Source organism: Heteronotia binoei, chromosome 1, assembly GCF_032191835.1.
Source record: "Heteronotia binoei isolate CCM8104 ecotype False Entrance Well chromosome 1, APGP_CSIRO_Hbin_v1, whole genome shotgun sequence".
Classification (NCBI taxonomy): Eukaryota; Metazoa; Chordata; class Lepidosauria; order Squamata; family Gekkonidae; genus Heteronotia; species Heteronotia binoei.
In genome coordinates, this window is record NC_083223.1 from 234,069,864 (window position 1) to 234,141,952 (window position 72,089).

At 41.1% G+C, this 72,089-nt stretch overlaps 2 protein-coding genes across 3 annotated transcripts in view; both read right to left on the reverse strand.

Moving 5' to 3' along the window:
* Positions 1–2,638: 2,638 nt before the first annotated feature.
* PPP4R3B (protein phosphatase 4 regulatory subunit 3B) lies at positions 2,639–37,849 on the reverse strand. 2 transcript variants are annotated; one of them, XM_060249443.1, is made up of 16 exons: positions 37,454–37,849; positions 35,238–35,293; positions 32,405–32,503; positions 30,975–31,598; positions 23,411–23,488; positions 21,936–22,052; positions 20,057–20,173; positions 16,951–17,082; positions 15,676–15,778; positions 14,296–14,337; positions 12,626–12,784; positions 10,527–10,696; positions 8,027–8,166; positions 7,415–7,599; positions 6,505–6,707; positions 2,639–5,081 (listed from the first exon to the last, which is right to left on the reverse strand). In XM_060249443.1, exons 1-16 carry the CDS (start codon positions 37,593–37,595, stop codon positions 4,986–4,988), a joined length of 2,463 nt encoding a protein of 820 aa, XP_060105426.1. In that variant the 5' UTR covers positions 37,596–37,849; the 3' UTR covers positions 2,639–4,985. The 2 variants fall into 2 exon arrangements, with proteins under 2 accessions (XP_060105426.1, XP_060105418.1); XM_060249435.1 differs by having other exon boundaries at positions 16,933–17,082.
* A 10,594-nt stretch (positions 37,850–48,443) lies between these two features.
* Positions 48,444–72,089, reverse strand: part of PNPT1 (polyribonucleotide nucleotidyltransferase 1) — a 36,896-nt gene continuing 13,250 nt past the window's right edge. The window contains exons 12-28 of the mRNA XM_060249455.1: positions 71,714–71,810; positions 70,804–70,906; positions 65,260–65,330; positions 63,931–63,967; positions 62,127–62,193; positions 61,950–62,039; positions 61,798–61,851; positions 59,991–60,100; positions 57,969–58,040; positions 57,821–57,884; positions 56,279–56,362; positions 54,162–54,245; positions 53,598–53,704; positions 53,146–53,201; positions 52,847–52,925; positions 50,894–50,941; positions 48,444–50,302 (exon numbers count right to left, since the gene is read on the reverse strand). Of these exons, the coding sequence (XP_060105438.1) occupies positions 50,147–50,302; positions 50,894–50,941; positions 52,847–52,925; positions 53,146–53,201; positions 53,598–53,704; positions 54,162–54,245; positions 56,279–56,362; positions 57,821–57,884; positions 57,969–58,040; positions 59,991–60,100; positions 61,798–61,851; positions 61,950–62,039; positions 62,127–62,193; positions 63,931–63,967; positions 65,260–65,330; positions 70,804–70,906; positions 71,714–71,810 (1,379 nt within the window). The 3' untranslated portion in view covers positions 48,444–50,146. The remainder of the gene's footprint in view (positions 50,303–50,893; positions 50,942–52,846; positions 52,926–53,145; positions 53,202–53,597; positions 53,705–54,161; positions 54,246–56,278; positions 56,363–57,820; positions 57,885–57,968; positions 58,041–59,990; positions 60,101–61,797; positions 61,852–61,949; positions 62,040–62,126; positions 62,194–63,930; positions 63,968–65,259; positions 65,331–70,803; positions 70,907–71,713; positions 71,811–72,089) is intronic.

Here is a 72,089-nt window from a genome sequence, read left to right on the forward strand (position 1 = left end):
ATACTGCCATGAGATACATCTGGCCCTGGATTCCCACACCATTGACACTTAACAGTTTAAAAAGTGATGGAAATTAGCATCCTTACACCTTCCAGTAAAAGTAGTATATGCCAATACAGACAAGCTTATACTATGATCATTAATTTTTTTTATAGTTTGTCTTTCTCACTGAGACGCAAGGCAAATTCTGAGTATGAAAAAAAAGCTTTAAGTCATTAAGCCGATTACAAGATACAACAGTTGAATCTAACAGCAAAGATTCCTAGTAAGACAAAATAATAAAATCAGGCTGGGGTTGTAGAACAAGAGAAAGAACAAAAAACAACACATGCATACATATGTTTAAGGCAACAAGATGATCAGCATAGGAGAGTTATCACCTGATGAAAGTCACTTCCTGAGTTGAGTTCACTGCAGCTTTGCTCCCTCTGTAAGAATTCCCTCCTAAACAACTGTTTTGCATATTTCTTATTGGCCTCAGGCAGACCATTCCACAATGTAGGAGACTCCAGAGAATGTACCTGAACAGCCAGATGCCAGTTTTTACATTTGCAGGATGGCACCTTCAGAAGGTTTTGTTCAGCTGTCTAGACAGTCTTCACAGCAGAAGAGGGAGAGAGCGATCCTGCTGCTATGTGGGGCCAATGCATTTAGTGTTGAGGTTCCCATCTTCTTGAGCCTGTGGACACCTTGGAATTGTTAGTGCTGGGTGTAGCCACAAAATGGCTGTTGTAGCTTACCTTCAATCACATACTGAAGATCCTTGTGAATTTGTGATGTGGTGGCAACATATTTAAAAGCTTGCAGAGCCAATTTGAAACTCCAGTGCTCAATCAGAAGTCTTGCTGGTCAAAAACTCCACTGGCCCTGCCCACTTTCTAAAAACACTTGGTGGGAATCGCTAGTTTAGGGGCTTTGTAGCTGACAGCTAGTGGTTTGTGTTGAACCAGTAACTGATCATTAGAGGACGCAATATTCTGCTTGGCACCCAGTAGTAGCCAGGCTGTGGTGTTCCATACCAATGAGAATTTCCAAGCTGTCTTCAAGGGTAGATCCATCTGCCATATTATAGATCTATGCAGAATAGAAGTAGGGGGAACATTTTTGTAAGCAGACTTGGTAGACTGCATGTTTTGCAGCGGCTTCTGCTTGCTTCTCCAGCAGTAAAGGTGGATCAAGTACTACCACAAAGCTTGAGTCAGCAACTACAAGTAACTGCTTTACACACCAAGTCATTAAAATGTAGTTGCAGCCACAGGCATAGATGGCTTTAAAAGGGGATTAGACAGATTGATGGAGGATAGGTCTATCAGTGACTATTAGCCATAGTGACTAGAACCTCCACATTCAGAGGCAGTATGCCTCTGAATACTAGTAACACTAGCCTCTCTGCCCTGTTGTTGGCCCCCTGGCTGGCCACTGTATGAGACAAGGTGCTGGATTAGATGGAATGGTCTTATCCAGTAGGGCTCTTCTTACAAATGGAAGTGGAGAAATCCCATGCTTTTGCTTTTTCCTCTTCTTCCCATCCCCTGCTTCTGCTACCACCACACACTACATGACTATAGCATTATTTACTGGGGTTCCTAAAGGTTGTCCCCTGTGCAAGCACCACCACGTTGCATCACAACTTTTTCACAGCAGACTTCTAACAGGGTGGTGTGCCATTGCTTTCCCCAGTCATCTACACTTCCCCCCCGCAGCAAGCTGGGTACTCATTTTACTGACCTCATAAGGATGGAAGGCCGATTCATCCTTGAGCTGGCTACCTGAACCCAGCTTCTACCGGGATTGAAGTGTCATGAGTGGAGAGCTTGGACTGCAGTACTGCAGCTTTACCAATCTGCGCCAAGGGGCTCCTACTGGGGTTACTAGGCAGTACCAAAAATAGCTGAAATCTTAAAACAGCATCAATTGGTTTCATTTTTATTTTTTTAAAAATCCATTTTTCCTTCTCATGTTTCTAGAGAAATGTACACAGGATCACTGTGCAGAGTTTTTGTTTCACACTCTGGGATCTCATTTAGAATTAGGCAGGGTTTTTTTTTGGGGGGGGGGGGGGTTAACAAAAAGGCCAATACTCAAGACTGTGCTGATTCCCAGCAAAGATCTTGGTGCTGGTATTCTACCTGTGAGTACTGTCACAAAAGACGCCTTAGAATCAAGCCTGCTTCACACATTTTTATATATGAAACTAGCAGTGGTTTCAGAGGATAGCTATATTAGTCTGCTGCAGAACCACCATATTAGAGTCCAGAAGCACCTTAAAAACCAAGAGGATTATTGGGGTATGAACTTTCTCAAAAGTGAAAGCATTGAAGGGAGCTTTGACTCAGGAAAGCTCTACCCTGAAATTTCTGTTGGTCTCCACAATGCTACTGGACTCAAATCTAGCTGTTAATAAGTGGTCACTAGCAACACTATGTTTTTGTATATTTTCAGTGAGTCTGCAAATATTAAGTGGTAAGTTTGCCATTACCAGCTTTATGTTAGGCTTAGTGGCAATTACAGCAAGGCTATGAGTGTGGCTTACTTATAATTCAGACCTTTTAAAATGTCACTACAGTTCCATTGTTTCTGAGAAACCAAAAGGCTTTCTTCTTTGAAGTTTTCAATACAGTAAGGAAACAGTCAATCCACGTTTCATGTAACTTTTTATTAAAATAGTATTTAACTGAGACATGTTGGCAGGTGTAATCTTCTTAAAAAATTGGTTGAGGGGCCCCAGGCATTTGAAATGTGGGCTGTCCTGTGGCAAAAAATAACCAGCATATAAACTGGAGAGTTGGGTGGGGGTAAAGGGAATGTGCATCTGAGGCAGGCTGTATTACTCAAAAGGGAGGAGCTTTGTGATTCACAGCATTAAAGATTTCTGAAGTGTTTAGACATTGGTTGACATGTCACCTTTTGTTTACATCACCTATTGCTTCCATAATTTTTTTTTTCAAAAACTCAGATTTTTGCTATAGAAGTGACTCATGAGCTGATCTATATGTGGTTTTAAAGCTCTTTGAAAAAGAATGGACGAATGGCAACCCAAGTGTCTGGAGGTTCTGTTTGCAGTGACTTATTAAAAAGGTTAGGGAACAGATCAGGGGAACTGTCTGATGGAAAATGGTACATGTTGTGCCTCTTGGGCTTCCTCAGTAGTAACCATAGTGCTTTGGAGGAAATACATAGCAATAACACAGTTGAACCAGCTATATCATTTTCTGGTCACTTCCCCAAACAAGTAAATCTCAGCGAAAAGAATGAGGAAGCCCCATCTGTGGTTGCCTGGAGCCCCCAGAGGGCAAAAACATATGTCCTTCAGGCCTTATTAACTGTCAGTCATCACAATTCACTGAATCAAATCTAGGAACACAATTTGCTTGGCTAGATTTGGTTCAGTGGCATAGAATGATTAAATTGTACAAATAACTATCTCATTAAAATCCTCTAAAATGGCCACATTTCAAAAATCTGAATTAACTTACCATTTACAACAAACCAAACAAAACCAATAATTATGGAATTACAGGGTCACATTTTAATTCCTGAATTTTACAGTTCAGCATTAATATCACCACATGTATACAAATGGTGTAAAACAAGTACAGTGGTTTTTTTTTTCCTCCCAATACAAAATAAACTGTTTTATGGAAAAACTATACTTCATATCTCCACAGACAGCCCATCTTTTGCAAACAATAGCTAAAATTAAAATTAACTACAAAAATCTCCAAAACAGGGAAACTGTCAGTAACTGCTCCAGGAGAAATGGACCCATAAACACATTACAAGAGTGATCTATAATGGTGGATTACCGCTGGTTTCATAGTCTGTATCACTCTTGACACAATTTGTAGTTTGGGGAATTTCTTCTCTCTTCTGCATGATCTCAGATCATATATGGCCAAACTAACATTAAAATATTTACAGTTCACTTGCTCTGAAAATAAAAATGCTTGCCCCCATCAATTTTACCTAATGTACTTTTGAATTTTGCTTAAATACATGGAATGTGTTGAGCAACTGCCTCTGTATTATACTCAAGGTGCTGCATATTGACTCAGCTTCCCAAATTGCCATTGGTCAAGTGATTGCTACTAAATTCATCAGCGTTCAGAACCTTCTGACAGCCTTTCACAGCATTCTCTACTCCTTGCCAATGAGAAATGCAGATGGCTCAAGAAAACCTTTTCCAAAGCTACCAGGGAGTGGTTCAATTCTGCTGGGTTTCTATCAAATGCTATTACTAGTTGCAACTCAGATGCCATTTCAAGCACAAGGGTTTTACTCATGGTTTCAAGAGTTTTTGTCTTGTTCTGAAAACAGATTATCCTTGGTATTGGTTTTTCTGGATAGCTTCTACTCATCCATTTTAGATCCAGTATCTTTTCTCCTCCCAAAATACAGCGTTTTAGTGCGAGGGGGAATCATTTTGCCACTCAACACATACTATGTAGCAGAGTGTTACCCTCTCTAATTTGGCTGACTGTGCAAATAGTGGTCCCCAATGTATAAATTCATTTTATGGAAAGAGAAGTAATCATTTAAAAGAGGCAATTGCTAAAAAAAACACAATGGACAGCACCATTACGAAGTTATGTTACTAGATCTGCAACTGAAGCCTTACAATTTTCTTCTAGCTTGGATACAAACTGGGGAGTCCCTGCAATATCAACAAGTTACTTTCCCCATCCCCATCCCCTTATAGAACCCAAGGCATTCTTTTTTTGCTGCAAGCTGTCATCCAGATGCTGATTACTAACCCACCATTTCAGTTTAATTTTTAACTGCCTGAATGGCAGACTCATTTACTAGAAAGAGATTAGGCTCTTTGGAAGTCTGGTATTCTCAGAACTAAACCCTTCTAGTAGAGTTTGTTTTGCTACTCCTTGTATTCTCTTGCGTTTTCCAGGGAGAAAGCTTTCCGAGTCAGACTATTTAGCTCAAACAGTCACAGCGTTTAAGCACCCACAATTAAGAGTCTGTTTCAGTATTTAAGAGCCAAGACGAGGTCTTTTTCTTGGAGATGTTTCCTCCTCTTCCTCTTCCTCTTCGTCATCTGGATAATCCACAAGACCAACTAAACTTCCCTGCCAAACATAAGGAAAAGCTCAAGTTTGAAAAGAATTCCCAGAAACCGTGTTGTGAAGATACCTTGTTAATCCTGACAATAATGAGCAAAATCAAGAACCTCACAACACAGTGCAATGCTTAGTATATACAGCTGTATTCTGTAGGAGAAGCAGAGTAGGGATGCATACTTATCCAGTTATTGAATCAAGAACATCCAGATTTCAAAGCATTTAAGGGTTCACCTATTTTTTCACCTGATAAAGAGACAAATATGGAGCAAATATCTGTCTTGTTATTCAGAGACTATGGTTTAGACATCTTTTTACTTTCTCCATGTAAATGGCAGTGTTCCCTCTAAGTTGAGTTAGTGTGAGCTGCCTCACAATTTTTTAACTTCTGGCTCAGACATTTTTGTCTTCACTCACAAAAAATGGCTCCAGAGCAAGCTAATTTTTGCAACAGCTCACAACTTTAATGCCAATGCCTCACAAAGTAGAATTTTTGCTCACGAGCCTCCACAGCTTAGAGGGAGTATTGGTCAATGGTATGTTCTTATTTTACAGAAACAGATGGCTAGTAAAGGTTAGGACTATCAACAGCTATTGTCCATGATAACTACGTGTAACATCTGCCCAAGGCAGTGTATTACTGTAACACTACGTGTTAACACTGCCCAAGGCAGTGTATTACTGAACATCAGAAATCGCTGATGCTCAGTAATACACAAGCAATGGGGGAAGGCGACTGTTATGTGTAGGGAAAACAACACTGGATCTCTATCAAATGTATGCATACATCCCAGTTGCCTAAATTTCTGGAGACCTACATGTGAAAATGATATTGTCTAAACTGGCTCAGGAACTGTTACAGAACAGTGAAGTCAGTAAAAATTTCTCTCATGGGTCAAAATCTGTTGTGCTCAAAGTATGTCTGAAGTAAACACAACAAACATTAACTACAACAATTTGCCCTAGGAACATGACTGACCGGCTACTCACTTGTACGCAGACACCTGTAATATATACTCGGTGGTCAATACTGGCCAGTTAGCAGAAGCTGCCAAATCACAGATTGTGAAATGCTCTCCTTAATATTACATGGACAATAGCCAAATTGAGTAGGTATGTTTTGAATGCACAATCTTACTAGAAATTCAGACGACTGACAAAATGCAACACTGAAATAAAAAGAAACACTACAGGCCAAAGTCATCTCTGCACAATGGCTGCCCCAGTAAGATGAGTTGTGCTTTATGCTTTATGTTTACATTTCCAAAAAGTTAAACTTTGGTTGATTTCAAATATAAACTCCACAAAGTTATCACAGAGAACATTCCACCCCAGGTTATCCCCTGCATCACCTCATCTGAATGTCTGGAAGTTTTCCTACCTTGTCATCAGCACAGTTCTTATCTGAAAACCCATCCATCAGTTAGCTCACCTTTGTGGCTGTAACTGCTGAAGTCAAGTTGGCATTCTTTGAAGAGGAACCATTTGAGCTTGCTGGTGATGTTTGAGCTGATACAGATTTACTGTTTGTACTATTGGCTCCATTAGTTGCACTGGCAGAGTGGGAAAAGGTGAATTTGAAGCCGCCTGCTGATGTCCTTTTGGGGAGATTCTCTTTGTCTTCACTCTCTTTTGCTTAACAGAATTTTTTTTAAAAAATGTTTAGTATAGTAACTGAGAATCTAAAACCCCCAAGGACACACAAAGAATAACTAGCATTTTTACCCTGTTTTTTGCTTAACTGTCACTTTACCATGGCATCAGAACACTGTTGCAATTCAGATATGGCAACTCCACAAAACATATTCTACTCATAGTGGGCAATGATAAAGCTTGTAGAGGGGTAAACTTGCTTTAGATGGCAGCCTGCATATGAGTCCTTGAAACCTTGTGGTGTCATTGTAGCACCCTCCCACACAGTATGAACTGACAATTCCACATGAATTTGTCCAGATGCAGTCTTGCAAAACTAACACTGGGATGATACATATCTTGCTGTATAACCTTGCCCAATGTTTAATTTGTGATATAGTTTTTGATCAGGGAACAGATGAATTTCAAGCCTGGCACTGAGCGGAGGGTGAGGATGAAGACCACAGAAAAGAACTGAGAACTGACCTAAAAGCCCTCAGTTCCTCTCTCCCCACTGGAAATGATCCTTATGAAGATCTATTTCTAGCTTGTCTGAACCTGTCTACATGCTTTCCTGTTTCTCTTGGTAACACAGATGGAAAGAAACTAATTTCTTGGGATTTTAACTCCTTTTAAAATTTTTCCAGTGACAATGGCCATGTTGAATCTCACATTTTGCAAAAGGTTTATACAGTATATTAATAAAATACCTTTTTTTGTTTCCATAAACTTTTCATAGCTGTCTGGAAAATCATCCTCAGACTTTGATTTCTCTACAGGGGGTATAACAGCTTCACTCTCCTCCTCCTCATCTTCATTGAACCACATTTCTTCGTCCTCCTCCAAGGCTCTCGCATCTCTGCGAAACCTATTGCTACGCAGTATTGACGGGACACTGCAAGATATACCATTTTATGATGAGGAACTGCCAAAACAATACTTCAAGAAATGCTCTCAGAAACACTTGGCACTTTCAGACTCACACGCTGCCCTGACCCAACCTTGTGGAACTGTCTGTCAAGTTCCATCCAGGCCCTGTGGGAATTACTACTATTCTACAGAGTCTGCAAGGCAGAGATGTTCTGCTAGTTATTTGGTTGAGAACATCTGGCCCCACCCCCTTGAGACAGCAGCACCATCTGGACTTGAGGTTGTCTTTTTTGGTGGGGGTGGGGAGAACGGAAATGTTTTTACTTATTTAATTTGGTTTTATCTGTTTCTGGAATGTAAATTGCTGTGAACTGCCCTGAAACTGGCTATTGGGAAGTGCAGCCAAAAATGTAAATAAATAAATAAATATTTTTTCCAATATATGCACATACCTGTTCAATTTCTGACTTTGCCGGTCTTTCTCTTGCTCATATTTTGTCTTCAGTCCTTTGAACGTCTGAACATATTCAATGGATTCAAGTGCCTTATAAAAGTTTTCAACTATATGTGCAGTAAGTGACTTGATATCTTCCTGCATCAATACAAAAGAAAGTTTATTGCTACCACGACGGAAATGTACCGAAGCATCAGTATGAGCACTTCACCACCGTTCAGTTAACTGCCATGCTTTCGATTTGCCATAAAAAGGATAAATTAGCCTTGGAACACAATTTAGGAGACTCTCCCTCCTACAATATGATCTATGTCTGCATCAACAAAGGTACTTCAGGCACACAGGTTTTTGAGTTACCCCCCAAAAATGGATGGAATACTTAGGTATGCAGGGTACTTTGCACAACAGAGACTGGTATTATTTACATGACCACATCCTGGATAGTCACAAGCTTTGCCTTTTGCCAAGCTTCTTTCAGCTTCAATTAACCTTCCATTCCACACTTAATATGTGGAAACAAACAAAATGGTCAAGAAAGCTACAAGTCAGCCCTGAACTTGATTGCTCAGGCAAACCTGATCTCACCAGATCTCAGAAGTTAAGCAGGGCTGACCTTGGAAAGTACTTGGATGGGAGACCTCCAAGGAATACCAGGGCTGGGACACTGAGGCAGGCAAGTAAGCCACCTCTCTGAAACATTCAAGCTCCACTAGGGATCGCCAGAAATCAGCCATAACTTCAAGGCATGCACACACACAAAATTAAAAAACACTCGACGGCTATCATCTAAGGACAGCTGGCCCTTTCAGACTACTGTTGGTTGGTGAATGCCAGAACCTTCATGGGACTCTCCACTGGGGTTCTTCGTGTTTTTATAGAGCTGGCAGGTTTTGTCATGCGCACTATGAACAACTTATTTTCTTTTCCTTCAAGCCTCAGGGTAGCATACAAAGTTTTCTCCTCACAATAACTCAGACAGATGAATCTGAAAGTAGTCAACCAGTGGGATTCATGGTTGAATGGGGATTAGACCCCACCTTTCCATGGTCCTTGTTTCAACCACTACACCACACTGGCTCTTCAATGAAGATATCTATCTGGGGTCGTGGGTGGAAAGAAGTTCCCTCATGGCTTTCTATTAAGCTGAAACCTAGTCTACTCTGTCAGTATGAATACCTCTGCAATTTAGCTGTGATATCAAAAGAAAAAGGGGAAATCTATTCTCAGAGACAACCAAAAATGCATCTGGACGGCTACAACCGTATGATTCTCAAGACATCCACACTATTTGGCTATTGGAGAGATTGCTTTCTTGAGGTTTCTAGCAGTGCTGGGATATAAATTAGCAATAGCACATCTTTTGAGATTTCTATGGCTAACATAACTTTCCAGTGGGAGAGATCATTACCCTTTTTTATTCTAAACAGTTCAACCAGTCTTACTCTAGGATAAACATATCTCTAATTTTTTAGTTGCAAACTTTATTTACAGGCTTTCTTCCTAAGATTCAAGGAAGATTACAGAATATAAATCAAGCAGACGTCAGGAGAACTCCAGTTAACACTGCAGTAGGACTAGAATTACATTAATGGACAACAGTGAAAAATCCCCAACAACAACAACACTGTTTAAGGCATGATATACCATAATACAGAAAATGGGTAACAAAGGCAGAAGGGTGATACGTACAAAAACACCTGTAAGAGTCTACAGACCTAACCCTTATAAAGTGACCTCTTGCACTTTATCTACTTCAGATATAAACAGTCAAGATAATTCTCCTAGATTTACACAATTTATGGAAAAATGGAAACCTTTCTTAGATAAATGTTTTACTGATTACAGTTTAGGAATTGGTTGTTGTACATAACATAACCGCCTTACATTTTGTAATAGTTTAATATTCAGTTTCAAGTTTTTGTGAATCTGTTGTTCTGAAAAGGTAATATTGGCATTTTATGGTTGTATTCTTTTCTGGCATGCCATGTATGCTACCAATTTACTCAATCTAGACATTCGGCACAAAAAGGCTACTAGACAGACACTGAAGCAGCTTTGTCAGATGCCACTTCCAAAATAGGGCATAAAAACTCAGCAAGCCTGAATTCATATTCATCCCTTCCTAGGTAGAAAGCAACATCTGACCACATTTATCTGTAATTTCTTTTAAATCCACCTATTCTTAGTCCCTTTGACAGATGGATTCCTGATGATGCCTAGAAGTCAGAGAAGATAGAGAATGGGCATGAATAAATCCAATACTCAGTCCCTTCCATACATTTTGCTTAGTAAGCCATCTTAGACAGGTTCCCTGGAGAGGAAGCATAGACATTATCTAAATAGATAATACCTTCAAACTGTTTCTCAGTATGTTTCAATTTGGCTGTAGCTTTTTATGCAACTAACGATCTGAAGGTCATTATTCATTTAGTCCTAATACTTAAACTCACGTATGCCTAAAAAGTGGTAGGAGATAAAAATGGGAAAGCACAACTTACCACTCTGATGAATTCAAATAGTTCAATGACTGCGGAATTCAGCAAATTGTACCTAGTCCCATTATCCAAAAGAGCATTTATGACTGGCTCAAACAGGTTTCCTTTGGTGATATAACGGTTATAAAATTCATCCTTTAGGCCAATTATCCTCCTCATGAAACGAAGAGCACCTATAATATTAACAAATGTTTCTCAGGTCCTCTGAAGTTCTCAAGGCACATGTTACATTTTGAACAGTTATTCTTCATATAACTGCATTTCACAATGCACACATATCAAGCAAATTTCTATTGGTTTAATGCACAGTGATAAAATGGTTAAACATGAATATGCGGAACTTGTGCTGGCAAAAGCAAACATGGAATAGAAAATTCCAGGACCTTACCATGGAGGAGTCACACTGAAATGACAGGGAACTGACAAGACAGCATGTGTTCTTGTGCCAATTGCAAATTCAGTAGAGAGCGAATTCAAACTACTTTTCCTTTTTCAAGCTACCCAGTGCTGTGCTGGGCTTAGAGATAGGAAGACCTGGTCCCTTATGACACTTCCTTTTGAGTAGCTTCTGTTGGCAAGTTATCTGCCAACCCTTTATTAGCTTTTAGGTGCCAGGTCAAAATGTGCCTGCTTGCCCAAGCCCTTTCCCTCAATTTTTTCCCCAACAGATTTCTGACATGCTGTTTTAAAAAATATGTCTGTTTCCCAACCTCACCCATCTGTTATAAGGCTACACAGCACCCTTGTTCCTTTTTTTAAAAGAGTGTATTTTGAGCCAAACATTTTATTGATAAAAGGCACAAAATGTTTCTCTCAAATTGGGCTTTGGAGAAATTTTAGTCCAAATGAGGGCAGGTGTTTGTTCTTAGATCGAGTCAAGCCAAGTTTGTTATGATCTGAGATCAGAATTTGGAATCAGAGTTGTCAGCAAAGATTTACATGGACTCTTGTTTCTTAAATACACTAGATACACTAAACATAAAATGCAATACTTGATTTAAAAAATATTGAGTTGTACGCTTCTAATTAAACATGCCTGAGCACAAAACTACTTTTGGCTACTTTAAAGGTCATTTAATATAAAACTGATTGGTTCTACCTGGGAAATTGGATAAAATCAGAGTAATATAAATATTTAGAATATTCTGGTAAAATCAACAGTATAATAAAACATGCTAGATTGTCTCTACCATATCTGAATGACATCGGCAGAGATGTTTCTCAAAGAATTTGTGCAAATTCTTCCTTCAAGAAGGACTGATGAAAGGCCACTCAATTGGGCAAGGGTGAAGACTCTGCAATGTTTAGGATATTCCAGCGTATAGATCTAGAATAACCTTAACACTGGTTAAAAATCAGTACTCAAATATGATGAAAAGAATAACGCATAAATACATATTTACTATTTTATTTTATCAGATTTATATTCCACCCTCCCCTGATGGCCTCAGGGCAGCTAACAACAACAAATTAAACCACATAAAACATTAAAAACAAATTACACAATAAAATCAATCATATAGTTTACAATCATTAAAACCAAGATGTGCGTTTCTGATTACTCTGATATTCTTGATTCAGTTATAATGATTCAGTGGGATTATCGGTGCCATGGAGTAATAGCTACCTCCTTTCATCCACTAAAAGCACGTTTAAATCAGTTTTACAGGCCCTGTGGAACTGCGGCAGGTCCCACAGGGCCCTCATGTTTTCAGGGAGGGCATTCCACAAAGCAGGGGCTATAGACGGAGATGAGTCCAAGATTTGCAAGAGCTGTAATCACTTCTGTATTTTCTCCTACTTTGTTTAATTTATTTTACTTCTGCTGAGACAGAACACAGAGCTATAAAGAAACTGAAAAATCTTACCTCAGCATCATTTTGGGCTTCACATTTGATCAGGCATAACCCTCTCAACTTTGAGGGCAGGAATAACATGCTTTAAAGGCTAAATTCTGCCAGGGGCACTTCCCCAAATTTGAGTGTATAAGAGTTCCAATTTGTTTGTTCATTATGGAAGGAAACTACTTCAAGATGACCAGCATACACAGTGCATTACTAGACACCCTTGTGTGTGTATACTACTTATATATAGCTACTTACACAGTGCCAAAAAGGTGTGTTTTGAGTTCATCAAGACCAAAACTCTTCTCAGCAAATCCTTGTTCATAATATAGTTCTTGATGTGATAGGTGTGGTGTTCTACACAAAAAGTAAGAAGCTCCAAAATTAAGGCAAGCAGCTGAGCAGTTTGATAGTTGTCTGCAAAATAAAATCGATCAAATCAGGCATGAAGAAGCCTTGTGAACACTTCTGCATTCATCACATTCGTAACAAAACATTAGCTTACATGTTCTTCTTTCTGTCAAGTGTATGAAACTCAAATAACTGTCTTGAAGAAGAACTCTCAGATACAAGCTGAGATCCCAGGTCTAATATAATAATTTCTGAAAAAGCATGTGCTTATATTGGCAGGATCCATTACAACTGATGCTACCCTTTAAAATAGATCAGCTGCCTCTTCATTGTGTCAAGATGTGGCAAATGCACACGTAAGCTATCACCTCATGTTTCAGAATGCTGAGAAGACTTTGCTGGAAGTTGCCACTCAGGCAACATCTCCACATGGAGCACTACATCGGTCCACAAGATCTTCAGTTCCCTGGGTTATAACCTGGTTTATAACATAATAACTTGGCTGTTGTAAAGACTTCCAAATTTGCTCCCATAAACCCTCTCCTCCCTACAGCAGCACTCCATTGCTTTGACTCAGCTGTGGAACTGTCTCCTACATTATGTGGAATCCAAATGGCACTTATCTTCTCTCCAAAGTTGTCCCCCCACAAAATAAACAATTTTGACTGCCACTCTGACTAAAGAATTGAGTGTCCCCTCATCACTTGTGTAAAGGAGGGGCACCCCCTTCCGGGGAGAAGCTGTGGCTTGGTGGTACAGCTTACACAAGGTGCCAGATTCAATCCCCAGTACCTCCAGGTAAAATAATTAGGTTTGAAGTGATATGAAAGATCTCTGCCTGGGACTCTGAGAAGCCACTGACAGTCTGAGCATACAATGCTGACCCTGATAAACCAATGGCCTGACTCAATATAAGGCCGCTTTTATGTGTTTAATAGGATTCTGCATTAGGTGTTACAATGGCATACGCACCCTTCGCTTTCACTTCTGCAGCAAGAATAGCTTAACACTGATGAATACCTTTCACAATAGCTGCTTTACCATACCACAAACTTAAAAACACTTATAATAGTCATTTCCTTGCACAGGAGAACACTAAGAAATATAGTTCTGTGAGGCAGACCCAGGAATCTTCACCACAGAATTCTCAGCATCTCACTGTACTACAGTTCCAATGATTCTGTAAGGGAAGCTGTGAAAATTAAAATAAATGGCAAATATAATTTTGCAGTGTAGATGTGTCTCATGTGTTGCCTGGGAAGGCTTAGATAATTCCCCCCCTAAAAATACTGCTGAGCTAGACAAGGTAGTGCTTATCTGAATAATAAAAAGGTGTCAATACTTTTATTTATCCAATCTAATACAAAAGATTTACGGTATCATTCTAGTTGAAGGTATTCTGAACAACTGTGTAGCTGTATCAAATACTACCAGAACAATTTTTTGTGCAAGTGTATGTGTGAGTGTGTCTCAGCTGTACAGATACCAATCAATCTAATTTTCCAGAATGGCTCTTCTTGTTACACACAGCATTTCAAACTAAGTTTTTAAAAACTGTATAGAAGGTATCCACTTACCAGGGCAAATTGTATTATTCTTGTTGCTTCCAACTACCATGTCTTACAAAAGAAGAAGAAGATTTAATCACTATAAGTTGCCAGCTTAATTACTGTAGCGAAATATTAGGACTACGGTAAGACACATATATTCTATTTCAAGGTTAACCAATGTATGTATACGATGTACGTATGTATTAGAACTCATCCACTGTTTTGGCAGCGACAGCATCAGGTGCCCAATTCCAATCCAACTATACACAGTCAGTATGTTTTTGAAAACAAGTCACATGACAGCAGTTATACAAGTTAGCACCATGGTCACGGATATAAAATGCTACAGCCTATAAAAGCAGTTGGGTGAAAAAGTTCCATTTGCCATCTGAGGACACAATTCATTCAGGTACAGGGGGTTCCTTTCCATGAAAAATACTTTCTACAGGAATAAGTCCTTAAATAAAAACAAAAAGATATGTTTGTACCCTATATACCTCAGTCTTTTTGATCAAAGCAGAGGTCCATCAGTGGCTATTAGCCACAGTGTGTGTGTGTGTGTGTGTGTGTGTGTGTATATATATATATATATATATATATATATATATATATATATATATATATATATATATATATATATATATATATTTGGCCGCTGTGTGACACAGAATGTTGGACTGGATGGGCCATTGGCCTGATCTAACATGGCTTCTCTTATGTTCTTATGTTCTAAAGATCTGGGCATGAGAACATTCATCGTCTTGGGACTTATAAAACACTAATTCAGGCAGCACAATAAAATATATTACTCTAGTAATTGAACACCTAGGCCAGGGGTGTCAACCTCATTTGTTATGAGGGCCAGATCTGACATAAATTAGACCTTGAGGGGCCGAGCCATGTCGGGCCGGGCCATGTGCATACCTATTTAAGATTAGGTAACAGAGATATAAATTTTATAAAGAACACAAAAACAAATATATATTTTAAAAACTTAAAACATGCTTAAAATGTTAGCATTCTTAAGGATGCTTTCTTTGTATTTCTCCCATGGGATCCAGGGAACTGGGCAAAGAAAGCTCTGGCTCTTTCCTTCCTTCCTTCCCCAGAGGACTGGGGGGGGGGGGGGGGAGCCTTAACCAATGGAGAAAATAGAGGTTTTGCTCTGTAGCTCCTGTGCAATTGAGCAAGCCTTGCAAAGTGAGCTGTTATGCAGAAGGAAGCAAGATACAGGGAGAAGGCAGCAGATGACAGCAGATGACAGCCAGTTGCTTGGGGGCCTGATAGGAGCCCTGTGGGGGCCTGATTCAGCCCCCAAACTGTATGTTTGACACCCCTGACCTCGGCCAAATGAACAGTAGATAGAGGAGGGCAAGCAAAAAACCCCTGCTTAGCAGTTAACTTTACCTTTATCGCTTTTATCCTCAGATGTATTCGCCAGAAGTGGAGCAGTAAGAACATGCATACAATGGTTGTAGAAGAAATTGAGAAATTCACTTTTCTCAGTTTTCTGAAACAAGAGATACTAAATATTGTAAGTCATGTAGCTTACTTGTAGAGATAAAAATGAAATGAGACATATTGTTTTCAACGCCTATAAAATGTCAACTTAGAGATGAAAGGAACTATTCCTGTTGAAATAGCTACTGATTTAAATGGCTAGTAGGTTTTGCATACACATGCACTGTATGTGTAGTGCTGGATTTATTTACATTATTTCATGCGCTATCACAAAGGGAAAATACAACATATCCCTAATTTGTTGCTGTAGCCACTTGGTGAGGTTCTTAGGCTGAAAGACAGCAAACCCCAAATGCTATTCACTATACCACACTGGAATGCCAAGTTTTAATGGGTTGTACCAGATGAACAGTAAACTCCACTTCATTAGTGGAATGGAACTTTCCACCATGCTCCAGGATTCACAGGACCCCACATGTAAGGTATCAGCAAAAAACCACACTTTCATCAGACATGACCCTCTGGCTGGTAAAAACCCAGTGCTGAACGTAACCCCACTGTATGTATTTTATTTGAAGCATTTATACCTTGCACTTCCACACTCAGTATACAGACTAAACAGGCAGACTCCCTATAATAGACTCCTACAAGCAGCAAAAATTCAGGCACACAAGTTCATGGTCCAGGTTATGTGCCACTTCCATTTGGAATCCAATGCGGACCCATGTTTACATGACATTACAGAGAATGCTTTCAATTCCCTTGACAGCAGACATTTCTCACAGTAGCTGTGGTAGCAGAACTCATCATTCAAACATTGCATTTTAGTGTGCAGGGGGGATAACACCATGCCCACTATTGGAATAGTGCCCACCCAAAGGCTAAATCAACCACTTGGGTGGGCTAAGCTTATGCAAATTACAATTTGAAGGCAATGTTTGGACATAGCATGAATTTACTGTGCCATGCATTTGAAAAACCACACATATACTTTAAACACATTGACACTATACTGTGGGAAAACTTTCAATCGAAATTGCCATTCCTACTTCATGCACGAGTGATGAAATTTTAAAAAAATCATGCTTCAAAGTGTCTGCCTGAAATGCAAGAGCACTCTGCATTTTGCAAAAAAGTTACGAAGAGTCCAAAAGACAAGTCGATTTTACTTAATGTGTTTCTTAAACAGTAAAGTTTCTTTACCCCTTTCCATTTTCTTACATTAGCTGTGGCCAACATGTTCTCAGGATCGATTAGAGTACGCAAGAGTCCCATTAACTGAACAGCACCACCAAGCTCGGGGTCTGTGTCACAGATCATTTGTTCAATAACTACATTTATGAGGAGGATATCCTGCAACGAGAGCAACACAAAATTAGGCCAGTGGTCCTTAACCATTAATCATCTGCCACCCACCAACTATGCAACATTACCTTCAAATACTCCTCCCTCTGAAGCTGCTGTGAAAGTTAGCACCACAAACAGCACTCAGAAGAGGCTACTTTTTATTTATACAGCTATATTTATATGTGCATACAACACAAAGATTTCAAACACACACCTGATGTGAGACCCCTGGCACCTGATGACCAGTTAACTCCCTTAGAGTTACATTTGATTCCTATTTACTGAGTACCACTTTTTAAGGTTCTGGAAAATAAATCTAGAATTTTATCCCCAGGGTACAGTGAGTATAAAAATGCTCCTCCATAAGCTGTCAGAAAATGATACAAGAGATAATTTCAGATGGTGGACATGAGAGTCACAAAGTGCTACCTCTTCCCTCCTGTGGAGCCCACAATGCTCTTTGGTTCACTGAGGAGCTTAGGGCAATTAAAGGATTGGACAGAGAGAGCAAGTGGAGGGAAATGCAAATATGATTGAAACCAGGCGAAAGCCCATTATTGTGACTATTATGTGGTGGCAATGGCAGCAAAACTAATTTCTCCATCACTGCTGCAATGCCATTTGTTACAGATTTTCTAGATTGTGAGGGGAATGTCTATCTCAGGCCCCTGAGAATGTAGATCAGGAAAATATACAGGCTCACTTTTAACTCTTTTGCAATGCAGTTTGCATATAAAATAGATCGCAACTCAAATGTCATGGTAAATCAATCTCAAGAAGCTGTTGGGAGTGCAGTCTACTCCTAGCAGTATGGACAACTTTCAGCTGGTGAGGCCTGATGAAATTAACAGGGTGCTTAGAATCATGCAGCACACTACATCTAGGCATTCCTGGTCCCACATGGCCTACATGATTACTGCCCAGTGGCCAACATTTCATTATTGGGCACTTTAGGAGTTGGTGGTTTCTTAGCTTTGCGTGGTCTTGAAAGGCCAGATCATCTATATCCATTTCAATCTAAGTGAGGCCTGGGTTAGGGAAGAGAACGGCCTTGGTTGCCCTGATTGATCATCTTCATTGGGAAAGTGCATGCCTGCTAATTATGCAAAACCTCTTAGTTGCTTCAGGCAGGGCCTTTTTTTGTAGAAAAAGCCCAGCAGGAACTCATTTTCATATTAGGCCACACCCGACATCACCATTATCTCACACAGGGCTTTTTAGAAGAATAAGGCCCAGCAGAAACTCATTTGCATATTAGGCCACACCCCTGATGCCAAGCTAGCTGGAACAGCGTTCCTGTGAGTTCCAAAAAAAAAAGCCCTGGCTTCAGGTATTATCAGACATGGTACCCTTCAGGAGAAGCTGGCTGCTTTGGGACTAGGGGACACTCTCCTGCTCTTAAGTGGCTGGTCAACTCCAGAATGTGGTACTCAGCCCTCTGGAATTTTTGCAATGGAGTCCTGCAGGGAGTCATCTAGGTGCCCATGCTACTTGACCATCTATGTGGAACTGCTTGGATATATGGAGAGAAGTGCCATTAGTAAATAGATTTATTTTCTATTTAAAGTATTTATATAACACCTTTATCCTGAACACCTCAGGATCTAAGGTGGGTTACAACAGTATACAAGTTGTTAAAACAAACATTAAAACAACAATTTCTGGAGTTTTTGCCATCAAGCCACAGCTGACTTATGGTGACCCTGTGGGGTTTTCAAGGCAAGAGAGGTTCAGAGGTGGTTTGCCATCGCCTACCTCCGCATTGCAACCCAGGACTTCCTTGGTGGTCTCCCATCCACATACTAACCAGGGCCGATCCTGTTTAGCTTCCAAAATCTGATGAGATCCAGCTAGCCTGGGCTATCCATGTCAGGGATAACAGATGTAAAACAACAATAAAAATCAATTTTAAAAACATACCTTATGACTCCACAAGCAGAGTATTCCCCCTTTGCTAGGCTGCCCCCAAATTCTCTGGAATTGCTCTGTTTTGCAGCCACACCAGAAAGCAAAGAGGTAGAATCTCTCCTTGCCTAGTTAAGATTCTCTTCCCAAGCTCTGCTCCATGCTCCTACCTGCACTGCTGCAGTGGTTGGAGACTTAGAAGCAAGGCTTTTTTCAGTGGCAGCAGCTCTCCAGTTGAATGCCTTACCTCCTTAAAGCTCACCTAGCACCTATACTTCACTGTCCTTTAGACACCAGGCCAAAATGTTTTCTTTACTAAGGCTTTTAAATCAAATTATATAATCCTTTAAAACTGTTTTTACAGTCCACTTCTCTAGTCTGAGGGCTGCTTTATGGTTATCATTCAGTGTTATTTTTATGTCTTGTTCTGATTTGTGGCTTTTACGGTTTTACTATATTTGCTTTTACTTTGTGTGCTGCCTTGAGGATCTATGGAGATCTGACTGATGCATTTCCTAAATAAAGCACCCAAATGCCCACTCTGATCCCAAAAGTTGTGTCCTTGGAAATACTAGTGCAGAACTAAACTAATGTTTACAATTGTAAGTACAAAACCAGGATGTGATATTTTATTTTTATCCATTCATTTTCTTGAGTCATAATACTGAAGCTGCTTTTGGATTAGCTAGGGTTGTGACTCAATTTTTAGTGTTCAGCTATTGGATCTTCTGTGTTGGTTTTTATTTTGTTATTACCCTTTATTAAATGATAATCTTTATTACTGTTGCAGCCTTTAATTGCATGCCATAGCAGAAAGCGAACATAAAAGTTCTAAAAGTAAGCAAACCATAACTCTTATCTTCATGTAAGTATTCAATCTGGACATTAGCACCCCTATTTTCACTGCCAGTTACATGATCACTGCTGTAAAATTAAATATATCCAAATTACTGATCAAAATACACGCGTAAACATTTCTCTTCAGAACATATATATTCTTATATGCTGAAGAAAATTAGAACTTTGTCTATTTCAGATGGAAATATATCCCATCAGCATGCTGTATTTTTCTTACGTCGTCACTCTGTTGGGCTTCTTGCATCACAAATTCTCGGACCATGGATGGACTGAATTCTACCAGATAAGAAAATATATCTGTAGCAGCCGCTCTAACCTGCAAATCATCCATGCCCTGAAATGGGAAAAAAAAATCAAGTTGGTGAAAATGAGAGATTTTGGATAAAGCAGCTACCATGCAGTCTTCAAATGGAGAGGGGGAGGGGATCAATGGGCTGGATCCCCAGAATCACTAAATATACTATATAACTGGTCTTCTAAAAAGCTTCAGACAAAGTCCCTCATGAACAACTCCTATTAGATTATGAACTAGTTAAACGACAGGAAGTAGACAGTGAGGGTACATGGACAGGTGTCAAGATGGAAGGAAGGGAACACTGGGGTTTCACAAGGAAGCAGAAAAACCAACAGTATGGAATCACAGTTCATGGTTAGACAATACAAAAAACAAAACTGTGATGTATAGACTAACAGTGTTTAATAAAACTTTTAAGAGTCATGTAAATCCACTATATGTATTTTAAAGAGGTGCAACTCTACAACATGGTCCATCCACAATGAGCACCCAGGTATAAGCTCATTTTATCATGTCCAAAGACTTCCTCAGGAGTGTCTGGAGTGTTCCTATTTCTTCAAGGTTATCAGCCTTTGGCTGGTCCAAAACTCTTTTCTGGCCAAATATAAAAGCCAGCTCCAGAATCACATACTTAAGTGATACTGAGAGCATTGAGACCGTCAATCAGGAATGGCTTCCTTTATAAAACTGTAGAGAGCATTTAGCCAGAAAAACCAGAAGGCTTGTGCATCTGGTAAGGAAAGAGATTGTCTGGCCTGCTACAAAGAGAGAGCTTTTTGCCATCAAAAAGAACGGCTTGCTCTTATTATAAACAGTGCAGAGAGCATTTTGTCAGCAAAATTCTAGAAGGCCTTTGCATCTGGTTAAGAAAAAGAAGAAGAAGAAGATGATGATGATATTGGATTTATATTCCGCCCTCCACTTCGAATCTCAGAGCGGCTTACAATCTCCTTCACCTTCCTCCCCACAACAAACACCCTGTGGTGGGGCTGAGAGGACTCTCACAGCAGCTGCCCTTTCAAGGACAACCTCTGCCAGAGCTATGGCTGACCCAAGGCCATTCCAGCAGGTGCAAGTGGAGGAGTGGGGAATCAAACCCGGTTATCCCAGATAAAATTCCACATACTTAACCACTACACCAAAGAAGTTTAGTGACTGGCTTGCCCTCATTATAATATTAACACTTAAGTGGTGTTGAGAGGATAAGAAGTTTTGACGAAAGTAAGGACACTGCAGAAAGCATTAATAATAAAAATGAAATAAGAGGCTGATAACCTTGGAGGAAACAGGAATATTCCAGATACTCCTAAGGAAGTCTTTGGACATGACAAAATAAGCTTATACGTGGGTGCTTGCTGTGGATGGACTATGTTGTAGAGTTGCACCTCTTTAAAATGCATATAGTAGATTTACATGACTCTTAAAAGTTTTATTAAACACTGTTAGCCTGTACATCAAAGTTTTGTTTTTTATAGTGCAGAAAGAGGCAACAAAAATGATCAAAGGGTGGTAATACCTTATCTAAAAAAAAGGCTAGAGAGTTATACAAACAAATCTGTTACAATTATACACATAGATTTGTTGCAATTCAGCTAGAAGTCTGTTTTTCATTCTCAGATGGCTATACTCCCAGATGTATTGCTCTCTGAGTTCAGAAATATGCAGCTATCTACTACTGATTTCTTTCAAAAGTAACAGAGATTTGCAGAAGGTTCTTTAAAGTCCCAAATAGCTTACAAATATTAAAACAAAACAAAAAGCCTACAGCAACTCCTCAAGTCTAGCTTAGAGTTTGACTTACCATTACAATTTCAAGAGCAGGAAGAATTCCTAACTTTGCCAAAGTTTTGAAAAAAGTATCTCTGTTCTGAGGTTGCAGCGTCTGAGAAAATGCACAGAACTCCTTGAAAAAGTTAACCTGTAAGGTATGAAAAATAACACAATAAGACACAATAACATTAGCAATGAAGCTAGAGATTTTTTAAAAATCTGAATTTATTTACAAATTTATATTCTGCTTTTCTGCATGATCAGGACCACCAAGACAGCTAGTTTTACTTGAATTTCTCAGGTGAGAAAGGTGGTGCCACTGAGAGAAGATATCATCATCTTCTCTTGTTCTTTCCCCTTGAACAATGCTGAACACAGAGGCAAGTTAATGTTTGGTTTGTGTTGGATTGTGAGAAACCATGAACTCCCACAAACGTTTCATTCTCCTGAACCAGTTTGTGGTTCATTGGTTTCTGAGTTGGGGGAGCTTCCACAGGTGGAGGGGGCATTTCTAAATAACTTCCCTTCACCCACTGAGTTATATTTTAAAACCATTAAAACCAACCAAAAAGAGCACCACCACATCATTAAAACAAATTAAAAGTAGAACTAAAATTCATTCAAAGACATTAAAAAAACAACAATTAAGGTATTATGTAGGAGGGAGGGATCACTAAATTAAAACAAAATCTTTACCCACTGGCAGAAGATAGCAACAGAAGAGGACAGACAATGTAGATTAGTGCCTGGATGGTGTTTGTTATTTTGCTTCCATGATGCCCCACATTTCCAGACCTTGGTCTCATGTAAGAAGTAACAACTAAAATCTCTGGCTGCCTAAACACTGCAGGCCCCAAAGCTGTATGGCAGAGCCCATATATGAATGATGACTGTGGTGGGTCATTTCACATATTATGTAGCAGGGATTCTGAGCTTGATATGCAGACCAAGAAACTGGAAAATAGCATTCTGACAAGTGTACATGTATGATACGTTTATCTCTAAACATGTATGACCCATACATTTAAGAAACTGGGACTGGGTCTAATGGCTAGCTCCCTTTCTTAATGTAAAGATTCTGCTGTTGCAAGAAGTTTGCTTCCAACAGAAGGCTCCTCACTTAGTAGAAGGCAGACAATGGATCCAACTCTTAAGGGACCATTTGAGTGACTTTTTTTTAATCATATACTCTCTGTTTTACTAGTTTATCTACTGCACTATAGGAAGTACAGTCCATGTTAATGTCCGGCTATCCTCAACCACTGCCAGAGCTTGGACTGCAGTAGTGCAGGTTACCACTCTGTGCCACAGGGCTCCTATACATATTAAACCATGCTTGAGGTACTCTGGTTTAATTACAATGCATAATCCAGCATGTTTCATGCACAGACCCTTTGAAATTGCTATGCAAGCCCAAGTTCCTTAAAAATGAACAGAAACAGTAGCAAAAGAGCTGGAGGGATATAGCACAGATTTTTTTGACTGAATCACCCAAACTAGACTTACCAGTTCACGCCTTTTGTCATCATCAGTAGCGTCATCAGTTAGCTGTGCAAAAACTTCAGACAAGAACTTTTCATCTTCCTGTAGGATACAATTATTACCGATTGTGTTATAACTAAGATACTTATTCTCACAGCAATTAAAATACAGAAAAACCTGTTTTTGCACTATGTTGAATACTTGGCCCATATACCCTGTTCTTTCTGAAGAGCAGCACCTATGCTTTCACCTCTCTCTGAGAACAGAAATCCCCCTTTTTACTCTGACTTCCTCACATTCCACTTTTAGCAAGCATGAAGAATGAAGAGGGGAAATTGTCAGGAGGGGCCAGAGGAGGCTTGAACCAGCCCACAGGGAGTCACTAGCAAGTCTCTATGGTACTGCTGATACCCTACATGTACCAAGATAATCAACAATATGGAGCCCCTGCTTAAGCATCTTTGTACGGGCAAGTGATATGATCTGAGATTCTGGAAGGTAGATCTGAAGACATGAGTCATACTAGACAGCATACATAAGAACTGAACAAACCCTGGTCTTGGTCTGTATGAAGCAACTACCTGATTCATCTTTGGGTGGTCTCTTCATAGACAATAGATCCTACATATCTCCTCCCCTTCACATACACGACCTTGCAATGAAAAAGTGACACACCAATTTGTATTACTGTGCTTGTATCAACTACATTCCCTGGTAACCTCTCATGCACAACCCCAGAAATATTAGAAATTCTGATAACAAAGCTCCCATTTCAGTATCAAATTTTTGCTCCATGTGTACACTTCAAACAACTTGCTTTTGCATTTATGCTCTGACATAATGTTTTAAAGAAAACTCATGACTTTGATTAATATCTGAGATAGACCTCTTCCACACCACTGTAAGAATTACAACATTTAAGTATATGCCTGAGCATAATCATACTCCATTGTTTAAAGAAAACTAAAAATGTGAAAGGCTGAAAGTAACCATCTCTTCTCTTATAAGCCTAGACTACTGACAAACATTAGCCTCCTTAGATAATCTCAAACAAGACAGCAGAATAAAACCATAAGCAAAGAGCACAACTTTGTTTTTGTTTAGTTTTTTTTTAAAGAAATGAGTCCAAAGCAAAATGCACACAGGACAGATAGTTCCAGGCAACTGAGCCAGAACTCTACCCACATATACAAACACTATTACATCTGCCCTATCGAGTGTCTTATGTTTCAGTCTGAAAGATGGTTTACATGCTATTCAACCTCCACTTTGAATAGCTTTAGAAATGAAATAGGATACTCTGTCACTCATGAATGCAGCTGAAAAATCTACCCATACCTCCTACCAAAGAAATGCATTTTTGAATTAAAGGAATTTAAGAATTCTACTTTTAAACACGTATTCACTCTAGTAAGAAAAGATGAATTCTCAACTGGCATAGTTTGATTTTAAAACTGCGGAACCATGAACCATGTCATCTTAAACCTCTTCCTAGCTGTCCAGCATTAAGAGCCAACCTGAAAAAGAGTCTAGCCATGAACAGACTCTACAAAACAGTCAAGAACTGGGAAAAGGAAAACTGTCAATTCTGAGGTTGTTGCAGGCATAATGCAAGAAATCCATACCCTCTATCTGTAACACTACTTCTAAGATTTAACTATGTCAGAGAAGCGGAGATTAGTCCCTCCAGTTCTTTCAGTAACTCATTCTGCCAACTCTGAGTGATAAGCCAACATTAGCTCATCATCACAAGGAACTTATGTTACTGTTTACCAATTTCCAAACAACTGAAAATTGTTCAGCTACCCATAAGAAAGCATAGATATGCTAAGCCAGAGTGCAGATGAAGCATGCTTTGGAGCCAGATGACACATTAATTTGTCATAGATCCATTTCCTGCTTCCCACCTTTTCCCAAAATGGCCCACAATCTCATGTCTGCCTACTCTAAGTCTGCATGCTATTTTAAGCATTAGTCCAAGGTTTAGAAAAGCATCACTGTTGAAAATTGCCATAATACACACATTAATGCCTTCCATACAATATCCCCCCAAAGTTCTTGACTGTGCTACCTTGCTGCCACATTCATGACATATATTGGAGGGGAATATTGCATCATCATGAAGGCATTGTATAACCAGATGGCAGCCATTCATTCAGCTCAGCAACATACAGTTGTGTCCCTCTCCCATTTTGGACAGCAGTATTCAATTACACGGACATTTTAAGGAGGCAATTTTCAAGGCATAAGTTACTGTTTTCATTTGTTGACAAGTTATGATTATCAGCTAGCTATAGGTACAAACATACTAGCTTGAGTATGAAATTATAAAAAACTGTCATGATTTCTATTCGTTTTTCTCCTACTGTAATTAAAACAAATTTCTTCACAGCACCATCCAGTGTGCTATTTCTACCTTAGTCACTAACCACTCAAATCTCAAATTAATACTTTTTCCTGTAATGTTCATCTTTATACAGCGGTTAATTTTGAAGTAAAAAGAGGAAAAAATTAGGAAAAGAAAAGGTAAAGTTAAAATTTATTTGGACTCTGCCTAGAGCATAAAAATACCCAAGAATCCATAAGTCAAGCCAGTGAAATTACCACAATTTAAGGTCAGAAATACAATAAAATAATCATTTCTTACATTTGGACAGTTCATGTAGCACTGGGGATTTACTGATTATGGAAGAAAAGGAACAGCACTAGTCCCAGCCAAATGACGACCAGTGATTTCTCTGTGAGGTGTTTCTGAATATAATTTTTTAAAAACCCTTTTGTAAAAACCTTGGGGGAAAATCATACATAACACTGCAAAATGGTAATTTTTGCAAAACTGACTATGAACATATGAAGCTGCCTTATACTGAATCAGACCCTTGGTCCATCAAAGTCAGTATTGTCTACTCAGACTGGCAGCGGCTCTTCAGGTTCTCAAGCTGAGGTTTTTCATACCTACTTGCCTGGACCATTTTTTAGTTGGAGATGCTGGGGACTGAACCTGGGACCTTCTGCTTCCCAAGCAGATGCTCTACCACTGAGCAACCGTCCCTTCAATGAGAACAATGAATAAGGCATATACTTGCAAGATATATCTATGACAACAGCTCTAGAGCTCTGCACTTATTTCCTGAAGGAGTGTTAAGAGTGAACCTTCTGAAGTAATGAGAATACTCTTTAAAATGACATCAGCTAAGGCCAGGACTCAAAGTACCCGCAACTAGTTCAATGTGCAAAGGAGACCTTTGAAAAACTCATATAGTAGCACCATCTGAAACCAAAATGAATTTCAAAAGTTTTTGCAATATGGAATTTGGAAAGGGAGAGAGATCTGCTATTCAAAGGTTTAAAAAATGCCCACTGGCATAAACAAGACCTTAGGCTCACTTCTACAATAGCTCTTTGGAGCAAGATCTTACTTATATGTATTATTGCTCTTTTTAATTTACTGCTACTCAACTTTTAGTTGATGAAGAGAGATTTGCTCAATACTGATTCGTCTGACATATGTCTGTTTAGATACCTGCAGGCAACAAGAAACCTCAAAAACACACCAATTTCATTTCACCACAGCAGCGGCAACGAAAATAAAAATGAGAGAATAAATGGTTTCCAAAACACTGGTGTTGGCAAGTTTTGGCTATATCTTCTTCATTTGTTTTGCTCTTGGAAGGAATGGGATCAAAGAAAAGAATGGTGGAGTTTTTAAGGCCCAACTCTATTTTTCTGTTCCAAAGAACCAGGTTGAAATGGAACATATATAACAGGGGTGGCCAAATGTGCTTAACGTAAGAGCAACACAGAATAAATCTCAGATGTCTGAGAGCCACAAGACATGAACAAATCTTATGGACACATCTTTATTAAAACCCTTAATACTTTCTTTGCACAGAAAGATAAAATACATATGTATGCACTTTACAACATGACCAGGCTAGAAGGAGCCTTTAAAAAAAAACAAAAGCTGGGAATAACAGTTCCCATAAGACCAGCACAGGGAACGTTTAGGAAATTATTTTTGGTGCCAGTGGGAGAACAAAATACACATGTACCATATAAATCACTGTCCACCATTAGCATCATTATACGTCTCTTTTTGCCTTGACACCAGGGTTAGTAAATACAGCTCCTAGAAGAGCTATGAAACTAAGGGGTTACCCTGCATCGCTCTCTAATTCTGTCCCTCCTTCCAATGGCTCCCTTGGCTCCTGCACTCTCTTCCTCCAGTTTGGATCTCTGGGTGACCTCTGTGGTGAAGGAGAAGAGCTTGCAAGCCTGGTTATTTCTTCCCCTCCTTCCTTGCTTCACACACAGTGGAAACACTTGCCTACCTATGGGTCAGCGCTCAGAGGCTGACTGTGGCCCTGATGCTAAGCATGTTTCCTTGAGAGTAATCCTGTATTAACTTCCTCCTTGACCTTCGGAAGCCACACAATGTGTGTGAAAGAGCCACATGTGGCTCTCGAGCTGCAGTTTGGCCACCCGATATATCCTGCTTTAAATATTAACACAAAAGAATTTAAAATGTAAGCAAGACTACCAACTGTTAAAAACTCTACCAAATAGCAATTTAACCTCTACCATTAAAATGCAAACCCAAATAGAATTATAGTACATTCCTAAGAATACTTTTCTGGGAGTAAGATCCACTAAGTGTGTGCTTAGGAGGGCACTGTTACTGTACTTTCAGAAGATTCATGAGCAAGGGAAAGAGCTCTATAATTAAGGAAAAGCCATCAAAGGTCTTTTCTGTACATACTTATATATAGATGTGATACACAGGTAACAGAGCCATAGTGGAACTTGGACAATCTACAAAATTATAACAGGAAGTAGGTGGAACAAGAATTCTTTTACTTGCAGGACTAAGTTTATAATATTCTAAAGTTTTAATAAGACATATTTATCATGTCCAGGAAGTAACCAAGGAGCAGTGCAGATTATACTTTTTATGACCTTTGTGAGGTAGTAAACCAGCAAGCTCTGCATTACCTGTACCTTAACAGACAGAAAAATTACATACAGCAGTGGCCTAACTTTAATGGCACAAATGAGGCTTGAGTGGTCTAAATGGAAAGATATTTTAGCAGCTTTTTCACCAGTGGAACTGGCCTGGAGGCACTCCTGGACATTAGTACCACCCAAGGTTCAAGGTACAGCAGAAATATCCAGGAGACAGAAGGAGGCTTAGCTTTATCAGTGATGGGTGTTCCAATCTCTGCAAGTCACAATGATCAACAACCATTATTACTTCGATCTTTGCTGGAATTGGCTTCAATCAATATGCTCTCATTACAGTAAGACACCAGAAAAGCAATACAGAAGATCCTAAGATGAAAGGGAAAAAAGGGAAAGACATAGGTTGGTGTCATCAGCAAACTGATGACACTTTACTTCAAATCTCACACAAGAGGCCAGAGGATATACTGAGAAGGTGATGAGCAATCATCCACCAATGCCAGGAGGGAGCTTCTTGCCAAGTATGAACACTCCTGGGAAGTGCAACATGAATTAAGAATCTGCCAGGTCACAGAGTCACTTCATCAACATTTCATCAGTGGTGTCATAATAGCAGAGCTCAAAGGATTCAGCAGAGGATGCCTTCTAGGCTTTGGTTACTGACAGCTTCTCCTGGCTAGGTTCTTCCAACCAGGATGGGTTCAAGTCCAGCTGACAACTTGTCATTTGCAACCCCTTCCTGAAAGAAGCTACCTTCATTACTGTCTACTCTGACAGGTAGCGGCTCTCCAAGGTTTTAGGTGTAAATTTTTCACTATCTAATCCCTTTAAGTGGAGATGCCAGGGACTAAATGCAGGATTCTTCTCCATGCAAAGCAGATGCTCTAACCACTGAGGAATAGCCCCCACACCACTGTGGACAACATTGACCTCCACAATCTAGAAGAGTGTTGCCACTTCAAGCCCCTTTCTGGCCAAGGAGCAGCATTTAGTTTCCTCTGTAAATAAAAAATAAGGAACAGAAAATTCACCACAATCACCTTTGGACTACAAGCTGATTTTTTACGCTCTTCATTATGCACGACAACTAACTGGACAACACACTGTTTGCCACTGCCACAAGTAATCCTTCAAAAGCTACATCAAAGTAACTCGCCTTCAGTACAACTGAGATACCACTTTGCCCTGCTGCCTTCAGCTACCTTGGTCTATAAATTACTGGACCTTTACTCCATAGTGGTTGCAGAACTACCATAAAATGCTGCAAGATTTACAGCTCAAAAATTCTGGAGCTCAATCAAATCATGACTCCTGCAGCCTGACAATCTATTCTACAAGCCAAGAACAGAGCCAAACTGGTGTAGTTGTTAGAATACCCAGGTTCAAATCCCCACTTGTGCCACGGAAGCTCACTGGGTAACCTTAAGCCAGTCACACTCTCTCAGCCTAACCTACCTCACAGGATAAATAAATAAATGACAAAATAAATTACAATAAATGAGAGCATGATGCAAGCTGCCTTGCGTCCTCACTGGAGAGAATGGTGGGGTACAAACATTTGGGACTGAAGTGTTTCTCTATACACTGCCTGTTAGCACAACAGCTTCAGAAACAGACAAATCAGAAAGCAAGCTCAACCTTCCTTAGTGGTTACTCCAGCATTTGTCCAAGCAGGTGGCAGTTAAGCAAAGGCTTTCTTAGACACTCCCTCAAGCTGCCTTTTAGCTCCATTTTCTAGAAAATACAAAGTTTTTCTACACTTGGAACTTAGGAATTGCATATTTGAACTAAACTTGCGTTAAGTAATAAAGACGTTTACTTGAAAGGGAAGAGCATTAGTACATTCACCTCTCTCTTGCATAAGCTCAGGAAATCTCAATACAACATAAAAATGTGTAATGATGTATAATAATGAAAAAAGATTATTCTATGCTACTACCATTTAACCTTTTGAATTTAGAGGTTTCATGATTACAATAATTATTAAAATAAATCTTCAGTAGACATAATGGTGTTTATCATCTGTAATTTAGCTTCTGAACTGGATTTCTATATGATCACTGCATTACTTTGCAGAGAATTTTAATTTGTTACAAGAGAACAGAACTGAACAGCTGTGGCCTTCTCAAATAGCCTTATATACAATATCCAAACACATTCACAGATTGCTGCTTGTAGGTGCAAGAAAGCTAACAGCATTTGTTAGCATCACCACCTTTGGCTTTTTGTAGGACGCACAACATAACTGCTCATGAACAAATAAAAACTGCTAACCTTCTGCCATGAGTAAGGCTATTGCTGAAAGCCACCCATCTTTTTATGTCACAGAGAGAGAGAGAGAGAGAGAGAGAGAGAGAGAGAGAGAGAGAGAGAGAGAGAGAGAGAGCGAGAGAGAGCGCACAAACAAACACGAACAGTTCAAGAGGAATGCACTATATATGTGTAATATCCAAAATAATGCAGCAAATAATAAAACTAACCTGTACTAATAATTAGGAGAAAGCATCAAAACAAAATGAAAAGGTTAGTGTCACATATATGTAAACAACATGAGGGAAAAAGACATAACTTCTCAATAATTCATGGTAGCCTCAAGGTGTAAATCCTTCTCATGTCTACTTTCACTTACCTGTAGCATACTGACAATCTCAACTTTATTAAAGAAAATGAAAGAAGTGAGGGTAGAAAGAAAATTCTCTTCAAACACAGATGGCGTTGGCAAGATGATGTCCTGAATGTACTGTACCCTGTAAGTCTGATGAATCTTTTGCCTTAGTTCAGAGTCTGTGATAGGTATGACCTCTTTAAACTTTGCTGTTTTGGTCAAGAATTCCCTGTGCCTTTTTGGCTGAGCTAACGCAGGGTCATATTCAAGGCATCCCACAACATCCATAATGCACTCATCTGAAAACATCACCTCAAAAAGAGTTGCTTTGTTGAGGAACAAAATTCCTCGAATAATTTCATACAAATGGTGTAAGCCTTCGGTATTTTCTAGGTTCTCACAAAGCTGGAAAAGCTGCAGTAATTTTTTAATGTAGCCTTCATTTTCCAAAGCCAAGGCTAACTTCTCTCTACGGATGGGTGATGAGAGAACTGAGGTAACTAGATCAGCGATCTCTTCAAGTTTATTGAGCTCACAAGTAGGCAGATCAATTAGATGACTAGTTTCAGGCATGTCCTCAAAACGTTCTTCTTCAGATTCATCAATGAGGTCCTGTGTGACTTCCACTGAAGGATCTTTACCTTGAACCTAAAAATGGAAAGATGAACAATTGCTGCCTCATTCTGAAACGTACACCGCACAAAATTCAAATTCTACTTTCATGGCAAATATGGATTCTGTGGAAAAAGATGAGGAACTTGCCCATTGCTCATCAGAGCTGCAAATATGAACAACTTCACTAAGTATGTGTCACTGGCCTTTTAGGACAACAGTGTTATCCAAATCTCACAGAATAGTTATGTACAGACTCTGGTGCATCTCACTTCAGACACAGAAGTGCTTTGCTGGACAACAAAACATATATGAACATATGAAGCTGCCTTATACTGAATCAGACCCTTGGTCCATCAAAGTCAGTATTGTCTTCTCAGACTGGCAGCAGCTCTCCAGGGTCTCAAGCTGAGGTTTTTCACACCTATTTGCCTGGACCCTTTTTTGGAGATGCCAGGGTTTGAACCTGGGACCTTCTGCTTCCCAAGCAGATGCTCTACCACTGAGCCACCGTCCCAACGCATACATATTAGGAACTAGAAGAAACAGAAACCATATTACAAACATTTCTGCATAAGTGCAGTCAAAACTTTTTTGTATATGCATAGAACACGAGTTGCTTGAGAGTCATGTCATGTGGCAGCAAACATGCATTAGTTGCAATGTATGGAAACACCACCAAAAAACACCTAATTACGCATTGAACAAGCGATAAAAGTAAAGAATAAATCAGTGCTACAGTGTTCACAAATTATACACATTGTGCTGCTCTTTAAATTCCTAAAGTGGAATTTATACAGTGTCTCATTTGAACTGACATAGTGTAAAAATTTAAACCTTACCTGACAAATTTTTTCCCAGATCTCATCACAGCCAGCTTTTTCTTGAAAACTTAGGGCTAAGTCATAATTCTCCGCTTCTGACCAAACAATCAAAGTATCCTATTTCAAAATGAAAGATGTTACCCATTAATTGATCTTGACCATACAATGGTGGTGCACAATTAGGTTTGCATCCAACAAAGGAGCTTCTATTTTAATTTGAATGATTTGAACACAATGAAAAAGGAGTAGCTCTTAACATGTCCTTTCATTCATGATTACTCATATAAGCTATTCATTATCAACATTAATTCTCCAATGTACGTTCTTTTCACAAGAACACTAAATGGACAACAATACTGTCTTGAAAGCGCATTTTATATCTTTTCCACATCTTTTATATTTATAATCTACAGTATTAAAATGCGATACAAATTGTTAAAGGATGAACATATACAATTGAATGAAGACTGTCAATGAAAACATTTTCAGACTCAGTTAATGAGAAGATTTATTTATTTATTCATTCTATGATTTGTATCCCGCCCTTCCCATAGATGGCTCAGGGCGGCTCACAGCAGACGATAAAACAGAATTTAAATTAACATTTACATATATAAGCAGTTAAGATCACAAATGGCTCAATTTTTAAATGTTCCTGCAAAACAACATTGCATTTTTATCTCGTCCTTTCCCCAAGGAGCTCAAAGGAATTTACATTTTATCCTTACAGTACTCCTATGAGACAGGGACTAATGTTGCCAACCACTTGGAGAAAAAAATATTCGGTCCCTTTAATAGGAATATAATAGAATAAGTGATATTTATATCCTTGTCATGAAAGGCTTCATGCTGCCCATTTCCACACACTAAACTTCTACTTGAGGAACAGGACATTTTCCACCAGGGCTGTTGACTACCTTAACAGGAACTTGCCCAAGGTTACCCAGTAAGTTTCATGGCTGAGTAGTGATTTGAACTCAGTTGTCCACAATGCCTGAACAAGTACACTACAATTATTCTTTTTCATTGTGAATTTATGTGCAAAAGACCACAAACATGCTATTTAATATTAGCCAACATATGTACAAGTGCAAAATGCTTGCTCATCCAACTGTTCTTCCAGCTTCACAGAGGAGGCCATCAATATACCCATTTCATAGAAACAGAACTGCAAAAAGCTATTCCATAAGCCTTAGGTGGTAACTTATTATGCCGTTGGTACCAAAAAGTAACTCACAGACCTACACATGTTGTTTTACATTCAGATTGTAAGCAAAGTTACAGCTCACTAACTTCAGTGAACTCTGAAGTGTATAATTCTGTTTAGGACTGCACTGTTAGGCTTTTTGGAAGAAACAGGGAATATAAATTTAATAGTCCAGCCACTGAGTATCAAACCTGTCCCCACCTACTTAGATCAATTCCTGGTCACCCTAAAGTGTGATAGGAGCACTGGAAATATGTCAGTTGTGACATCACAGGTAGTAAAACCCAGAATAGTAATGCTTTTTCCTCCTTCTTTAGGAATGTGCCAGCTTTTTTAAAGGTGGAGAGCAAACACTGTTTTATATTTAAAGCTAACACTGTAATAGCATCATATAAAATAGGCAGTTGTCAGAGTTCTAATGACAAAATTAGACACAGTAAAAAAGAGGGACACCAACTCTTTCCTGACAATAAAAATAACCTGTAGCTTTACTACACAGAACTAATAATTCCTGTACACTGTTGCAAGATATTAAAGTTTTATATAAGCTAATACCAAAAGGAGCAACAAATCAATTAAAACTGTATAATTTAGATTCAAACAATCTACTTTGGATTTAGTTACATCAGCCCTAATTCTGTAATTAGTTCCTTCCAAGACAGATTCCACAGTCAGTAAGGATGCTAATGAAGTCAACTGAATTCTCCCAAAACACAGATCCAGATCTGGCAAAAAAACCTGAAGCCCACAACTATCCCTAAATTATGGTTTCAGAAAATGCCTTGCATAATAAACTGAAACAGATATGACTTGTAAATTTACAGCTGCATATTTTCTTCCAGGACTCCCAGTATTTCACAATCTAACACACATTACTAAACCTCTACCACTCTCCTGAATACAATAATAGCCCTTAATTTCCTGAGAACTACATGGTGAGCATCTTGAGAAATATTTTCTCCAAGCCTTGTTGAGGGACTGGTCTGATAGTGCTAGACAAGTTAGGCCATATTTCCCCAATGCTTACAGTGCCATCCTAAGCAGCACTTTCTATGTCCACTGACCGAAAGGCTTACAGAGACTGAAGTGAAAACATTATTTGACACCTCACTTAAAGAACATCACATAATTTGATAATCGAACTCTCCATTTCTAAGAATGCTACTGAATATATTGTTAAGGTGCCTCCTTCCATTAGACAGAAGACTACTATTCTTATTCTAGGAATTTCACTCTCTCACAATAGCTTCCATGAAGCAACAGATCAAGAAATTAAATAAACTGAAAGATCTCTGGGATAGTGGTAAGCAAAGTGCAGATCACAGGCCAACAAAATCCACTACAATGGAGAACTCTGTATCAGAACCAGAGTTTCAGACTTCTGAATTAACATCAAAACCAGAATAAACATATACATTTAGGTTCTCTCAACTGCACACACATACCACTCAATCGTCTTAAATTAAAATAAAATGGATTAATAAGAGCTTTAAAAATAATTCTTTTCTATATGAAAAATCTTAATAAGCCTAAAAATAAAACATGGCCCTAGTTGATATATTCAGCCACTGGAGAAAATGCCAAGTTTCTGGTTCTTTATTCAACAATAACAAAACAGAATAATAGCAATAAGCTAGTACGTGCCTGCTGCTTTTGATACGCAGTGTTTGGATTTATCTTCGATTCCAACAAGAGTGAACCTGAAAAGTTGACAGGAAAATTGAGATTAGAAGCCTTAGGAAAACTGCAATGCTTAGAACACTCTGAAAGCAATAACATTTTTAGACCACCACATATAAAAGCACACTCACTTTCTTCTACAACACTATTCTAAAACATCACATTTGGGAAATGTTCAAAATAAAATAAATACTGGATTACTATGTCTAGTCAGTAGTGTCATATAAATTAATTTACCCATACAAGAATTTTATATTTTTATCTTCTTGTAGCAGCTAACAAACCCTAGTGCTATGGCACTTTCAGAACACTGAACTCTGAAAACCTAAACTCTGTACTATGTGTGTGTCTAAGCAGCACACACAGCGAGGCAACCGCTCTCGAGTAATCTTTTCCAGCCCTCACAAGGTTTATTTAGTACATTAACACCTGTTCGTTAGTAGAGCTGCCAATACATTTTATTCTAAAAACAGCTTTCCTGATCTTTAAAGGTAACAACATGACACAGTAAGATTTACACCCTTGCTACAAAAATACTGCAACAGAAAACCATTTCAATTAATTCTTCCCACCCCAAGAGAGAATAACAGAGTTGGAAGGGACCTCCAGGGTCTTGTCCTGCACAATGTGAGACATTCACAAATACCTCTCCCCACACACACACTAGTTCCACGCTCAGAAGATGGATCATCATCATCACCACCCCCACCTTCACTAGAATCCCCGGCAAAACTGGCCTGGAGAAAAATTGCTGCCTGACCACAAAGTGGTGAACAGCAGAGAACAATCCTTCTCACCAGTAAAAATATTTTCCTGCTTTCTTTCACTATTAAAAGAACACACATCTTCAAAACCTGAAGACAATTTTAAAACAGTATTTCATATACTACACAAAACAGTGAGATTTTCTTACTCCTGTATCACTCAGCACAAGGAGTAGTTCTAAAAAAAGAAAGAAGCAGAAATGTCTCATTCCCCGTTGTAGGCAAGTTTCTCACATGAAAAAAATGTACAGTGCAGTTCTAAACAGAGTAACATCCTAGTAATTCTGTTGAAGTCAATGTACTTAATAATTTTGTTTAGGATTGCACTGCTAATTTAATCTAGTGGCTCGAAATGCGGCTCATGATTATTCGGAAGATGGGTTGGAAAGGCATGAGAAAGAACAGGGCAAGCAGTAAAAGGTAACTTCTGGAGACCCCATTGCAAATTTAAGTCTGCACAATGTGTAAAATAGCCATGAATTACAACCTGTTGCTCAGTAACACTACAGATTTATAAATAATGAAAAAATAATATATAACCTTGTTCAATGTTAACTGATGCAAAATTCCTGCATGTAACGCTAGGGAGAGGAAAATGGTACAAAATTACTTTGCAAGTGGGTGCTGAAAAGTACAGAATGTTTGGAAGTGGGTCTCGCATCAAAATCATTGGTTTAACCCATGAAAGCTAACAGAGCAATATATAAAATATGGATTATGTTTGCATCGTTTCTGTCCTAAGTACAAACTTTAGAAAAAACTTTTTATAACTGGAGGGATCAACTGGGAAACTCTCAAGATAAATTCATGTCTGGGTAACATAGAAGTGGGAAGGCTGGAAGCAAACTTCCTGAGGAAGAAAAAAGCACAGCGTTACAGTGTTATAACAGGCCTCAAGAAAGCTACTCCCCCTATTCACCTATGGTAAGTAAATTATGCTTTCAGGTGACCAGGTAAGGAAACTGTCTGAAATTTGGTTCTTCCCTAGCAACTACCAACTAATACAGATAACATGTGGTCTAGTAACTTTTGCAAATATACTGAACAGAAGAAAAACCATTTGATGATCCCACAAAGCCACTTTCCTTTGGGTATGAAAGAAACGTACAATATATGGGGTTGCTGAATCCACTGGGGGAAGTTGTCTGTAAACTTCTGGGGGAAAAGGTTACCACCAATACTTCAGGATTTACACCTTTTCTTAAGGTGGGAAGAATGCGCGTATGTGCGCGCGAGAGAGATTATAAACACATCCTTAGGGAAGCCTCGAACTCAGAGTAAGGGCTCGATTTTGCCTAGGGAGATCTATGGGCTCGGAGACCATTTCCCCTCCCTAGCCGGTCTCTATTGTCCCGGCTAGCCAGGCAACAGCTGGTAGGCCTGCCTGGCCCCATTACCCACCCTTCCCCTCCTCACCGTCTGACTCGGCCCGGACAAGCAAAGACATCCCCTTGAGCCGCTCCACGTAAGTGGAGGAGACGTGCCCGGTGCCCCTGTCGTCCCATTGCCGCTCTTCGTTGAGCGTGTAGACCTTCACCCGCCGCCGGGTGTCCGACATGGTGGGGGCCCGGTCCGGCCGGGGAAGAAGGGGCAAGGGAAGTCTCTCAGGAGGCCTTTAACACGCCGCTTTTCATGGCGCCCGGGCCCGCCGCTGCCGTCCTTCCTCTTCAACGGTGCCAGCAGCAACAGCGACTACCACTGCGGCCCGGCCGCCATCTTGTAATCCGACTCCTGTCCCGTCCCTGCCTTTCTCTTCCTCTCAGAGCAGGAGAGGGAGGGAGCAGAAGGCCTGCACGGGCTCCACTAGCAGGGGCTACGGAGGCCGAAACGGAACAGAGCGCAAGAAGCCAGGGAGAGCGCGAAGCTGAAAGGAAGGTCGGAGAAAAGTCTGCGCTTGCGTGCAGTGTCTCCTCCGACGGCGGGAAGGAAAGGTTGCGTTGTTGGTGTTTCTGGTAGTGCAGCTGCTTAAAAAGGTAAAGGTAGTCCCCTGTGCAAGCGCCAGTCGTTTTCGACTCTGGGGTGACGTTGCTTTCAGGGGCAACCAGTTTTTGCTCACAGAACCTTCGATCACGTTAGAAACTGATTTATGAATTTGTGAGAACTTCTGAGGATTAGAATCCATTCATTAAATGGTGTCCTCGGTTTCTTTCTCACATACAGAAATTTTATTACAAAATGAGGCAAGAAGGCTCAGTAATGTAACTGCTAGGTGTGTCGATTTATCCTACAGAAGTCAAAGCGTCAGGAACAGTCAAAATAGGCGTGCTAACAATAGCTGGCAATGAATTGACAGTATTTGTTGTTCAGTTGCACAGTCGAGTCTTACTCTTTGCGACCCCATGGACAAAGTCACGTTAGTATACTGGTGTACAAAAGCAGCTAAAGGAGAACAATTATTTTCTGTTATGAACTATCCATTCCCACTTACTATTAAGCTCATCAATTACCAATACCTCCTGCCAGAAAAATGTATCCCCACCATATTCCTCTGCTCTGGCCCAGGTACAGCATAGTGCTTCTGTGCTCCCCCTCTCCCTGGCTGGTGAGCAGGGGGTCCCTGACAACCCCAATTCTGAGAGTTAGACCATGCTTCTATCAGTAGAAAGTAAAGCATTTGGTACATGTTCTAGGGTTGCTAGCATCCAGGTGGGTGGATGAGAGCTCCTGCTTTTACAGCTGATTTCCAGATCGCCTGAAAAAAATGGCTGCTTTGAAGGGTGGAGTCTGGCACTGTACCATGCTGAGGCCTGTCTCCAAGCCCTGCCCTCTTCCAGATTCACCTCCAAAGTCTCCGGGTATTTTCCCATACAGACTTGCCAACCCTAATTCACAGTAGGGTCACATACATCTAAAAAGACAGGTTGCTTACCTGTAACTGTAGATCTTCGAGTGGTCATCTGTGCATTCACACTCATGGGATAGTGCGCCTGCGCCGATCCCCGAATCGGTATCTGAAAAGCCCGGGATTTTTTCGCGCTCGGCGCCACTGAGCATGCGCACGCGACCCACTGCGCATGCCCACCGGCGCCAGCGCGGGGATCCCGCCAGTTCCTTCCTGACCGCTGGAAGCCCCTTACTGGAGGGAGACCGTCAGCAGTGGGGAAGGAGGGCGGGTAGTGTGAATGCACAGATGACCACTCGAAGATCTACAGTTACAGGTAAGCAACCTGTCTATCTTCTTCGTGGTCTCTGTGCTTCACACTCATGGGAGATTAGCAAGCAAAGCATACCTGGAGGCGGGAAGACGGTCAACCTGAAGAAACAGCTTGCAGCACCGCAGCTCCCAACCGAGTCCTCTGCTGAGCATGCACGTCCAGCGCGTAGTGCTTCATGAAGGCGTGCGGAGAAGACCAGGTAGCCGCCTTGCAGACATCGGAAAGGGACACACCCTTCAGGAATGCCACCGACATGGCCATCGCCCTTGTGGAGTGTCCACGAACAGGTCCAGGTAAAGGCTTCTTCCCCAACAAATAACAAAGTTTAATTGTCTCAGTAAGCCACTTGGAAAGTCTTTGAGACGAAATTTTGGACCCTAACTTGGGGGCAGAGTAGGAGACAAAAAGCTGGTTGTCTTTACGAAAACCCCGTGAACGGTTTAAATAAAACAGGAGGGCACGCTTAACGTCTAACGCATGCAGCCTGCGTTCCTCATCCGAGGAAGGGCTAGGGTAAAACGTGGGTAACCAAACTTCTAGGTTGAGGTGGAATTGAGAGACCACCTTCGGGAGAAAGGTAATATCTGGAGCTAAAGAGACCCCAGCCTCTCTGAAGGCGAGATAGGGGTAGTCACAGCGCATCGCCGTGAGCTCCCCCGCACAACGTGCTGAAGTGATGGCAACTAAAAATGCGGTCTTCCACGACAAAAGTTGCAGGGAACACGTTGCCATAGGTTCAAAAGGACGACGAGTCAACTTGTCCAGAACCAGAGTCAAGTCCCACAACTGTGGAGGGGATCTAGAAGGGGGGTGAAGACGAAACAGACCCTTCATAAACCTTTTGGAGTGAGGGTGAGCAAAAACAGAGTAACCCTCTACTGAGTCATGGAAAGCAGAGATAGCTGCCAAATAAACCTTAATGGAGGAGAAGACCAGCCCCTCATCCACCAAAGCCAAAAGAAACTCAAAAATAGCCGAGAGCCCAACAGAGGCAGGCGGCATAAGGGAGTCAGCCACAAAGTCACTAAACTTCCTCCACTTCCTCTCATAGGAGGCCCGGGTGGAAGGCTTCCTACTGCTTTGGAGGACCTGCTGGACCCTGGTGGAAAAACTCAGTGGTCGATGAGCCACGCCGTCAGCTTCAGGTGTGGCACGTGATGGAGTACGTGACCGCCCTGGGCCGACAACAGGTCCGGTTCTGCCGGGAACTGGTAAAAGATCCCCTTCGACTGCTGGAGCAGGATCGAGAACCAGCCCTGACGGGGCCACCAAGGAGGGACCAGGATACAACGTGGCTTCTCCTGCACTAGCTTGTGGACTACCCTTGTCAACAGAGGCAAGGGTGGGAACATGTAGAGGAACCAGCCCCCCCATTGGAGGAGGAGTCCGTCTCCCAACGAGGCTGCATCCGCACCTCCCCTGGCACAGAACAAGGGGCACTTCTTGTTCTCTGTCGTGGCGAAAACATCTAGCTGTGGGTACCCCCAAAGCTGGAACACCGGCTCCAGGAACCGCCATTGCAGTTCCCATTCGTGTGGAGAGGCTCCACCCCTGCTGAGAGAGTCTGCCTGTATGTTGAGGACCCCCGGCAGGTGCGTCGCCTTCACAAAAATGTCCCACTGGAGGCACTCCGTCCATAGATCTATCGCCAGCGAGCAAAGCCTGCGAGACACTGTCCCCCCCTGTCTGTTTATATAGCATAGGGCAGTGGTGTTGTCCGTAAGCAATGCCACAGTCTTCCCTGCCAATAGTGGACGAAGAGCAAAATGAACCGCCAGCAGCTCTAGATAGTTTATATGGCACCGACTGAGTTCTGGTGACCATTGGCCCCCCACACATAAATCTTCCAGGTGCGCTCCCCACCCCCATAGGGACGCATTGGTAGCAATAGTCACGGTTGGGGTTGGGAGATGGAATGGAGCCCCTTGACAGATGCTGCTCTCTGATCCCCACCACAGCAGAGATTGGAGAGTCCCAGGTGGGATGGTGAACCTCTGTCGAGGAGAGTCTTTGAGAGGGCGGAAGTGGCGCAAGAACCACAGCTGAAGACCTCTCATGCGCAGTCTTGCGAAACGCAGCACGCTTGTCGTCACAGCCATCAACCCCAGCATCCGCTGAAGTTGTTGGGCCGTGCCCCACTGCCGCCTTTGAAGAAGCTGTACCAGATCGATGACATCCTTCGCTCTCTGCGAAGGAAGAAACGCTCGGTGTTGTTCTGTGTCCAGCAGAGCCCCTATGAATTGGACCGTCCTTGAGGGAGTAAGATGGGATTTCTCCAGGTTGACCTGCAACCCCAGGGTGTCGAGAAGACGCAGAGTGATGGCAATGTGTGTTGTCAGACTGTCCCTCGACTTCGCCACGAGAAGCCAGTCGTCGATGTATGGGAAAACAACGACTCCCTGAAGACGAAGGTGGGCGGCCACCACACTCATCAGCTTTGTGAACACCCGAGGAGCAGTAGACAGTCCAAACGGTAGAGCCCTGAACTGGAAGTGCCGAGCACCCACTGCAAACCTTAGGAAACGCCTGAACGTAGGATGAATGCTGACATGAAAGTAGGCATCCTTGAGGTCCAGGGTCGCCATCCAGTCTCCCTGATTGATGAAAGGTAGGATTGTTTGCAGAGTGGCCATTCTGAACTTCTGGTACCGAATAAATTTGTTCAGACTCCGAAGGTCCATGATAGGCCTCAGACCCCCGTCCCGTTTGGGGACCAGAAAGTAGCGGGAGTAAAAGCCTTCTGTCCTGGCCTCCGGTGGAACTACCTCTATGGCTTGTTTCTGTAGGAGGTTGTTCACCTCCGCCAGCAGAGGTGGGGAAGGGGGAGTGGTAACTACCACGGACTGACCCGGGGTCTGAACAAACTCTATTTTGTAGCCCTCTTTCACGATGGACAGAGCCCACCTGTCTGTGGAGATCAACTCCCAGGCAGGCAGGAAAGGGCGTAGGCGGATGGAAGAGCCAACAGTGGGAACGATGACACGTGCTTGCAGGAAGTCAAACCCCCTGCTTCTGGGGACGAGCCCCCTTGGACTTGTTGGAGGGTTGGGCCCCGTAGCGGTTCCTACCGTTACCGGGGTAGGGAGGCCGTTCCACTTGTGCAGAGCGAGGGCGCCACTGCTCAGGGGAGAACTTCTGGTAAGGCTTCTTGGTCCAGGGTTTGGACCACTGCTTGGATTTAGAAGCCTTGGAAGAAGATTGGACGCCCAAGTTTCTGGATGTCTTGACACTCTTATCGAACTCTTGCAGCGCCGTGTCAGTTGTGGTGCTGAAGAGCCCGTCACCTTCAAACGGCAGGTCTTCAATGAAGGTCTTAGTGTCTTGGTGCAGTGCTGTCGACCTGAGCCAAGAGTGCTGCCGGATGCAAACCGCAGATGTAATGGCTTTGGCTGAAGCCTCCACCATGTGTTTCGCTGCAGCCAGCTGCTGTCTGGCCACAGCGAGACCTTCCTTTTGCAATTTCATTGCAGCCGTCTTCTTATCCTCACTTAAAGAAGAGAGGAAGGGGGAAAGCTGTTCCCACACGGCATACTGGTATCTAGCCATGCAGGCAGCATAGTTAGATACCTTGATGCCGAGTGCCCCCGCTGAATAGACCTTGCGGCCCATCCCATCGATCTTCCTGCCCTCCTTGTCCGGTGGAGAGGAGTGAACCTTCCTTGCCTTCGAGGAGGAGGAGACCACCACTGAGTTCGGACGTGGGTGGGTGAACAAAAATTCAGCACCTGCCTCCTGGATCCTGTACATGTGGTCCAGGCGTTTAGAGAAGACCGGTGTCGAAGAAGGCTTCTTCCAAGGTTCTTTGACGGCCTGAAGAATCACCTTGGTAACCGGGAGGGCCACCGCAGTGGACGTGTTCCTCTGCATTATATCGAACACGTTGTCGTCCACTACGGGTTCCGGCTGGGTCACAGGCAGTCTGAGGGTGGCAGCAATACGTCTCACAAGGTCCCCATAGGACTTCAGATCCTCCGATGGCGAAATCGTAAGGTCCTCCGCCGTCTGGGAGACTGGTGAGGGTTCCAAGTCCTGAGCTTCACTGTCCGACTCCGATGACGAAGAGTCACGTTGGGTGGAATGCTCCGAGAGCCTCGGGGTCGACTCTCGCGGTGGAAGTTGAACCGGTTGTAGTCTACGAGGGGCTTCGACCGGAACTAGCTGTCGATCCGGGGGAACCGACGCCGATGCCTTCCGGGAGCGATGCGAGACCCTCGACACCGAAGAAAACTCCGAAGCTTGCTCCCAGTCTTGGTAGTCCTCCGGGTACCAACGGTAGGATTCGTACCGGGAGTAGGGAGGCTGCCACCGACGCTGCTCCCATGGTGGTATCGGGAAGCATTGCGGGGTGTAGGATGGATCTCGCCTGGGTCGGGGCTTGAATGGCGGGTCTATGACCGGTGCCGAAGCATCCACCTCCGACGCCGAATCGCTGATCGACCGTCGACGTGAGCCCGAAGACGAAGACCGTTGGGTGAGGTCAATCTCCGGCTCCTGCTCCGACGGCGACAGGCTTTGTTGGGCTGCTGGGCTCCGGCGCGGAGAAACCCGAATCGTTTTCGGTGGATTTGCCGATGTCGATGCGCCACCCGACGGAGAAGGAGTGCGGGGTCGCTTACGCTTCTCCTTCGATTTCGCCTTTTTCGGAACTCGGGTCCCCGAGTCCTCACGGCGTTTCTTAGCGGGCGTATCCACCGAGCCCTCGCGGGAACGTTTTGTGGAGCCACGCTCTTCCGGCAGTTCTAAAGTCGGGATCGGAGCGGCATCGGCCGATGCAAGCTCCTGTGCCGGGGTGTCAGTCGATTTCGGTGCCGATACCTCCATCGGTCGATGAGGTCGAAGCGCCGATTCGGTTAACGCGGCCGATAATCGAGCCGCACGGTTCTTCCTGGTCTGTTTCGAGAACCGAAGGCAATGCGGGCACGACTCTACTCTGTGCGACTCCCCCAAGCACAACAGGCACAGAGAATGGCCGTCCGGAGGGGCAATCTTCTTCCCACAAGCACGGCAGCGCTTGAAAAACCCCCAGCGACTTTCCATAAGCAGTCACACGAAAAAAATTTCTTTCTGCTCAGAAACGCCTGAGAGAAAGGCGGGGGAAAAGCGAAAGCGGAATACCCCAAGGGGCAGTCCGCCGGACAACGAAAAAACGCTTTTTTTTTTTTTTACTAACTATCACTAACTAATACTAATAACTAACTAACTAACTATTTACAAAGGCAAACGGGCTAGAACGAGAGAAAAAAGTACTCTCACCGACCGGAGAAGCAGAAAGGGAACCTCTCTAGCGCAGCGGTCAGAAAGGAACTGGCGGGATCCCCGCGCTGGCGCCGGTGGGCATGCACAGTGGGTCGCGTGCGCATGCTCAGTGGCGCCGAGCGCGAAAAAATCCCGGGCTTTTCAGATACCGATTCGGGGATCGGCGCAGGCGCACTATCCCATGAGTGTGAAGCACAGAGACCACGAAGAAGATCTATTGACTTTAATGTATTCAGAAAGATTTAATTGTTCAGTATACTGGCAGACAGCCTGAATAGCCTTGCAAGCCTGAGCTAAGCAGGATCAGTTGCCATGCAGAGGAAGACATTGCAAACCAACTTTGCTCACATCTTGCCTTGAAACCTCCTTCATGAGGTTGCCTCAAGTACATGGTAACTTGTTGGAATGAATGAATGAATACTGATGATGATGCAGAATAATGAACTGTGATTTTTTATTTTCACTTTTAATCGACTAAAGTCTAAAACAATTCTGTCATTAATTTCTAATTAAAATGGAAACACCAGTCCTTCACTATTTAGCTTTTAAAAATTAAGCATTTTGTCCCCAAGTTTCATTGTGCAAAGAACAAAACAGCCCCTCCCCAACCCAAAGATAGTGGGAGATTAAACATTTATTGCAGTCTAATTTCTTGTAAAACAAAGTCCACTTCCTCAGATCCCATAAGATTTATACTGCAGTAGATTAACACAGCTACCCTAGCAGATGAATTATCCAGATTTTTCAGTATTTAAAACAGCAGATCATAAATTGTTTTTTTGCTATAGCTCATAAAGATAGGGAATTCTTATCTCCCCTGTATTCCATATGTAAAAAAAAGGTAAAGGTAGTCCCCTGTGCAAGCACCAATCATTTCCAACTGTGGAGCGATGTTGCTTTCACAATGTTTTCATGGCAGACTTTTTTACGGGGTGGTTTGCTATTGCCTTCCCCTGTCATCTACACTTTCTCCCCAGCAAGCTGGGTCCTCATTTGACCGACCTCAGAAGAATGGAAGGCTGAGTCAACCTCGAGCCAGCTACCTGAACCCAGCTTCCACAGGGATCGAACTCAGGTTGTGAGCAGAGTTTAGGACTGCAGTACTACAGCTTTACCATTCTGCCATATGTAGGTACATGCATATCAGCTATACTCAAATACACACTTTTTTACAAGTTTTGTGCTGGTTTAGTTGTTGAGGCTTCTGCCTGCAGAATCCTGGAAACTGCACATTGGTTACTGTGCCATAAACACTGTTAGAAGTCCTAATGCCCCTATGTTTCCCCCTACTAGTGCTGGATTAAACTCTGTTGAGGCCCCTAGGCAGTCAAAATCTTGGGGGGTCCCATGCAAATTATCTCAGTTGGAGCACCCACCCTGCTGTCCGTGGCTCCCGGCTGCAGCCTGCAGGCACCTTCTCAAAAGCCCCTTTGACAATGCTGTGAGGGCGAGGCGGAGAGGCAAATTTGGTGACAACACCAGAAGCCGCACCAGGCAAGTTGGACAAAGAGTGGATCAGTTGCTGGCTGCAAGTACACGCTCTGAGGGCTGCAAGCAGGGGGAAAACCGGGGAGGAAAGCCAGCCGGGGCCTCAAAAGGCATGGGGGCCCAATCCAGCCCTGCCCCCTACCCCCATATAATTCCTACAGTTCTCTACATAAGGAATGGTTGTTTAAAGCTGTTTAAAATAGGGATGTGCATTTATTAATGAAAAGTGAAATAAAACTGCATTTGTTACTAATGAACACAAATGGGGAAATTAATAGTATTTCTATTTGTTATGTTGGCACTTTGGTATGCTTTACAATTCATGGAGGGCAAGAGGCGGATATAAAACTCAGGAGTTACGACACATACAAGATTTTCTCCTCTTCCCTCCAAGGGCTGCTGGTGGTAGCTACTCTCCCCCATTCCCAACATTCTTTCTCATCTTTCTCTCGGCTTGGCTTCGCGAACGAAGATTTAAGAAGGGTGCAATAGTCCACGTTTGCTGCAGGCTCGCTGGTGGCTGACAAGACCAATGCGGGACAGCTTAACAGAAGCTAAATAATACATTTCATTTCCACCAATGAAAATGACACAAAATCATGGTGCAAGCATTTGAGTTCTCCATAGGGTTTACCAACCTCCAGGTGGGCATGGAGTTCTCTCCAAAGTATGACTGATCTCCAAACTGCTTAGATCAATTTTCTGGGGGAAATGACAAATTTGTATAGTAGACTCTGGCATCACAGACCCATAGAATCCCCCCCCCCAAAAAAAATCTCAGCCTCCTCAGGTATTGCCCCAAATCTCCACACCTTTTCCAAGGCAGAGTTGGCAACCCTAGTTCTCCAGCACTTTTAATCATGCTTTGGCTGTCAGTCTCGTGTCTAGATGGGCTGGAGCAATGGCTCCCATTCACATGTATATGTCAGGGTTAAAATCCATGGCACAAATGAGTTCCTTTGAATCTATCCTATTCGCCATGAAGTATCTATCTACTTACCAGCCTTACTTTCCCTCAAAACCCATTACTATAATTCTCAAGATCCAACATATGCATAATACTTTCCTAATACACTTCTTTGGGCAAGTTAAACCATTAGACTGGGCATTTGTGCTTATACAAATCAGCCCATTTTTTTGGAATACATTTGAAAGGCGACTGATGGATTTTGTCCATAACCTAGAATATGTATCTTGGAGCACATCTCAACACTGCCATAAGCAAGCAGCACTCCAAAAGACTGGGACCTTGTTTGAACAACTCCAGTGATCGACCTTAACTTAATTCTAGTGTGTTAGACAGCTACAGGTATTCTTTTACATAGTATATACACCTACTACATTGCTCTATGTGCCTTTTTACTGTCTAATTTTAATGTGGTGTTTTAACTTTGATCTGTAGGTTTTTACTGTTATTTTATATGTTGTGATCCGCCTTGAGCCGGTTTACAGGAAAGGGTGGCATATAAGCCTCCTAAAAAAAAAAATAAGTACAGGCAGCTGCTCTCTGCCACACACTTCCAGGAGCAACCACCTTAACTACGGTATATAATTTGGGACCCCCAGGCACTGGCCTTGTTTGCCTCTATGGTTAGGCAGACCCTGGTTACAAGATGCAACCCACTTATCTTAAACACAATTCCCTATAAATTGCCATTACAAAGGTCACTAGCTCAACAGTCTCTATAGGACCTTGAAGAGCAACAAATTTATTGCAGCACGAACTCTTAGCTTTGAAAAAAGCCACGTCTGAACAGAATTTTTATATTACTTATGAAAGCGCTGGATTTGGGCCAGAGAGGAAGATAATTTCACTGTTGTGGAATAGCTGCTGAGAAAATGAGCATCTTCATGTTCTTGCAACTTGAATCTAAACACAGATGAGTAATTAAGAGATAACACTCTTTTCTTCCAAATCCCAGGCTAGGCTACAATTCACAGTGACAGCCACCTGCACCCACCACTTCACCCTGGCCTTTGGCAGCCAGCTTGGAAGCAGTCACTTGTGTCTGCTCTGTTCAGAACTGTGTCAGCTTCTAAAACTGGCTCCCACTCACCTCATGTGGGGTGACATCCATCTCTTACTTGCCTTTGTGGGATGGCTGGTGGGGGCGGCAGTGATTCTGAGCCCCCATCTTTTTGCACTTTGACCCAGGACCCTAGAATTATTAAGACTGCTCCTGATGACAGTTGACAGTGGGAGATGTTTCAAAGGTATCAGCTACAAGAATCTGTTTTCAGTTTAAAGCTGTTTATTTGATGGGGTCTTAACTTGTCATCAACAATGTATGTTCAGATACTGCATTGTGTGTGTCTTTGAAAGGAAGGAAGAGTATCTTGACTACCAAAACAGACTTTTCTAAGGATTGTAAAACCTGCATAGACAAATGCCATGTGGAACAGTTCTGTAGTAAGGAGGGGTGCTGGGCAAAACTGAATGAAAAAAGCTGGCTGTATCCAACCTTGTGTATGTGTGCTTGAAATATATTTTAGGGGGGAAAATGAAACAGGTGTAGACAACATTTTAATAGCATAAGTAGTAAAAATATGGCTGTACAGGATAAATGTATTTAACAGATTTTTTAAAAGATTCCATGTTGAAATTTCGTAATGTAAACTGATAAACATTAGATACAATTGGCTTGATCTGAGGGGAAAAAACATTTCTTGTTGGAAAGTGTTTGATTCTGGATTCAACAGCACTTAATTCTAAACAAAAAACTTAAGTGACCAGAGTCTACTCTTTATTTTTTAGCCATTTATCTTTTTATCCCTTTAGACTTTGACTACTACCGTGTGGCACAACTCTGACTGGAAGTTTCACAATATTGCAGAGCCAGAATCACTTCAGAGATTACCATTATGTGTGAAATGCAGCAGGAAATCCCATACATCCTGTAAGGTTCTGAACAATTTCATTTTTGTTTTAAGAGAGTTTCCAAATTGTTTCTGTGTATACTTTCCCCTGCAGTAAGACATGTTATGTAAATATAATGATGCACATCTGCACATGAATGATCAGTGCACATCTTTATCGCACGGACAGGAGAGGATCATCCCACAAACAGTGCTCATTTCTATGAACAGTATTAAGAGACTTCCTCCGAACATTTTAATGTTTGTTGGCTTATGTTTTATGTATCTATTAGGCAATACTATTTTCTTGACTACAGCTGATTGCTGAGAAAGAGAAAGCCTCTGGTCTACATTCCACTGATTGCACCTACTTTCTTCCCTCTTGAATGATCTCTCTGAGTCCCTACTTCCTTGATGTTGCTCACCTCCATGATAGGTGACCAGCCCAAGCAGCTTCTGGGTGGAGGCGCTGTGGTTCCTCCACCCCCTCAAGTCACATTGAATGCTCTAGTGCACATGAGCTCAGAAGGCATGTAAGGAAGGAAGCTAAGTAGCAAACAGTGTCATCCTAAGCAAGACAGAGTCAGTGCTATCATTATAGCTGAAAGGTGATAGTTCAAAAAAATTCCCATTTCGGAAATAAAACATGCCTATTCTGCCATTCCTTCAGGTCACCATTAGTCTAGAGACTCATCTGATAGTTCCAATTCTGCTGAGAAATGTTGATCTGCTAGAACTTATTTCCAAATCATCTAGTGCTGTTCAGTTTTATAGCTGTCAATTTTTCCCATTAGTTACAAATAGGAAAGATGCATGTAAGGCTCTACGGAAAGTTAATGAAACTCAGCTTATTGTAGAGAAATAGTTTTGGATTTCACTTTCTCCAGTTTAACAAAACATGATTATGTAAGAGAAGATTTTTTAAAAAAAACAATCCTCACAGGTAGCTCAACACTAAAAAAAAAGCAGTGTGTGTGTGTGAATGAACCTTTTGACATACCTCTTAAGTAATAAGAGGTAAAGCCATGGTTCTTTTGTTATTGACTGAAGGCAACTGTTCCATTTGCCTGGAGATAGCATACAAAATCAAGTTTTATATTATTTACATCAGTATTATTATGCATATGCTTTTTTATGGGGAAGAAGACAATAGTAATTAGCAACTCCATAGTGGTGATGCACTGAAACAAAAATCAGCTCGCATTGAATAATATTTATACAAAATTTAAAATATGTCTGCACCAAATACAAATCTACATGAATGGAGCCTGCCATTTCAAACCAACCATTTAACCTCTGTCAAAGAATCATGCTACTGGTAAGTCCGGGAGAGTTCTTGGAGTTTCAGGAGTTACTATGATGGTGAGCCAGCAGACTCTGGAATAGCACTTCCCATTACTATACTGTTTTTGTCGCTTAATGTTTTAACAACAGAGGTAGCTGGAGCCTGAAGCACTTTCCGTGAAAGCCTCATTCTGCCATCAGTTGGGTCACGTCCAAAGTATTTCACCTGTCCATAAGAAGAAATAAGGTTGATATCAACACATGATGGCAAGATGATGCCAGGATTCAATATAAGAATTAAAAGATAAATTTGCCTTGAAATTGAGATGGGGAAGAATTAAAGAGACACATTGTGCCTGGAGAAAGCACAACAGATGCTCAGCTGATGGTAGAAAAGGACACCTGGAGACTTAAAGCCTCAAAATGTGAAGGCTTCTGCTTTCTTTCTACTAAGGCTGCAGCCATAAGGTGAGGATTCCCCATTTCCTTGTCACCACTAGTGCAAATACAATCGGAATTCAGCAATCTGTGAGTCTGCTCTGTTTGCATAGCTCTACTCCCTTGCTGTGGCCCATTGTGGCCCCTGAAACCCTGCCCTAAGTTCAAGGGATCCTTAAGAAAAGAAATGCTAGGAACAGTTGTAGGGATCTGCAGTGCGTGGGGGGAGGGGAATGTGAAATCTTCCTAGTACCAATGGAAGAGCCTTTGCAATCGTGGAAAACAATGGTATGATCTAACCCACAACACCACCCATGAACTGTTAAAAACTACCTATTTGTATTTAATATATGACAAAGGTAAAGAAAAGAGAAGCTACCTGGATTTCTTGGCCGACTTCTAATCCAAGAGCACTAGGGTGCTTGATCTAGAATGGAATGTCCACATCAGTAATTCTGTTTGTACAGTTTAGGAGTATTTTCACCTTGATTGATAAACATATACAAGCATTTGCTAAAAAGACATATCCTAGTTAAGAGTGAATTCATGCTTGAACTTTCCATCTCTGGTCTTTCTGGTTTTAACACATAATGGCAAAATTCACTAAGAGCCTATTATGAAAAGAACTGTCTTATGTAAAAGTGTTGGAATAGGATCTGGGGGACCCAAATCTGAATCCCCACTCTGCCACAGAAGTTTATTGGGTGATCTTGGGCACGTTGTACACTGTTATTCTAATCTACCTCATAGGTTTGCTGTGAGGATAAAATGGAAGAGAGCAGAACCATGTAAGCTATTTAGGTCCCTCTGGGGAGAAAAGCAGCTATAACTGAAGCTAGATCAAGATGAGTAGCTGTTAGTATGTCTGTAGCAGTAGAAAAGAGCAAGAATTCAGTAGCACTTTTAAGACTTACAAAATTTGTGGCACAATATGAGCTTTTCTGAGTCACTGCTCACTTCTTCAGAAGCAGTGACCCTTGAAAGTGCATAGCTTGCCAGGAATTTTGTTCGTCTTTAAGGTGCTACTGGACTCTTACTCTTTTCTATACCTGAAGTAAATAACTAGTTTTCAGCATTCTGACAATTATCTTCAAGCCTGACTCAATCAGTTTTACAGACAAGCATAGGTAATAGACTCAACTCTGATGAACTACAACATTTCTAACTGGTAAAAAACAATGCATATATTCCCATCCCACACAAACTTTCCTCTCCCACTCCTGTTTAAGATGCTATCCAAAGTGAAGGAAGACTAACATCTGCCAAGAAATGGTCTGTTTCAGTGATTGCTCCAGTACTATGGAATACTGTCTTCCATCATGTATTGCTGGTTTCCCTTGCTCATTTCTGTCTGAAGGAGGCAAAGACCATCCTTTTTTGCCCAGTATTGTTCAAAAGGCTGCTTAATTTCTGTTGTCTGATTTTTTTTGCAGGAAGGTTCTTGAATTCTGATGCTTTATACTTCGTTTACTGCCTTTACTAGTGATAGGTTGTTTTTATTAAAATGCCTTTATAAGATTAAGGTTCAGAATTTAAAAAGTTTTCAAAGTGGTTAATAAAAGTTACAAGTTTTGTATAATTTGATAAAATAAATTAATGTTAGGAATCACGATGACATTTAAACATAGTTCATCTCTATTCCACTGTAGCTTGCCTGCCACAAACATGGTGGAACAGGTGAAGGCTAAATACAAGATTCTACTGGCATCATGAACAGGCAGTTAAGAACAACAATTTTTTAATACACTAGGGCCTAGTGAATTGTCTGGGATCATGAGATGCTATTGGATTTATAACCCACCCTCTCCTGTACAACAGAGCTCAGAATAGATAACAATTATAACATAATAACGATCAATTAAAATAAGTTGGTAACAACTTATTTAGAATTAAAAACAGCTCTCAACAATATTATTAACAATCAATACAATAGCCCATAAAAAGGGAGCACAGCACAAATTAAATAAATAAGAAATAACAGATAAGGGTAGGGACAGTGAGAAAAAGAGGGGTCGAAGCTCAGTTTTGATGACAACCATCACTATTATTATTGAAACTAAGCAGGTGCACATGTCATCAGCAACCTTGAAGGGGAGACCACTGAAAGCCACATGTAACATTAGGACTCTCCTGGTGGGTAATTCTTTCTCAAAAATGGATTGAACATGAAGCAAATCCCATTTAATGAGTATTGCCAAGAGAAGAGAGAGGCTTTCTTACCTTCCATACAAATTCCACCATTTAACACCACCTCCCCAACCATAACAATTGAAAAATGCGACAAAAACAACAGGATTCCTTTGTTGTTTTGTTGGAAAGAGAAAATATATACCTTTCTTTGATCCAGCTGAGAGTTGTGAAGGAGAACTGGAGTCATGTTTGGGTACAATTTAACCATCACTCCAATATCTCTGCACCAAAAGAAAAAGAAATTTGTGTTATTTCATTACTTTCTGATCAAGGACTATACACAGCTCATCCCTGGCAGTTATAAGATTTGAAATGGCAGGTGGTAGAACAGACTCTTTTCTGCATTAAACCCTGAAGAATAACTGCCCATCAGAACAGATGAGCTAGTTTTAAAAGGCACAAAATATTGGTAAACAAGATCAGTAAGGGAGTTTTACTCACCTCATTTCAGTTATTGTGGCTGTATAAATGGCTCCAAATTCCAAGTGATACTCCTGCTATATTGGAAAACAGAAAACAGCGAAGACAAATTCAGACTACAGCTGCTATACTGGTCAAATCCAAACAGCAACAAAACTGATTCCGCACATCCAAGGAATTTTGAACTCCTCCCTATGAAGCTGAAAGGTACTGCCAAATCCCTCTGTGATGTGGGAAGGGAGCTGATGTTTAAAGTAAAACACACCCCTCCCCGCCCAAGTGCACATTCCCTTGTACTAATCTACATTAGCTGCTCTGATCCAGGCCACATAAATGTTATTGTCTTCTCCTATCTAAAGGGTTTAAGGTAAGGCAAATGGTCATAAAACAGAAGATGGATCCCTGCCCAAGCCAAGTGCACAGGAGTATTATGCCTAATGTATGAACCCATCACCACCAGATCACAGCCTTACATCATCTTTGCAGAGTTCAGTAATAAATTCCCGGGCTTCGTGCATAGCAGCTGGGGTTGGAGCAAACACAGAAAATGTTTCTTCATCTATTTGGCTGACAGTCACTCCTTCAAAATAAAGTGAACATAGAATTTAAAATACAAATTTGCTTCCCTCATGGTAACATTTAGTGCAGAGCTCTATTAATGGCTAAAATAGCCAGCAGGCCAGTTAAAAACAAAACCCTAATCTCTCATCCAGAAGAAGGGAAGGTGCATTCCTTTCTGTCTACAGCATCAGTTCCTTCCATTATTCACGACAGTTATGATGCAATATGGAATTCTGTGAGTAGTTTATTTATTGTGCCTACATCAACTGGACAACTGTAAAGTTGCAGAACAAATGTAGATCAACCTGTCTGATGTTAACAGTATACTCTGCATGTGCTCTCTCTGTGGGTGCCATATAAATAAGAGCAGAGGCTCTTTTCTCTTTTTGGGGAGGCTTCATGTGAATTTTTTTTTTTAACATAACTGGCTCACTCTCAAAGTGGTGCTTAAATCTGTACAAAACAAGATGACTCACCAGTTTCAGCTTGCAGTTTCTTTAAATTGTAACCTCCTGGCCCAACAAATCTTGCCCTTTTTGATAGTGGCACTTCAACAGTTTCTGAAATGCAGAGTGTTCACATCACAAGCACATCCTGGTAATATGATCAAGTTTTTGCCAATTTTTAATTTTCTTTTCTGGCGCGCAATGTACACGTTAAGTACTCTCCCAAAGAATAAGTTAGTTCAAGAAAGCTATTAGCGCACAAAAACATTTACTAGCCCATCTGCCAGAAATAGCTATATGTGGCATCTGAAACACTCTGGCAGTCTGAAAAAAAAAAAGAACCAGTCATGCCTGCCTTTTACCAGCCTGTTTTTTTTTTACCACACCAAGTAACAGAAGGGCAAATCAAGTGTATGGCAATCAAGAATAATGCTTTTCTAATGCCAGCACAATATAGTAGTAGCTGAAGTGTTGGATTAAGATCTGGAAGATCCGTGCTCAAATTCCCATTCTCCCATGGAAGCTTGCTGGGTGATCTCAAGCCAGTCACATATGCTCAATCTAACCCACATCACAAGGTTGCTGTGAGGATAAAATGGAGGAGGGAAGAATGTAAACAACTTTCAATGTCCACTGAGTAGAAAAATGAGGTATAAAGTAAATAAAGCACATCAAGTTTACTACAGTACCTCAAGAACATATTAAGTTCAATGTCAGCTGGACTAAATTGGTGGATAAACCTTCAGCCATTTGCAGCATCTGACCCACTGAAGGCAGTCTTTAATTTTTAACACAAGTGCTTTTTGGCTCTTGCAGCTCTTCTCCTTCTGTTGGCATATCTTTTTCTCTTTTTTCCCCCTTCATAGGTTTTAAAGAAATTTTGGGAAGCACCAAAGAAAAAAAAATCCCACCCTCCTCCTGTCTCTTTTGGAATGAGTGAAATGCTTTTAAAAATATTTTATCCACTTTGATGTGCAAAATGAAGGTTTTTATGAAAGACAAGCTACAACATTAGAGAATAGCAGCTGTGTTTTCTGTAGACATATGCAATATTTTATAAATTTTAAAATGTGACTGATTGTCTCCACAATTTCTATTCTGTTATCTGTGTGATAATGTACTATTTAATAGTTCAGTGCTACAAAATTTAATTCATTATCCAAGTATTCTGCTAGGGGGACCTTGTGTCCAAACACCACACACTCTTGTTTATTACAACATCTGATTTAAATGATGTTGGTCTTGAATGTGCTACTGGACTCAAACTTTGGTCTACAAAATTTTAGTTTTCTATTTTTATTATTCTTACCTTTCAAGTGGCAAAGATATGTGCTCAGGGACTATTGTGTGAAGCAGTCTGCAAGCTCTTACTCTTTAAGAATTATATGGATATGCAATTTTGCTTGCACAAAATTAAGGCATTTACATTTTAAAATTTTGTAAATAAGCCAAATACTACACTTACATATATTGCCTGCATAAACGAGTCACTTTATATTGTTAAAGCAGTAAAATAACATTAGGCTTCATAAAAAAATATTGTGTATTTTTCAACTGTTCCCAAGATTCCTCTGTATTCCTCCATCACAGCCCCCACCCCAGGGTTTTCATGACTTTAGAATTTCAGCAAATTTTATTCTCTGCCTTCCATTCTCTTTCTCATTAAAACAAAAAACCCACTCTCCATCCCAGATGCCATTCAATAAATGCTCCTTTGGTCATATCCAGTTTCACTTCTGATCATGGAGGGATTCAGTTCTGGTTCATGAACTACCAGTTGATAATCAGTTACCTAAAGAACCTTATAAACCCATTCTAACATCAGCACTCTTTTAAGATTGTAACCAGAGGTTTTCCTAATCCATTTACATACATGTAAAAGACTTGGCAAGTCACCTTTCACACTTCCTTCCCCTGAAATAAGCAGAAGCAACACTTGTGTACTCCATGTACAAAACAGAGACTAACAGGAAAGAATATCAGGTAGTGGTCATAATCCAGAAAGTCATGAGCACACAGGTTTGCGTTGCCAGCTATGGATTACAAGTAGTGACCTTGTCACCATCTGCTGTACTCCAAAAGCCAGAAGAGAACGTGGTCTCCCAAACATACCATACATACAGTTAGGTACAGGTGCTGCATATTACCTACAAGCGGTCCATTCTCTTTTCTGCTTGTTCTAGGTTTTGCAATGGTTTTGTTCATAATCTGTAAGATTTCTCTCTTTGCCACTGTGGGGAAAAATATTTCCAGTTTAAATATAGCACACATATGTTAACATTTAAAAAATACCCCAAATATGTCACTTACAGGAAAAGCTGCCTCACTTTTGTAATGCTTCTAACATGACTCATTAAGCAGAACTTTCATACTGCTGCACCACAGTGAGGATTTCAGGCAGTTTTGGGCAGCCATATTGTTAAACAAAAAGCAGATCTGTTTCCAGTCTTATGCTTCAGATGGATATTAAAAACACAGAAAGACACATTTTAATCCACCCAAATTTTGTGCCTCAGCTATGTAATGCTATTTGCAGTGCATTAAACCTCTCCTACCCTAGGAAAGGCAAATTTTATTTATTTCATCATATTTCTATCCTGCCCTTCCCAGATGGGCTCAAGATGGGTCGCATCAAGAATAAAACAATTTACATACTTTCTAAAACAACTAACTCAAACATTAAACCAAACAAAACGATTGACTAATTTAAAAATTAAGATGGCGACCATTTTCAAGAACCATAGCTACTGTGAAACAAAATGCAGTGAACTTTTGTTCCATTTTCTTTTATATCTTTTGGCAGTAACTTCTTATTACGCATATGTGTATGACTGTGGGGGGCGGATTCTTTATATTCAATTATATTACCCAGTAAGGCTAATCACCATTTCCTCCTTTACCATCATCACAGCTCCTGCACACATGAGAACTGTGATGTATTTCAAAGAATTAATTTCTTAAGATACTGTGTTTTCTGCAATTCATGCAAATGAAGCAAAATGTTCTCTCCTCCCAAGAGCACTGAGCAACAACTATCATTCTGTTGTAGAAACAAAAAGCGTGCCGCACGGTATGCTTCACTGACTATAAAGAATAGTCTGCTTAGATGAAGAAACATGGCTAAGGTTGAGATCAGATCATCAAATCAGATTATCCAAGCCTGAATTAACAATACAGCGTTTGCATCAGAACTAGGTCTGCATGTTTTAGTTGGTAGAACATCAAAATAAAGCTTTATCTATGAATTGGTGTCTGGATGTAAATCACAAGCTTATCTTCAATGAACAGAGGCTATGTATTTACTAATGTGTTTTCCTACATATAAAATTAATAATTCCTTTTTATATGATAGAGCTTCGCCTATCTGATGAAGGGGTGGGGGTAGTACAGTATTTCATTTGGAGATGCAGGTTTACTTTGTTAGGTACAAACTATCTGAGCTCTTTTTAAATTAATATAGTGTATTAAGGAACTGTCCCAAGAGCATCACTTATTTATAAAGTCTCCCTGTACGGCATGCCAGCCAAACATCAGAGAGCACTCAAGCCAGACAAGGACAAGAAAATGGATCTGCATGTGGCTTTATAAACGTCTTCATTCTTGAGGAGGCTGATCACCCTTTGGTGGAACAGAAATCAAAACAGCATAGAAATTAGGCAACAAATTAATGCCATGAATGGTGTACTCACCGGTGGCTTGTTGAATAGCTTCCATTACAATTTTTAGGGGTATCCCTGGTAATTTGATGTCAGCCTAATAATACACAATAAAAATTATTATACCAGTATCATCATCTTGGTGATAATTTTGGGGGAATTGAGAGCGATTACAGGATACCTGCAAAGCTGTTATTCCTTTATTTGTCCCAGCCATTTTGAAATCCATATCACCATGATAATCTTCTATTCCCTACAAAAATAAAAATAAGGTATATTCCAATTATGTTTGAAGGCTACAGAGGTCCTGTCCACAGATCTAAAAGACTTTACACTCCAATCATATTAGATGGACAGACATGCTACTAGAATCAGTAGATTCACTTCCTTATAGTAAAACCATGCTTGCCATAAGAATGCACAAGGGAAGTCTTCACTTCCTCCCTTTGCAATAACCCCTCCTTATGACTTTCCATTATCCCTGGAGGAAGACAGAACAGTTAACTTAAACCGGATTGACAGACAGTGAGTACAACACAATAGGCAAGTACAGCACCAACAATTGAAAATGACTTTTAAGGTAATGAAGTTATGCAGAATTGTGCTAGACATCAGTAGCTCCCCTACAGAATCAGAACTCCAGGAATGCCAGGGAACAAGTTACAGGGCAATGTGAAAAATCATTTTACATGTCTAGTGTAATATCAAAGTTGAGCTCAGCGCAGAATGTGCATTAAAACCAATAGTGGTCCACCCTCACATGTGCACAAACAGGCAGCACAAACGGGATTTCCCAGTCAAGATGCAAAAAGCTGGATCCTATGGTTGTGTGTGTAGATGCAGGTCACAGTGGCAGGTCTTTCCCAGTCTCACAGCAGTTCCCACTAGGAAATACACACTTTGACACAGGCCAGTGTGACCCTATACACTGGACTCTGCCCAAAGTCACTTGGAGACTATGGGTTGGCTCCTATAGCAACAAGAGCAAAAGGTACTCAGGTGTCTCAAACCTTCCCCTGCTTTTGAGATCCCACAGCAGCCCTCTGAAATCCCTGAAAGTGCACTGTAGAAAATATTCTTTTGGCATAAGAGAAAGGTGGGGGCAATTTCAATTAGTTTTCCTCTCTCACTGCAACCTCCATGTACATCAGAGGTATTTTTTGCCAATGGAGGGTGTCCCATGACCCCCAGCAATGCCTTTTCCGAGGTTACAGAGGGCTGGTGTGGGAAGGGGAAGGCAGAGAAAGATCCAGCACTGAAAGCGTATTTCACTTTGGCAACCACAGGAGAAACCCCAGTCTCCAAGTGGTACTGACCAATGTCAGCATTTTGGGTACACTGGCTAGTTCAAGTATGAGCCTGCTTCGGCGGGAAGGGTGAGATGTAAATCAAATAAACTAAACTATGTGTTCTCCAGCTGTGGACTGTGCATACTGAATCAAAGCAAAGAAGAGGAAAACAATGATACAGGGGGAAATAGATTGTTATTATGTTTCACCTAGAGATCCCTACTATTCACACACTGCTTCATCAGGCAATCGAAAAAAAAAGTCTCTCAGAATGTTTCCAGCATAATTAGCTGTATGGATCTTTTACTGAAACAGAACAATTTTTTTTTCCTATTGTGACATTTTTCTGCCTGTGTTTTGACTCTGTATTGATGGACCCCACCCCACCCTGCACTTCAGCATATGTACTGACCAGGCAACAGAGAAAATGTTATGTTGGAACTTATGCAGATTAATTGGTAATTATGAGATCTCCCGGATCAATGCAAATGGACATCCATACTGACATCCATACTCCCTGGTTCAGTTTGTTCACAATTAAGTACACATAGTAGTGTGGATTTAGTTCCCTTAGGGATGGGCCAAGAGCTCTGTGGTGAAGCACCTGCTTGGCATGCAGATGGTCTCAGGTTTAATCCTCAGCATTTCCAGTTAAAAGAACCAGGGAGTAAAAAGACTTCTGACTAAGACCCTGGAGAGCAGCTGCCAGTCTGAATAGACAATACTGACCTTGATGGGCTGAGGGTCTGATTCACTGTAAGATAGCTTCATGTGTTCTCTTCTATAGGTCAGAATTCATGTTTCAGAAATATTGGTGCAGAATCTTAACTCCCAAGAGCAGAGTACAGATTTTTTTATTTAAAAAATGCTGGTTAGCATATAGACATGAGAAACAGACAAGTAGGAACTCTCACCAGAAGGTCTGTTAGCAAGCGATAATCTTCAATGTCTCCATTTTTTTCAGGATTAGGCCTTGTAACCAAACCTACAGCAACACCTGCTACAGCAGATGATATTGGGACTCCTAACAACAAATAAGAAACAAGCATTTTTATGAGGGTAGACAAGAAGAAAAAATGGCCCTTGGAAAGTGCCCCACCTCTCCCAAAGGAGGGAGGGTGGGAGAAAGAACCAGTCAGCTTGCCTAGCCAGTCTCCACCACTGGGGAAAGACTGCAATTGGGAAAGCCAGGGAGTTTCAGTCAACATGATCACAAATTGAGTCCAGTTTTCTCAGCTGACTGCAAATGTATCACACTGCATTGGGGGGGGGGGGGAGAGAAGGACATGGATCCCTGGTCCTAATGCATGGGGGGGAGTGGAAGTGGGGAGATGAATCAATTTAACAAGTCAAAAATGTTGATGAAGTCTTGGAATGGTTGGCTTTGCTCCTCCATCTGCTCCCAACCAGGTCTGCCATCAGCACAGGTGAGCTGGGTCCCTGTCACTCCAGCAGCAAGTGGTCTGTGTTCCAATGGAGCCTTCTTACAGGCAGCAAAGAGAAGCCAGCAACCAACTCCAAGCTGTCACAGGTAGGAAGCGGGTGGTGAATGCTTGACCCCACTAGCACAGCAGCAAAAATGGCTGCCACTTTGTGCAAGGGGTAGCCCTCTTTGTGTGAGGCTTCTAGGCTTTGCTTGAAGGTGGGAACTGCTCAAGATGAGTAGTCATCCTGATGCATACTCAGGACATCTTGAGTAGAACTGCTCAAGATGTCCTGAGTAGTTGTACTGATGCATTGCTCCTGTCTATGTTTTGGTTTTTAAGATACATACTTGGCTTGGGGGACTGTAAATGATAAAGTACAGTGAGATTTAGACCCTTAGGAGAGAAGATTAAAACTTAAGAGTCCTGCCTGAAAAGCTATCTTCTGATTGTACAAAGGAAAGCAAGCAAACCCTCATGGAGAAGAAGCGACAAAGAATTCACTCAGAACACTGCTCTCCAGCTACAACAGCTAAACAAATCCCCTTGGATGACCTCATCTCATGGACAGAGACAGTAAGTGATCTTTCAAATCTTTCTTCCCCAAATAAGTACACAATTTGAGAGATGGAGTGTAATACTCAGATTGCTTGAGGGCACCTGCACTGACTATGTCCACCAGCCACCTCTCTTGCAATGGGAGCTCAGCTGAGGGGATGGCTAAAAATAAAGCTTCAGAAAGATAAGACTGAACAAAGTACACTAAAATCTGCTGGGTGTCTCCTCTTGAACTTCCGCTGGACATTGGGCTCACCATAGGTCAGCTGTGACTTAATGGGACTTTCCACTAGAGTGGTCCTGGTTTCAGACACCAAACCAACTTCATGAACTTTACATGAAGCAGAATCTTCTCAATGGCTGCCCCAAAGCTCTAGAATTCCCCGCCTTGATTAACACAATTGCCTCCACTGCTTATGGAGAGGCGAATGTTCTTCTACTTTGGTTGACCTTTAATAATTATCATTTTGACATCCTGGTCCTTACTTGCCCTGCTTTGTTTGTTTATTGAAAATGATGCTTTTTTCTAGTTATATTTTTTTGTTTTAGTATGTCTGGTGATTACATTTCTAGTCTGCTTTTATTAGTGGACTCAGTTCAGATTGTATACCCCTTGTGTTTTAAAAATCAAACTTTTAAATTCTGTAAATAAAAATAAAATACATTTCTAAAACGACATGTCATTTAATGTACAAATTAAAACATTAATTGTTCTTTGTAAATCTGGGGGACTGTATACCTGCATCCATCAATGCTAAACTTCCACCACATGCAGAGGCCATTGATGATGATCCTAAGGTAGAAAAGTAATAAAGTACACTTTAAGCAACCTTTCCCCATGGATGATTTCTCAACAGTAAGAGTAAATTAAAAGGGGAAAAAAGCCAATACCATTTGATTCTAATACTTCTGCAGTAACCCTTATCGTGAAAGGGAATTCTTGAGGAATCACTGGCTTCAAAGCCTTCTCTGCCAGAGCACCTATTAGGGGAAATATACAGTGAATGCAAAAAAGCACTTCAGTGTTTATGCACACATAAACCTTAATTTAATTAAGGTGGTACTCACCATGACCAAGTTCTCTTCTGTTTACGCCGGTAATTCTGCCAATCTCATTAGTTGCATATGGAGGGAACTACAGGAGGCCAGCATTTCCATACAGAGAGGAGAAAAAAAAAGAAAGAAAGAAGAAACAGCATTTAGAGCTCTTGTGACTGGAAGGATTCTTTTAAAGGCAAAGGACCAAGAAACTCACTCAAGAGGATAAAAATAGGTAGATGGTGGAACACAATTAGTCATTTCTGCTGCTATATTAACGTTCTACCCTTTGTAATTTAAAATGTCGTCACCATCTCCTGAAAATAGATGGTTCAGAACTTTCAGCCATGTTTCCGAATGATTCACCTCTATCATCATCAAGCTGCTGACCTTTTAATAACGCCCCCTCTCCCAAACCTTCAGGTATTCCAAGGCTCACTGCAGTCTATAGTTTGGGGCCCAAATCTGCATAAGATTAGAGGCTAAACATTTACATCATTTCTAAGTAAAAATAGGAACAGATAATGACCCACTAAAACATCTTTGCTTTAAATAAAATTTATGTACAAAAATCATGGCATCTTGTACCAAGTGATTTTGAATTAATCTGTAATTAAAGTTTAGAATTTTTCAGGATTTTCCATCCGTTCAGCAACGATATGACAGGTATTTCTGTCTAGAAACCCAAACTGAGACATCCCAAGAATTTTCAAGTATGCCATTCTGAATTACTGCTCACAAAGTGCAGCTGACCACAGAATGGCCATTGTTAGGAACAACCCCCCTCATGGACAGAGAAAGCCTAAGTGAACATACGAACATATGAAGCTGCCTTATACTGAATCAGACTCTTGGTCCATCAAAGTCAGTATTGTCTTCTCAGACTGGCAGCAGCTCTCCAGGGTCTCAAGCTGAGGTTTTTCACACCTATTTACCTGGACCCTTTTTTTTTGGAGATGCCAGGGATTGAACCTGGGACCTTCTGCTTCCCAAGCAGATGCTCTACCACTGAGCCACCGTCCCTCCCCTAAAGTGCAGGGAGGAAGAGGAGTAAATTTGAAAATATACACTGGGAAAGAGAAGACAGGAGATAAAAGCAATACTCTGGTGGCAGCTGCTGCCACAACAATGTTATTTTAATCTGCACAACCCATCAGAAGCACTGATGGGCAAGAGCACCACCTGGCCCCACCCATCTATAAACACTTGATGGATGCCAAGAAAGGTGCCAGTGAGTGCCATGGTCCCCCAGCAGCCATGTCAGGTGCCCCAATCAACAGCGTTCCTTATGCATTCTGCAAACATAAATAACATACCGTATTTTCAAGACTATATTTGTTTAAATGTGATTAATAATTGATATCCTACAATGTGTATGATAATACACTATTGAGAAGTATGATAAGAGTTTAACACATATTCAAATATGCTGCTAGCCCTATTATGACTGAAGAATGTTTCCATGAAGAAGGCTTTATTTATGAAACTTATTGGCTACTTTCCTGATTCAGAAGTACCCAAAGTGGCATACATCAAATTCGTATCACATTTAATTAGCAATAGAAACAGAACCCAACAGAGACCCTAAAATAAATATGCTTCAAAAGTCACAGCGCAGAAGGAATAGCTATAATTTCATTTCCAGTCAATTTCCCTGTAGAAGCCTGCAACTTCCAGGCCCCAGAAGAAGGCTTCCAGTGTAACAGAAGCTACCTAGGGCTTGAGTATGCTTAAAATAAATACACAGTAGAGAGAGCAATGTGAGAATCAGCACTGGGTTTGAAAATAAGTATGGATACTTAAAAGGAAACTTAGAAAAGAAAGCAAATCATACCTCATAATGGAGCATGAAGTTTTTTTCTTTTATACCACTGAAAAAAGAAATAAGTGTTACACAGAACTCAATGAAAAACACATTTAACACTTTAATAATGCTCTAACCTAGCCTATTTATTCTCATAAATGTGCTAAGCATATGACATATTTTTTCTCTTTTAACACACTCAGAACAAGGAAAGCCTAAAAAATACCTGAATAGGCATACTCTTAACTTTCAGTTCCACTGCTAAAAACTGTCTTCATCCCTACAAAAGTTGCAAGGCTCCTCTTCTTCAGAAAGCTTTTATTATTTAATTTCTTAAACTTTAAACTTTTATCACTGAACATTAATTTTCAAAATAAAAAGGTCAGAATAAATTTCTGTACATTGTTCAGTTTCATTTCTTTTGTTACATTTTTCCTTTAGAAAGCTTTGAAGACCTTAGTGGTAGTGGGCAGTGCTGTCAAGTCAAAGGTGACTTATGGTGACCCTGTTGGGTTTTCAAGGCAAGAGATCTTCAGAGGTGGCTTGCTATTGTGCACATCTGCATCATAACCCTCAAACCCCTTAGTGGCCTCCCATCCAAATACAAGCCAGGGCTGACCCTGCTTAGCTTCTGAGGTCTGACAATATTGGGCTAGCTGGGGTTATCCAGGTCAGGGCAGACCTTGGCTCCTCTTGATAATGTTTTATGATGACTTCCTACTTGGGATTAAGTAGAGAATTCTGAGAGTCTGGGTCGAACCATCATTTCTGTTGGTGAAAGAAGGAGGGTCTACTTTATCCACCAAAACAAGCCTCTAATAAAACTTAAAGGACAAAAGCTATGTGTGATGGGACAGTAGTAAGGAGTGATACTGGGTGAAGCTGAGTGGGAAAGCTGACTGGATTCACCCCATGGTTTTATTTTTTGTATTATTGTTTGAAGTGGCATGAGCAGCTGAGATTCTTGAAAAACAGGATGTGAAATTTAAATATGTTTCAGTAAGCCTATTTTCCAAGCGCCAACTAACTACGTTTCCTTTAAGACTGTAAATAAAAGCATCAACTTTATTCTTGATAGTGTAAGTCCATAAAGCACAATGGTTTCTTAGAATCTCTCAGGCTGGTTGCTGAATACAAACATTTGGTAAACTTTTATACATACAAACACAATTCAGAAGTCACAGAATGATCATGTAGCGAAAGGGTGATTCAGTTAATTAAAAAATTAAATAAAATGTCATATATGTCAACTATAGACCCCAAATCCTAAAGAGGTACATGGTGCAAATGTAACCAGAACCAAAATCAGAAGCTGAAGGTGGAGAAAAAGAAGAGTTGTGAAGGGATCATGGCATATACCTGATAGCTGTTGTGATAAGATCAGATTTTACACTCGATTCCAATGAATCAAACGTAACTGTACACAGGACCTAGAACAATTAAGAGATTTTATGAAAATATAGCTGCTTTCATGGGTATTAGATACGTAAAATGACAGCAGTTCAACAAGATACATTCAAAAAGAGACATAAGGCAGCATACTCTATTGAGTACAAAGCCTTGAAACCATTACCAAAAGTGATTTATGCACTATTATGTGTACGGGTCTTGATGCTAAGCTTATTTTTATCTAAAATACTTGCATGCTACTTTTCTCTGCAATTAAGGCACTCGAGGCAAACAAAAAGATATTCAAGTTAACTTTTTTTTTTTTTAAAACTACATATTTATAAAATCAGCAATGAAAAAAAAGCAAGGAGGATCAGTTAATAGTACAGCAGATGAAACAGAACTCAACACCCACTAGCCAAAGAAAATGATCACGGGTTATAGAAGAATCTCCCTGGGGGGGAAATTCCATAAGTTACCATGGAGACAGTAATTATTTATTAGAATTCACCACCTGATCCAGTGTCACTATTATCTGTGAGTCTGCTCCTCCCGTGTCTGTGACTGCTGTGGATGTGAACCAGGGGACAAAGGAAACCACTACACAATAACTCTGATTCACAGGGCTAGTTTTAATATACAGTGCATTCCGAGGTGCAAATGCCAATCCTTGCGATAACATCTTCCCCATTCTTTTTCTTCTTCCTTTTTGAATCAAACAAATTCCAGCATGCTGTTATCTTTTCCTATTAACAGTGTCCTCTTACCTCACATTTGGCAAGTTGCTTTTCTCCTACAAGTTTAGGTTTAGACAGAGCGACTCACCCAAAATTACCCTGCAAGCTTTGAGGATTTGAAACTGGTTCTGCCAAGTTGAACAGCAACACTCTATCCCTTATACTATACTGCAGCACACCTAGGATGCTATTGGTGTCTCCTACCATGTTCTACATGGCACCTAACAAATGTTAAACACAGGCAGCTTTCTTAAGGACACTTTGTAAATTGTCACTCAGCTGAAATCCTGCCTCCTGAGCTAGCAACAACCAGATGGAGAGGAGGAATTTCCTATTTTCAGTTGAGGCTGCTGATGGGCCCTAAGTGTGTCAAGTCAAAACAGACTTATGGCAACACCAACAAGGGCTTTCAAGCCAAGTGAGAAGCAAAGGTGGTTTGCTTCTGCAGTGTCTCTCTTGGTAGTCTCCCATCCAAGTACTCACCCTGCTTAGCTTTCATAAGACTATGACTATGCTGTCTTCATTCCCTTCAAATGACTTAAACTGGTACATATGTGCAAGTGGGTCAGGAAAGAAGTCCCTGAGCTAGTTGCTTTTATGGTCTTATTGAGTTATGATATAAGACTGTCTCAGACCATTCCTCCTTATCCTGGAATGCCTCAGAGTTCAGGAAGGCAGAGCTGACTCCCTAGAAGAGCAAACACATTTTCTCTGGGAATGAACTATACTAAAGGTGATGGGTAGATCTGATGTGTAGGTCTGCTGGATCAGGCTGAAGTCCCATCAGCTCCAGCATCCTGTTTCTTGCTGTGGCCAGACAGATGTCTTCAGGAAGCCCACACAGAGAGCCTGAATGCAACAGCCCTCCCATTCTGTTTGCCATCACTGAATGGATACTGAGAGGCATTTGAAGTAGTACTTTCTTGACTTCCAAGCTTCTCTAAATAAAAAAAACCAACCACCCCTTACCTCCCATTTCAGCTAAGCATGTCACTGGTGCTGTTTAAAGTGTTTTGAGTTTCAGTCAGAAGTCGCAGTAAAATGGGTATACACACAATTCCCCTTTAAAAAGGTCCTCAGAAATGAACAAACAAAAAGAATGCTTCAACCACCCTCCAATTTTAAGCAGCAGCAGGTCTGATTCACAGATACTGCTATTTTAAGTAATTCGCCCACATGAGTCTTTTTCATTCACTGACATGCACATCCCACACACAGTGCCGCTTTTAATAGCAATGCAGAACATATGTGCTTGAGTACACTCATACAGAGAAAGTTGGATACAATTCTATGTTTCTGCCGTAATGGATTAAACTTTTAAAAAGAATCTGCAGTAATTTAGTGCCAAATCAAGGAAACACACCAATGAGGCCTATCCACACAGTTCATTTTAACCAATGACTGAGTGCACAGCACATCTAACAATTACGCCTATAGCAGTCACCCATCACAAGACAGTTTCAGAGAGCAGCCATGTTGGTCTGCTGTAGAATAGCTAGATTTAAGTCCAAGAGCACCTGAGAGACCGATGAGATTGTTATGATAATAAGCTTTCGAAAGTCATCATCAGTATCTGTATGTATCATCAGTATCAGATGAAGGCAGGATTGACTCTTGAAAGCTCGTACCCCCAAAATCTTGTTGGTCTCTAAGGTGCTACTGGACTTGAACCTCATCACAAGATGGTTGCTCTTCTACAACAGGATATTTATAGCAAATATATCGCAGTAGAACTTCATCATGCCCATCACAAATCCACTTCTCTATGTTCCTAAGTATCAAATCTTCTACCAAGGATCCTGCACCCTGAGTATGCCCCTGCTGCTAGAGGATATCTATGGGCCCTTTCTGAGTGTTTGTTTCTTCCTCTTCCTCCTTATGATGCCCTCCTGACTAGAAAGACTTCTCTTCTACAGCACAGAACTGCCAACATGTGAGTGAGTCCACTGAACGGTGTATCAGAAGACCCTGTCTGTGTAGCTCTTTGTATTTTTCAAGTTTCCCAGGGTCATGAGGCTCAAGTTACACAGTCACATGTTTTTCTGTGGTCCTTTTAACACTTGTTTTCTTTTCCAAATGCGCCCAACCAGGAAAGACAAAGAGAGGTGACCTTTCCTCCTGTACTGAAAATACCCATCTCCAAGCTGCTGTTGCCTTGGCAGTTAAAGAGTTGCTTTTAGCAGCCAGAAACAGGCAGGGGAGGAAAAGATTAAGGAAACGTTCCCATGCATATCAATCTCCCCCTCAAAAACTGGCCCCACTGGAAAAGAAAGAACTCTTTAAAATCATCATGGAAGAAAGTGTCCCATGAAATATGAACGTTGACCTCAAACCAAGTACGTGGCCACAACCTGCACTCTACAAGCAAGTAATCATACAGGTGACACCATGCAATACCAAGGATAGAGCCACACCCCTTGCTGGTCATCTACCTCCATAACTGTTTCACATTGTTTCTTTAGTAAGATATCATATCAGGTGCCGTACTTCAACATATTTTTAACTTGCTTATCCTCCAAGGAGCTCAAGGTGGTATAAATTATTTCTTTTTCTCTGTTTTACACTTACAACAGGAAAGACAGAGAAAGATACTGGCTGCCTAAGGTCATCCATTAGGCACCAGAGCTGAATGGGGAGCTGAACTCAGGGTTACTCAGCCCTTCTCCAACTTTTTAATTACTACACTTCTTTGGTTTCCAATGCAATATGCAACAAAGGTGCCATTCATAACATGCCTTTTTCAGGATGCTGTTCTAAGTTTTCCTGGAATTATTATATGGAACTGTTAGAGACTTCTTGCCAATGTACACATCTAGTGGTCCTGATATATCCAATAAAAGCTAATATGAAATTGAGCAAGAAGCTGAGGAACAATAACTGACCTAGTAACACATCATGCGCAAAGTCAACAGGCTATGATTATCCTTATCTTCCTCTCTAACTTCCATTATCTTTAAAAATACTATATCCCAATCTTAACCAAATTTACTTGAAAAGACCCAGTGATTTAAAATATTTATTTAAAACATTAACATCCTATTTTTCAAAAAAGGCAAGATATTAAAGTCATAACAAAGAACCCACTCCAGCAGTGACAATAGTAATAAGTATAGATAAGGCCAAGATCAGAGCAGAAAAATCTCAATCAAGTTACATATCAAAGTATGTTTAGGATTGTGGCATTTGCTCAGAAAAATGTCAAAGTCCAATGACTCAGAAGGCCAAATTTCCCACTTTAGGGCTGCACCCATAATTTTTCACAAGCAGTCACCATTCTGAATTAGCATCTTTTTTTTCCAGCCCTGAAGCCTATTCAGGAAGTTTTGTGGCCAGAACACCCAAGAAACAGCCTGGAAAGGACTCATCTCCTGCCCTCAGCTTTATATTTGACATCCCCACATTTTAGTGGTTTGAATCCTAGACCGTAAAAGCTAAATACTGTACTGAAAAACAGATTCTGGTCCAGACATATCAAAGACAAAAAAAGACGTGATGACAAATTATTTACATAAATATTTTGGGTGGGTGCCATTTTCACTTTTTTATGCAAACTGCTACATTTTTAAAAAAATTATTTTTAGGAAAATAGGAAGTGCCATGTATTCTGACTCGTAGGAGCTCTTTAAGATCTTTCCTTGCCAAAATACCAGAGACATTTTTAAATGGAGATGCTGGGGACACAACTAGGGACCTTATTGTGAAAAGCACAGTTACAGCATGGAGCTATGTGCCTCCCTTAAGATCATTATGAGCTAACGTAACTGATAGAGCCAGAAATACGTTTCTAGAGTACAGCTTCCAATTCTCAGTGCCACGATTTAGAAGAACTGCAGATTTGTACTCCGCCCTTCTCCCTGAATCAGAGACTCAGAGTGGCTTACAGTCTCCTATATCTTCTCCCCCCACAACAGACACCCTGTGAGGTGGGTGGGGCTGAGAGGGCTCTCACAGCAGCTGCCCTTTCAAGGACAACCTCTGCCAGAGCTATGGCTAACCCAAGGCCATTCCAGCAGGTGCAAGTGGAGAAGTGGGGAATGAAACCTGGTTCTCCCAGATAAGAGTCCATGCACTTAACCACTACACCAAATTGGCTCTTACTTATTTAATAAGTTGCAGACAAACTGGAAAGGGAGGGAAGGTGGCATAATACTGCTGAATCTTGTCCAATCCTGAAAGCTAAGGAGGGCTAATACTTGAATGGAAGACCACCAAGGAAGACTTTGCAGAGGAAGGCAATCACAAACTACTTCTGCTTTTCCCTTGCCTTGGAAGCCCCTTGATGGGATCACTATAAATGGGCTGTGACTTGAGGGCACAAACATATAGATGTGGACAAATTGGAACAGGTTCAGAGGCAGTGAAGATAATCAGGAGTAGAGTCATCAGTGAGGGATACGCTAGATTTGAATTTCATGTGTTGAACAGGGAGTTGCATTAGGTGGCCTACAGAGTCCACTTTTAGGATCCAAGACTCTAAATTAAATACTACATCATCATCACAAATAACTACAGGAGGGAAGGGACTGTGGCTCAGTGGCAGAACATCTGCTTGGCATGCAAAGGCTCCAGGTTCAGTCCCTGACATCTCCAGCTAAAAGAACCGGGGAGCAGTTGCTGTGAAAGACCGCTGCCCATTACCCTGGAGAGCTGCTGCCAGTCTGAGTAGACAATGCTGATCTTGATGAACTAATGAACTGATTCAGTATAAGGCAGCTTGTTGTGTCATGCATTTACCAACCACTCTGCATCATTTTAACATTTGAAAGAAAGCAAATACCTGGGTTTGACCTCTCTGAAATAATGCTGACCCATGAAGAGTTTTGAATATGTCCGCTTCACAGCTGATATTTCTAAGTGAAGTCAGGTCTCGACCATCACACCTATTGGAGTAAATATCCAGAAAGGAAGTCAGAGGAGACAGTTTTCCAAAACCTTTGTTCACTTCAGCTCCACACCAGCGGCATTCTCAGATCTCGATCTTGGGAGTTAAAGAGAGTGGGAGCTGGTGCAGCACAAGGCTAGGAGAGTAAGATGTAGACCAGGCAGTCCCCAATTCAAGTCTCGCCTCTGCCACAAACCAACTAGGTGATCTTAGGCAACCTAGTCTCAGTCAACCTCACCCTCTGCCTGCAATACAGGGGCAATAATACTGGCCCTATCGACAGGGTTGTTATAAGGATTACTGAGATAATGCGTATGATCAACTTGGAGCACTGAATATGCTACTACGTATTATGATGTTTAAGTAATTTGTGGGGAAAGGGCACAAGTAGTGGGGGAGTGAGATTGCAGCCACCCATCCTGTCCCGTCTAACACAATCACATGTCCTGCCTAACATATTCACATGGAGCATCAAGATCAAATACGGGCATAAATATGCTTAGCCCTGATCTGTGTATTACAAATAAGGGGAATATGGACAGCCCAGATTAGGCCTACACACTGTGGTTGATGAATCTTTTTTGCAAATCATGTCCAATGTGCTTAGTCAGGCAGGAACAGACTAGTCATCATCTCACCTATTCATCATGCCCAGGGTTCCTCCACCACAAGAGGAAAGGAGTGCATGTGGGCTCATATGCAAGGACACAGCAAACTAACACATAGAAGCTCGTTTTTGGCCCTTTCAACACATTCCATCAATCAATCAGTTTAAACACAGCAAGACAATGAATACCATTTTTACCTTCTGTACTCATTCAGAACAAGATTTCTGAAAATTTCCTTGGAAACGACATTAAATGATTCCATTATTTCATAAGGTTCTGCCTCTGGGAATTTTTCTACAGATAAACATAGGTGAGAAACACAAGCTGAACACCGTGACATTTCCCTAATAATGTGCGAAGAAGGGACATGAGTCCCCCCCCCCCCCCCCGGTGATATTTGCCAACTAGAAGCATTTGCCAATTTTTTTTGAAGGAAAACCTTCCTGTTTTTAGAAAGCTTAGTCACAAGGACCAGGCTTTAAGCACTAATAATAATGAAGAATTATAGTGCAACAGAAGAGAGTCCTCAATACTTTGTAGTATAGAAAGAAGGCAAATACTCCTTTACCATAG

Excerpts from the sequence above, each read along its gene's own strand:
- PPP4R3B (XM_060249435.1), bottom strand. The coding sequence starts at position 37,595 with ATGTCGGACACCCGGCGGCGGGTGAAGGTCTACACGCTCAACGAAGAG. Across the intron at positions 31,599-32,404 it reads TCTGGGAAAAAATTTGTCAG|GTTCAAGGTAAAGATCCTTC; the intron begins GTAAGGTTTAAA and ends TTCCATTTTTAG. Across the intron at positions 8,167-10,526 it reads TATTTGAATTCATCAGAGTG|GAAGATATCAAGTCACTTAC; the intron begins GTAAGTTGTGCT and ends GTATTGATGCAG.